General features: G+C 42.7%; 1 protein-coding gene across 2 annotated transcripts; it reads left to right on the top strand.

Annotated features, from left to right (window-relative positions):
- Positions 1-3,439: 3,439 nt before the first annotated feature.
- Positions 3,440-39,416, top strand: tfec (transcription factor EC). 2 transcript variants are annotated; one of them, XM_035147464.2, is made up of 8 exons: positions 3,440-3,661; positions 30,319-30,573; positions 31,340-31,441; positions 33,728-33,773; positions 34,795-34,851; positions 35,994-36,069; positions 37,024-37,171; positions 38,158-39,416. In XM_035147464.2, the coding sequence occupies exons 1-8, from the start codon at positions 3,440-3,442 to the stop codon at positions 38,659-38,661; spliced, it is 1,410 nt and encodes a 469-aa protein (XP_035003355.2). In that variant the 3' UTR covers positions 38,662-39,416. The 2 variants fall into 2 exon arrangements, with proteins under 2 accessions (XP_035003355.2, XP_035003357.1); XM_035147466.1 differs by lacking the exon at positions 3,440-3,661 and adding an exon at positions 24,896-25,029.
- Positions 39,417-63,095: the final 23,679 nt, after the last annotated feature.

Below are 63,095 nucleotides of genomic sequence, written 5' to 3'. Positions count from 1 at the left end.
TCAGTGAGTGTGTGTGTGTGTGTGTGTGTGTGTGTGTGTGTGTGTGTGTGTGTGTGTGTGTGTGTGTGTGTGTGCGTGAGTGTGTTTTCTCATCTGTGACACAGACACTCAGAAAGTCCTCACCAATGATACTCTCAACTTCCCGTCTCCATGTGGGTGGCAGGCAGACAGACGGACACACACACACACACACACACACACACACACACACACACACACACACACACACACACACACACACACACACACACACCGATAGACAGACATAGACAGACACACAGACACACACACACGTATCCAGACAGACACAAAGAAAGACAGACAGACACACACATGGACGGAAGGACAGACAAAAACACATGCACGCACACACAAACACATTTAGCCACACACAGACACAGACACACATATACAGACAGACACAGACACACGGACGGAAGGACAGACAGACACACATGCACACATGCATACACACCGATAGACGTACACATAGACAAACACTTACTGAAAGACACACACACACACACACACACACACACACACACACACACACACACACACAGACACACACACACACAGACAGGCAGGCAGATGTGGTCTGATGCCTTCACACCTGTATTTAGCCTCTGTCCACTTGAGATGGGATCAGAAAACCCACATGTAATAGTGTACGGGGCTGAAGACCCTGGGGTCGGGCCTGAAGCAGTGCAGCGCTGTTGCCTCTTTAAAGACCGAGTACATAATATTTCAACATATTTAAGACTTTTTTTGTTGTTGAAATTTTCAAATTCCAATTTTAGACTTTTGAAGACCCTGCTTGTTTTTAACACTGGATTCCTACATTCGGATCAGAGACTTCTTGACGTTGGAGTCCTGGACGAAGTTGGTGGAAAATCAGTAACAACAACAAGTGTTAAGTGACCTAAGTAATGTGAGACCATCACAGGCGGCTCATAGTTTGGTACAAATAGAAAAGTAAAGAGAGATAAATCAATGGAAACAGAAATAAACACATTTATATGCATAATGCTGCAAAAACACAAATAAACAAAGTATTGACAACAACACAGAGTCACTGCGGTGAAGGGATGTTGAGCTAATTGTCAAGAAAGAACTTAAAGCAAAAAGATGAATCAAGACAAAAACAGTTACTACATGTGTCATTAAAAACAAGGTAAAATTCCTCTGTTTCAAAACTTTAATTTTAGTAACTCAAGTTAAGACGTTTAAATTCCATCGCCACAAAGGATTGGAATTGGCTAAATGACATTTGGAAGGCAGCTGCCTCTTCCAGTGCTGCCAACAGTGGATTAACATTCCTCACTTATAACACTTTCACACACAATCCCCTGTGTACGACGTGAGATAATGAACACAGGTTCAGGTTGCCATCTGCGTTTAACTGTTCACACCAGACGGTTAACTAGAAGTAAACCAAGGCAAACTGAAAGGTTCTACACTGGAGATGATAAATAACAAGTAGTTAAACCTATGGTTCTTTTAAAAGGCCCTTTTTGTTAATTATACCAAAGTCCTGACTGTTTTTTTTAACTGAAGTTGTTTTCAGAGTTTTCCACAAGCCAGTCATGTCAGATACTGTAAGTTTGATCCTCTCTGTGGACACTGGTCTTATTATTCCAATCAGAGACAATTAGGTCAAGATGTATTATGTCTCCCAAACATTAGAAAAACTTAATGTCATTACGATGACAGCTAAAAAAAAAGAAGGAAAATCAGCAACAATAATCACATTCAGCTTCCAGCCGCTATAATCAGACAGATTAGTGTGTGAATTGATGCATTTCATAAAAACATAATTTGGAAGTAAATATTGCAGTTACAGATACAACATGCAACAACCCTAAATTAGAAAAATGTCTAAAGAAAGACTCGACCTAATGTACTTTCATTTTGATCGCCTTTTAATTGCATCATATAGTCTTTACCAGTAACCTTTTAATTGTTTAATTGAAAGACCCCTAGAGGCCAAAGTTACATATCGATTGCTTAAGTTCAGACGTGTGAAATTCAAATATAATCCTTGAAGGTGGGTATTTTTAAATTTCTGATACATTAACTAAAGACATTATAGGGTTTGTGGTGGTGCAGGGGCAAACTGGATGACAGGGGTACTGGCTTAGTGACATTTTCCAAATCCCATAAAACACTCGTCTTGTGTCTAACCAATCAATTGTTATTTAAGGAAGATGCCTTGCTCATGGGCTGACAGAGAAGCTCACAAATAACAAGACAAAGACTCAGGGGTAAACCCACACAAACAATCCAGTTGTTCCAATTGACAATTCTTGCAGGAATGCAGCTAGGTGGACAAAACCCTGTCTCTACATCGACAAACCAGGGGTCTGGCGAATTGTGCAGCGGAGGAATTCTGCACTGTTGGTGACAGAATAAAGGCAATTAAACACTGTTTGCCCCATGCTTGGACAGCCTGGCAGCCATGTGCCTTGCCAATTAACCTCACACGTAGGGGAAGGAAGAAAAAAGAAGAGAGAGGGGCAGAAACTAAGACACCGAGATTATAATCACACACGTTCTCCTCTTTCTTTCTTTTTTATACCTACCTTCTTTTCGTGTTCAACCACTTCTGTGTGTCCTATTTCGCATGTACTCTCCATTAGTACACCAGTGACAGTGACAGCTAATTTGCACTCAAGTATTGTAACTTCAATATGAAGTACTTACTTTCATACATCGGCCATTGATGACTTCTCGCCATCTAATGCAGTTCCAGGCAACTTTCTTCTGGAAATTGGTTAATTTTTTCACAACTTCTCCAACCTGACAGCAGACAGCGAGGCTACCTGGAGAAAGTACCAACAAAAAAAGGAATTAACGGCACAGTCAGTGTAGATATTATACTTCTTTGGTTATCCATTGATGGTGAATACACCAGTTTAGCTTCAGACATGAACTCTGTATAATGTACAGACAATATGGTCTGCACATTATCCAAGGTTTTTCCTTTCAGACATGAAGAGCGTAGCAGGAGATTGTCTGGATTCACTTTTCTCCAAATAATAACCTGCCATAATCATTTTCGAGTAACATGGACATGCCACCCTGTGATAAATGTGTACTAATGTGGTTTGAATTTGTCAATGTTCCCGCTTGTGTTTAATGGAAACCGGTCAGCCACCAAAATTAGCAACCAGAAACTATGGCAACCGTTGCAACACACTGCGGGACACAGTTCTTACCGATGAACATCCAAGCAAACACACACAAACACATCCTGCCATGCAACTCCCTTCTGCCCTCTCGTTTCCCTCTCCTTAATCAGTTATCCACTGAGAAATTAAAGAGTAAATCTTGATTTAATAAAGATAATATAACAATTTCATTACATAATTGGTTAACTTACTAATTAATTGTTATTTCCTTTTTTTTTTTTCTGCTTACAGTTTTGGGTTGTAAGAAAATGTTCCACTCGTGGTCCGGCCCAAACAACCAGTGGGTGATTAGTCCGAGAGATGGCGGACAGCGTTTGTACAACTCAGGACCATATCCACAGATCTGGCCTCAGTTCCGTGAACCTCATCCCGGCGGCGCCATTCGCCAATCTCCAACCCAGTATGCCTATGGTGGAGGCTATGAGAGACCACAATCCCGTGCCTGGCGTCAATCTCAAAACACATGGAAGGTAGGTGTAGAGCCAACAGACTATCATGGTCACACCTCATCAGACTGTTGAAAGCAAATCTATAAATAAGGATCAAATATTGGTGGTTCAATCGTCAACCACTGACAGGTACATTTATTTTCAGCTATTTACTCATATTATACGGCAAAAAAAGAGGCATTTCAGATCATTTGTTTCAGGGTTTGGCATAAATAGTTCGCCAAGAAAGGTCTCCATCTTTGTTATATTCAAATATGAGTTCACATTTACATGTAGGCTTAAAATACTTAAGAAATCAAAGTAGAATGCTGCAAGCGCACTGTTCTGAAGATCATTAAACTCCCTTTGTTCCCCTCAATCTCTCTGCAAACACAACATAAACAACTAACACCTCTGGTTTAACAGACACACCATCAATGTGGTTTTTCCCTCCTTCTTGTCCACATGCATCCCACTAATAGCCCATACATCATCACAGGTAATTACTGAGCTTTCAGGTTAGAAAAATGTCACATGTTAACAGCATTGTCACGTTTAATGACGGAGCCCAATCAAATGGGCCAGCTTTCATAAATATGAAACCCAGTCAGGTCGTAAAGTCAGCAGGCCTCCTCAGGTGAACCTCCTCCGGTCATCAACATCAATGGCACATTGTAGTCTATTCATCACTGCTGTTAGGAGGCCCTTTGAGAAAACTACAACAAACCTCCAGGTCCCCGGGTAAAATCTGGAGAATTTGCCTTTTCACACATGCACAACAGAGCGAGAGGTTCTCTGCACAGACGCGTTGACAATGGCATCAAATCCTTCGCGTTATTCAGGCGAGAGGTGGAGCAGCCGGGTGCAGCAGACAGAGGCAGGAAGTGACGTATTAACGCCGCTGCGTAGCTCACGTGATCATGTTTACATCACCCCGACACCGTCATCAGCTCTTATCACCACAAACTCTCTTGACATCTTCGTCGGTGTCTTGTACTTGTGTGATGCCGCTTTTCACTGGGAGATATTGGTTTCCTTTTTGTTTTGGCATCTGTCGCTGGTTAGAATTGTCATCAACCCTGCTCCCCTGCTCTGTGCTCACATCGACTTCTCCTAGATTTCTACGGACTTTATACGAGGAGGTCAGGCGGATAAAGTCCATAGAAACTATTTTATTGATGAACTCTTTTCAAATGTTGCTAACACTGGCAACATGTGTCTTAGTACAGTTTAAGCCTAAATGTGGGTATATTGTTGTTGTTCATTTGAATAAACTGTGTGTTAGGGGTCATTTCTTTGAAATCCTGTCTCTGGGGATTGTAGCACCATTGTCCAGGCAACTAAAAGGAGCCACACACACACAATATGCTGACAGATCACTGAGCCATAACTAGCTGCTGCAATTACTGTATGCCATTCGAGGTAGGCATACCGTTGTGTGCTCTTGTACATAGATTGCACAGCTATTGCAGGCCTCATCTGGGATTTTCAAAAATCACATCTATTTTCCTGCATTGCTTTGATGCAAAAATGAGACTGAATTTTGTATGATTGCAATACGTCTGGGCTACTGTGAGAAAAGCCAAATGACTCCCAGGTCGGCTATCTCTTCGGCTTGGGGAAGGGAGCTTCGGGGAGGGGAGATATGAATCAGACTGTTAGAGGAGGAGGAACAGAAAACATCCCTACATTAGATGGATGACTGATAGACTTCAAAGCATTGTTGCAGTATGTTTTTCACTTCTGTAGGAGGCCTTTCATGGGCTAAAGCTGTTCTCGTGTGTGATGTCTGTGTGTGTGTTTGTGTGCATTCAATAAATGCCTCAAGGTACATGCCTTGTACCCCCAATACAAGAGGAAGAGTGGTTAGGTAGATGCAGGTGGAGGCGAGGAGGGGGTAAATTCCTTCTCTGACTTTCTGGCCCTCGATTTGACCTAATGTGATGAAAACCAATGGGTGCCCTCGCATAGTCCATTTTACTTAGGAACCTTCCTAACTGAGTGAAATGACCCAGAAGTATTTCAGAGGCCGCCATAATAAGAGCTGTTCAAATTCTCCAAAGGATAAGGAAAGGAGCTTCAATGCTTCCTTACTTATCTCCTTTGGCAAAGGAAACATCGGAGCATCCTTTATGAAAGCAAAGGATAAAATGCCACCCCATAATTATTTGTGGGAGCAACATTTAGTTTTTTTTCCATTTTCAATTAAATCCCTTGTGTTGCTATTTCCTGTGAGAAGGTAATGATTAAATGTTTCCTCTGGATGAATTGAAAACATCTTTTCTCAGGACCTTTCATTCTGTTTTTGACATGAAACTTTATTCTAACTGTCAGCGCACCACCCTCAGCATATAGCACCGTACATTTTGTGCCTATCTTGTGTTATAAATAAAGTTGTTTTAAAAAAAGTGTAAGTGGGGTCAGATTTTCTCCGCACCGTGGTTCTCCTTTCCTAACTCCTTACGGCTTCTCCTTAACGTCTTTCCTTGACCTTTTGACGTATTAAATCAGGGTCAAGGGATAGTGGATAGGAAAGGAGATTATTTGGACTTTCAGAATGCACCCAGTGTTTCAAGATAATGGTGAAATGTTCAGCCTTCTGTGGAGACTCAGAGGAAAAGGTAGTTCTAGAGTTTGAAGGTTCAGTGTGATAAAGTTTGCTTTAATTTACTCCCGAGGCCCTAAGTGTGGATTCTGGTGGGTCCTGAAACTGCTGTTAAGGTTGCGAGTAAATACCTAGACACCACAACTCAAGGTTTGTTTGCCTAATGTCCATGGCAGAGCCTGTGAGTCATGGTGGAAACAGGGACAAGCCTTCAGTGTCAGCCAGCGAGTACAGCGTGTACTGTGACAATCAAAGACAAATGCAGAGGTTTGACAAATGCATTCGGCCCATGAAATGTAATCTTGTTACGGAAAAACATAATTTAAAACCTTTAACTGTGAAGACCCATCTTTTTGGGCAGTGGAATTTTTGATGGTGGACTTCAAAGTGTGATCAAATAAGTGTCTCACTTTGGAAAAACCTTTCTCGGTTCAAAGTGGTCAACAACTTTAAGAAAGAGGAGCTAATGTCGCTGCTCGTGCACAGGTAGAAATGGAAAGAGAGATTAAAGACATACCTGGGAACAGAGTAAAGATTTAGTCGAGGCTGGTGTGAAGGAGGAGAGAAGAGGAAATAGGAGGAATGCATGAGCCAGGGAGCGAGAGCAAGGAAAGAAAAAAAGAGAGGAGGGTGTCAGGGCAGCAGGGACTCTGGCAGGCCAAAGCATGGGAGAGCAGCCGTGATTGGCTTGGACCACCCATCTGGACTGGCTGAGCGCCTGGGCTGGCTCGACTGCTGTTTGCCTGCCGGACTGGGTGCATGCATGGATGAAGTAATAGAGACAGAAGTCCTGTGTAATAATTCAGATAGATGGAACACTGTGCCGGAAGCGTGAACATCAAAGCTGAACTATACATAGGTAACATACTGCAGTTAGGAAGCTAATAAATATGGCTTTTTTTAAGCTGTTGGCATGGAACCATAGTAAAACATGTGTAAAGGAAGGAAACATAGTTTTATTATGTTCAAGAATATTCTCCTATTTCAGTAAAGCTCAGAAACACTACGTTGGCTTGAAAAAGGCAAAGATTCCACTCCTCATTAAGAAAATCAGCAATTAGAGAAGTTCTCTGACATATTTAGTCCTTAGAAAAACAAACTGGAAACTTAAATTCTCATGATAAAATAACACAATAAAAGAGATGCAATCACTATTCAAACAAATAGATATACATTCTTGTGGCATACACCTGTTGGGGGGGCTTTTTCCAGTTACTTCACAAAGAGAAATCATCAAGTGGGATCCAACTGTCACTAAATGATTCAGCTGGATTCCAAATGCTAAATAACAACTATCTCATTCGGCTGGGAAACCTCTACAGCCAATCTCCTCAAGGAACAGCCATCTTTTGTCCTTACACTCCCAAGCTATGGGCCGGGAGCTCGAGGCCTTTTTCCTCATTGCATCCTTCTCCCATGACACTGTCAGCCGCACTAGAAATATTGTGCGATCTTCAGAAGACCATAATACAGAACACCACCTCCAGCCTCCTTCCCATGTTGACCTCATCTCCCAGTTTGCTGCGGATTGGGCCTCGGTCTTTTAGTTTAGAAAGTCCTTGCTTAATACATTGACCTTCTTCTAGTCCCTTAAATGGCCACTGCAGCAGTCATGGAGAACTCTGTGTCCAAAGCCAAAGACACTTGGGAATTCGGCGATATTTTAACAGCCAAATCTTAAATTTACCAGGAAGTCTGGAGTTATCTATCTTCTTCAGCCATTCAAAAGTCTGCTTCACAGCATTGTTGACATTGGCTCCAGCTCTCAGTGATGCATTAAATCACTTCCCGAACCATTTCATCGGGTTTAAAGGATGGGACGACTTCCCTCTTAACTCGGACAAAGGACTTGTTGTTAACTTTGCCCCCTTTATCATCATGCCCCTTTTTGGCCTAGAAGGAGCATCCTGGCCCAAGTGCCTGCGTTGTCCATGGGTTCCAATATCAAGATGTTGCACCCTGTCGGAATGACCATCTAGAGGTCCTGCCAGTTGGCCATTTATCAAGTAGACATTTGCACGAGTGGTTGCGTCCTTGGATTGACCCATAAGCGAACTGTTTGGTTTAACAGTTTCGATGTCATTATTCTGTATAAATGTGCTTATGGGGCCTGGCCTAATCCATTATTACAGATTTTAGTTTTGATCAGCGACAATGGACATATTACTCCTTTATTAATCAGAATAGCATATTTATACACCTGTGCAACTCCCTTAGGATGTTAGAAAGATAGAGGTGTCATTTTTTTTTACATGATTGGTTGGTTAAGAGTAATTTTTCACAGAGCATTTTCCCCTGACCCCTTTTGTTATGAAAGGGTTATCTAAGACACTAATAGGATTAGACAGAATTGCCCTCTTAAAGCTTCACGTTTGATTCTTTAGTGTCTCACACTGGACATAACTCCATCCTAACAACACACACATACACACTCAGACATCACCACCCCTCCAGCTCACCCCTGACCTCTTCCTACGCCGAATTGTTCTCGCAAAAGCGGAGATCAGACTGTCCCGATAATTGACACACAGAACAAAAACACAGACCACTTCTGGATAAAACATATCATAATCCCTCAAGGTGGGGGTGCCGGGGGGGGTTTCAAGGCCACCAAGATTGCTATTCACGGCATCCAGAGTCGTGGAGAGACCTCCGGGAAAGACATTGTGAGGTGTTGGTATGAGACGTGGTATGACACTCCTGGGAAGAATGGTGATTAGTAACGAAGAGGATTGACTTCGCTCGAGGACATTTGTCACCATCTGGTAATGCATTTGGAAACTGACTAATGATCTCTACATGCTCCTCATGGTTGTGAGCCAGTAAAGATGCTGCATTTGATAGAAACAAGCTTGTTTTTGTTGTGTTTTAAACTGTAATTGTTCTTTTGTGATGATACAACAGTGATAAGATCCATTCTCAACAACGTGTTGTGTGGCCTTGAGCGTCCAACAACCTACTTGGTTGATCCACATTCCTAATGGGACATTGGTCATATGGATTAATGGCTTCTTAGTAATATTATGCAATATAATCTACTAGATATTAGGTTCATATAACTAAACAGCAGACATAGTGGCAAAATGTTGATACTTAAATACACCGTTTGCAATGTAGTTCTTCTGCTTCGGTAAAAATATGAATGTTTTGTTAAAGTTTGGGATAGACTGTGATCTTGTCCAATACAGAATATGATAATAGTATATTTACAATAAACTTAAATTATGACCTTAACCAGGAAAACACTGACAACACAGTATCCTTGTTACAGGAAAACTTGATTGCCCCAGGACACTGCTTTGCATTGTGTCAAAAAGGAGGCGGGATCAGCTTTTTTGCTGCACAATGCTAAACATTGCTTTTGTCCGTCTGCATCTTATCCGCATGTTTTCCTTTTAGATTGGTATAGATGCTGCCAGTGATGGTCAGCGGTTAATATCTAAATTCAATAAATGGTAGATGGGAGCTGAATCTCTCTGTCTGGGGCATTGGATTGGCCCTAATTGTAAATTTAGATTGAAAAGTTGATTGCACATTTGACATTAGAGCGTATATATTTTGTAATTACATCAGAATTTTTTTTTTTCTGTTCTTGAATGTGTTTTAATGTCACATCTGTGCTCTGGCTGTCCTTATGCTTCTACTTTCCACTTTCTATCGCTCTGTTCTTTCTGGGAACTCAGCTCTTCAACCCTGCATTAACTTATTGTAGCGTCTGTATGCACAGCACATTCAGTTGCATCCCCGCTTTGTACAAAGATAAAAACTAAAATTACACTCTGTAATGTGTCATATATAGGCGAATGGAATAGGAGTTCAAGTGATTAGGTTTTGTGTGAGTGAGATCAAGCTGTAAAGCAATCACTGACATGGTTAGAGGACCATTTGTCTCTGTGTATTAACAGACAATGAGTGTTAGTAATTATCTTAACAACACAGGCCTCATCAGGCCCCTCGACTCTCCCCCACTCTTATCGAAACCCTATCTATTTACATTAACGACTTCCTTCCCTTCTACCACCATCCCATACATCCCCAGGGTGGGTTTTTGTTTGACCATGATTTAATGCATCCATGTAGTTACACTAGTTAAATATAATTTCAGACAAAGAATGTTAATGGCTAAGTATGGTTGTAAAGTCTGAACAATATGGTGAACATGAAGATCAAATTAAAATTGTGTGAGCTCTCTTATTCAAGTGCAAATGTTCCCTAACCAAGCTCGAGTGGAATATTTGAAAAAATGTATTACAACATCAATACACATATTTCTCTGATATATATATGTATATATATATACATATATATATTTATACATGTATTGAATGTACAGACGAATGATCAATATTCATGTCATCAATTTGTTATGATCCATTGTCACACATTGTAACATAATTCCCAAACAAAAGCTTGACCAACTTCTATTAACTGTTTATATGTATATACAACTGGAATCAGTAATAATGATATTTTTCTAAAATATGTAAATAAACATACATTACAACTAGAGTGTGGCTACGCGACTTATATTCAGGTTTAAGTCGGGTTCGGTCACGTTGGCTGGGCTATCTGCTTGATAGTTTTTACACCACCGCCTGAAGTCATGGGAAACATCAGGTTGGGACAGAAGTAGCATGATATGATCTAAATGTCATGATATGATCCCCAAGAAAGTTGAATAACACTTTGAGACTTTCTCTCAACTCATTTACATTCACTGTGTCCTGAAGTAGATTTAGTGCTTATCTCAACATGTTTGTTAGCTTTTATACCTGCAACCGTTTGGTTCAGTGTTGCCCTCTTTCCCCCCTTGGGCCACATTTCCTCTACTAATGCCATCAGGGCTGATACCCATGCACCTAGCACAGCCATTCATTCAACCGCTCAACCCTGGGCGTCACCGGGGCCCCTGCATACTCCGTAGCCTTTATAAGATTAATGCAATGGATGGAGCAGGTGTCTGCCAAAATTCCATTCCTATTTAAACCTCCAGGCCCATACCAGCAACCCTAATCCTTTTAGGCCTAATTGAGTGAAGTCGACAGTCTTTTTCAGTTAAACTAAGTTTACACACTAATAGGATTCAAAAGGGGGCAAAAGAAGTACAACGTGTGGAGGGTAGTAGTGAGTAGTGCGAGTGTGTGGCTGCATAGGGAAGTGGACAGGGTGCAACAGGGAGAGAGGGTAAACAGGGACTGTGTGTTGGGACCAGTGGAGGCTCCCTGCTGGGATTGAGGAACTGTGTTTAAGAAAGAGGGAGGGAGTGGGCTGGGGGTCTCCCCGGAGGCTAGATAAGCACAGAGGGGGGAACAAGAACAACATAATTGGTATTCGGGAACCCCTAGTGTGTTTGTGTGTGTCTGCGTGTGTGTGTGTGTTTGTGATCCAGGTGTAATAAACTGTGCACTGTGTGAGGAAACCTGGTGCGTATCCTTGGATATTTAAATCAAGAAAGAAACAAAGAGTGTGTGTGAGTTTGAGAGGGGATTTAGATATTATTGCTGTCATGAAAATACAATGTCACATCACAGGAAACACTAATAGAACCATGTTCTGGCAAAGTGGCAAAGGAAATGGAAAAATGATGTGGTTTAAAAGCATTAGCGGAATGGATCTCAGTCGAGCTTATCATAGGGGTAATGTGATTTTTGTCATTGTTAAACAAGGAATGCAGCTCAGGAAAAGGGTTTTAACAATTTTTTTTTCAACTTGTATTAAGCAGCAGATATAAAACATAGATAAGTAGTGGGAACTTTGACATCTTATGAGACTTAAAAAAGCCAAATCAACACTTTCAGTCTTTCAGATATCTACACTTCCATCAAAAACTTCCTGGTAAGAAAGCAAGCACATGATACGATCTATTGAAACTTCCTTAAGTCGAAAGACAGTAGGAAATGCCAGGCCGGGCCTTAAAAAGGAATCAAAGAGCTTGTCCCCTCATTGAATCCTTGTTTTTGGCTTGTGGCTACTACGTGATCTTATCAAAGCCCTTTGTCAATGTCCCAGCCCCTTTGTTCCCCCCCTGAAAGACAAGATGAGCAGTTGTGATAGGCAAAACCCCACACACACAGACACAGCAAATTATCAGGAGGTCAGAGTGGGACACAGTGTTTAGTCAGTGGCGTCAGGGACACAGACATGGCCCAAGGACCTAACCTTTCAGGGCTGCCCGTAGCAAGAGGTGCTTCGTGGGAATCCCCTTTGAAGAAAACACATCACACAGAAGGGGTTAGCGTAGAGTTTTCTGTGATCTTACACGGCCGATGTCTTGAAAGACAAATTGACAACAAAGGCACTGAAGGGACAACTTACATCTAACAGGAGGTGATAAAGCAGATGTAATCTAGGTGTTTTTATAGCACCAAGTTATCGGATTAATGATGAGTTTATTATTATATGAGACAGATTTCTCACCCAGTGATGTTAGATTTGGATCCTCGTTTTGGTTTTGTAACTTAAACTGATACCTATTTGTAACATTTTACTCATTTGATTATTCAATCAGACTTTATTTATTTAGTTTTTTTTCCATTGAAAGTTGCAAAGTGCTTAACAAAACCGTTAAAAAATATAACAGCTGAATGCAACAAAATATACAGCAATACAAGGAACAATCAAATAAATAGATAAAAACAAAAATCTAATAAAAAAAGGTCTAAATTCCAAATAAAATAGATTAAACCAAGTTAAATTAAATAAAATTGGATTAAGAAAATGCTAAGAAAAAGGTAGGATTTAAGATTAGTATACGTTTATGAAGATGAAGACTGCTTTTAAAAGTTTAATATTCCTGATATGTAGTGTTGGTCAATGAAAAACTAAATATGTAATATGTTTAACAGTTGCTCATACCTGACAAAAAGTTTGCACACACAAAGCTATACAGTGTTAATATATATTTAAATATCCTGCTTAAACAATTTAAAAAATGTTATACTTTACTCTGCTCCGAATTAAAAAGTGAAGGGAAACTCCTTTTCTGCAGCCATGAAGAGATAGAACTGATACTTAAGCTTCATTTAAAGAAACAACAACTTAATAATCTCAAATCAGTGAATTCTATTATATCTGTTCATATAGACAGGATTTCCTCCGTGGTTTTTACAGCGTAGTTTGCTGACGTCTGAGACCTTTAAAAACAATACATCTCTGTAATACAACCCTCCACATTCACGCTTCAGATAATGGGACTGATAAGTGGACAGATAATTAAGCTATTATATCCTGTCAATTCTCCTAATCAGGTTAAAGGGCTGTTGCCGTCATAGACGTTTCCAATTCGAATCACATTTCACCTCTTGTGGCAGCAGCAGACTGCACAAGACAAAACCGAGACAAGACGATCATATACTGTGTATGTACCTAAATGTGACAGCTATATGTTGCTTTTCATCCACTCTCGTGTTGGAGATAAGAGGTGTTTGTAAAAAATAAAACTGCCAGAAATGATGATGTTTGTCATGTTCTTCCTAAAATGCAGTTTCCAATGGTTGAAAAAGTGGCTGAAAATGCAGAGGAACACATTTTTCAAGAGTTACAGCAGCTTTGGAAACAAGACGACTTTGAGTAGGCTTATTTGTGACTACCACTAAGTTAGCTAGCTACAGGCTGTAGCTTCATAATTACTATAACACGACAGTGGCATCAATCTTCGCATTTAATTTTTATCAAGTATGTGGCGTGCAAGAAACTGTGTTGGGTTCCTTGCTAGTTAACCAAGTTGCATCGGCCCCCCACAGGTTTGAGTCCTCTTACAGTGGTTGCAGGCTTGATTCCTACCGTCCCTTTGCTGCTTGTCTTCCCTCTTTCTCTCTCCCCGGATTTCATGCATATATTTTCCTATCAATAAAGGCAAAATGCCCCAAGAACTATCTTGAAACATGGTATTATAACACCTTGTAATGGTAAATGCACTCTAGGGTCGCTAAAAGTATTAAGCTGTGTCTCAAATCTGTGGCGGCATCCTTTGGGGGCTGCATTTCAAAAACTGATTGCGAGCTGTCACATTTTGACTGCTCTTTCGAATGTAAGAATGCAGTCTGATCTGAGAGAGATCATCTACAGTTTAACCTCAGAGGACCCTTACTGTCCAGAGTCTCCCTAAAATACCCACGATCCTTGTCAAAATGTGTGTGTGTGTGTGTGTGTGTAATAGTGAGAGATCCCACTAATTGAGACTGAACTATGAAGAGTCAGAATGGGTGGGGGAGAGATAGAGCTTAACGCAATGATAGAACAGAGAGAAGGAGGGGGAAAAAAATCAAAGAATTGGAATAATTGGCATAATTCAAGGTGGCTGGGCACAGTCAGGGGGAGTGTCAGTGTCGGGCGAATCTTTTGCCATCCTCAAAGAGAGACGGTCTGCACAATTAGCCACACGAACTCTGACCCCGCTCAGAATAATTAATGAATAACAGAGGGGATAAAGACAAAAGGCGCGGAGCGGTCTGGTTGAGTGGCGAGCGAGGGTAATACATCAAAGAATGCCGTTAATTGGCCCTGTGGCTTTCATTCTTTGCCCTATTTCTTTCAATTCATTGACTCAAAATAATGGGTTCAGGGTCATTATCAACAGGTCGTAAGCCCTGGGAGTGCCAAAATTCAACAGGAGAGTCAGGGATGTGTGCGCAAGTGGGTGTGTGCGCTCGCCAATGCATGTGTACAAAAATGTGTGTAATGGCTTAGCCTTTTTTTGCCTGCACCCCCCCAAAAGTCCTGACGACATCAATTCCACACGGGGGAAAGCCAGAGTGGTGTTGGGATGAGAGCGACAGGACACAACTCTTAAGGTTGTTTTTTTGGGTTTTGAGTTGTGCACGAGTTTAGACGTACATCTTTCACTGCATCTGTTATGCAACAAGTGTCATCACGATGCTGGAATATAACTGGTACGGACAGGTAAGTGCAACTAATACTGTGAAGTAAACAGTGCAAATGTCTGCTGGTGTAAACGGGTGTAGTGAATGTCTGCGTAGTTGCTTACGTCAAGTAAGAATATTGCAACATGCAATGGAACTGTGTGACTAATGTGGACGAGTTTCAATGGTTGTATGATGCACTGCACACAATGCAACTCAATCACATTATTTTCAAATACCTCCGACTGAACTTCAATTTTATTACTTCAAATCAAATTTTCAAACAATACGCTCGTATCATGTGCCTGCTCTTTATCTTTGTCCGAATGCTTCAGATAAAGAGCGGCCTTGTTTCAGATTCTGTGGCAGCGCTGGGACAGTGAAGACTCAGTAAAAGATAAGGGAGGCCCCTTAGGTCGTATTTCAAGTTGAATAATGTGCATTTAGATGGAGGCAGACTTCAGAGTGGTACAAAGTCAATACGACTCTGATGGAGCGGTAATACCAAAATAAACAGAATCACAGCACTGCAAGTATTGCCTGTGTGGGTGCAGACTCTTGAAAATTATGTAGTAAGTGCAGTATAATAATAATAATAATAATAATAATAATAATAATAATAATAATAATAATAATAATAATAATAATAATATATTCTTTTCAAAATGTTGGGTTTATTTAATTGAAAATTCAATATGTTTATGTCAGAAAATATGTCCAGTATAAACCATCTCCAAATTAGGTGATGAGCAGCTGTACAATTTTGAAATAAACTATATCTATTGTACCAGTTTAGTCTGAACATGTATGTATGTGTGGTGATTATCAAGTTTGTGCAACTGCATTTATATCAATATGGAAAAATATTGCTTGACATTGTGTTGGGATTTAACAAAATGAAACAGACTGTTAATACTATACATTCGAAACTATGTGAACTTTAAACAAATTTAAATTCTGCTGTCGCTACTGTGGGCTTTAGTTGACTCTTGATGAATCAAAGAGAGAAATGCATCATTATTTCCTATTTCCTATAACAGCACACGTTTGTAGTCTGTCTTCCTCTGGGCATTGGTCTGAAGTTTCTAATCAGATGGCATTTTCTGTAAAAGAGCATGTAAGGTAAATCCATAAATTTATGATACAACACCGGAACAAACTCAGACCTAAGTAAAAAGTATGATTCACGTTCGGGTCACATCAGGGCGCCTGTCTCTCACTTTATCTGTATGTGGCTCTCGTGCCCTTGTCTTTCTGTCTGTCTTTTGTCTCGTAAATTTAATTTGCTGATATCTGTCAAAGGCAAAGAGTGCAGATTTGGAGCGAAAACCCCTGGTCATGTGAAATTACTCCCCCTCACGTACAGAACCAGACACACCATGAAAGAGCGAGGGCGAAGGAGGGGCGGATAACTTAATTACCATAACTTTGTCATCTCACCACACGTGATTTTGTTAGAAATACCTCGCCGCTTGTTACACACGCTGAAGTATTTCAGCCATCCTCTTGGCCGTTTACAGCCCATGTCCCCCCACCCCCCACCACCTCTCTCCTCTAGTCCTTTTAATTGCCAGACGAAAGGTTTCCCATACCTGGGTGAGCCATGTCAAGCAATTAATACCCTGAAATACGCCTTTTAAGTGAGTCTTTTGGTCCGTGGGGCTCCCCATTGTGATGAAAAGATCGGCGTCGTCTCACGTTAGCCTCGCACAGGTGCCTCCTCTGCCTGCACATCAGATTATTGCCATAACCAGAGATGGAGAAACTGATCCAGATTAACAGATAGACAGAGGGGGACAGGTATAAGGCATGGACGGATAGAGACAGACGGAGAGAGCGAAGGGGAGAAAGGTAAAAAAGCGGAAGAATCAATCAGTATCATTTTCTTTGGTGGGCTTTAAGTCTTTCCTAAGATCAGAATGCCCTTATGACCTCTGCATACCTCAGAATGCTAAAGACACACACAAACAAAAAGGGGTGTTATTGTAGACTAACTCCACTTATACAATTTGCAACAGCTCAAAGGATTATCACATTTAGCCCAGTATCTACAAATCAAGTTTACGTATACAACTGCGCAAAGTACTTTCTATTATCATACTGTTGTACTGCAGATAAGAGGATAGACCAGGAGCATTTGGAGTATTCATGCAGGGTTGTGTGTTTAAGGTCAGTCTACTCGAGCTGTGAAAACAATTAATACTGATGACCTAATCCCCCTGTGTATTTCAAACTACACTTTCTGTATTTATAGATGTATCTATAGATATATATATTCATTCATATATTTTTTCATATTCCTTAACATGACTTTAAAAAGGATCATGGGCATTATAGGTTGGGGCAGATAGTTAGGCATGCAAACTACATTGCCTTCATGAATTTGTTGGTGATGTGTAGCTATTGCTTTTCCATGCAGGTTTAATTCTAGGTTCTTCATCAAATCCTGTATCTTAAGTTGGTAACTGATCAGCTGTTGTTGGGCTTCTTAGGTTTGATGGAACATATTTGGTAAAAGGAAGTGCTTAACAATTTCACTGGAGTCTTTAACATGTAGTCTATGGCAGACAGTCTTTATCGTGGTAGTCTATTTCAGACTTTAACACACTTGGAAATGGCAGTGATTAAATGATTGAGAAAATTAATTGAACTCAGGCACAGCTAATCCCTCAGTTTACAGAGAAAAGCAACAAAAGTGATGAGAGTGGGCAGCAAGAGGAAAAGCATCATCCAATAAAGAAATTTAGAGAAATTAATTATGATTAAATTAAGAAAAAAACTGGAGAAGTCTGCATCTCCATCCAGCTTTAGAGTGGATGTATTTTCATACTGGTCTAAATACTCTAGTATGAGCCCCCCCTCACTTATATGACCAAAATCATGTTTGGTGAGGACACAGCAACCTTCACCTTTGACCATCAAATTTAAATCCGTTTCTCCTCTAGTTAAAGTGGAGGTTTCTGTGAGATTTAAAGAAAATCCCTCCAGGTGCTCCTGATATATCAGGTTAACAAAAATAGGATGGACGCTAGGTCACAGTGGCATCTGTCCTTTGACCACCAAAATCGAATCCGTTCATTTTTGACTCCAAGTTAACATTTGTGCCAAATCGATCGGAACGAAGGATGGAAGGACGGACGGAATTTCGTGCAGACTTTTAAGGAGTTTAATAAGACATTAAGGGTATTATGTCATAATGACTATGTTTTTCTGGAGTTTTCTGGAGCCAAAACTACAGTCACTGTTCGTTCGGTGACCTTAAGCTTTAACCTGTGATGATTAACGTCTAACCAGTTCAGTTATAGGTATTTTGTCAGAATTAGCCCACAAATTCTTACGGTATCACCACAAACTGTGAGGTTCACTGTTGGTCTTCCTCTCTGTTGCGCTGCTGGGAAGAGGAACGACCGGCACTCCTCCCCATTCAAACAGCAGGATCACAAATATAGAGCAAACAAACTGCTCTTTGTCCGCAGCACAAACCATTAGTTCGGGTAAGGTCAAAGTTGATTTGATTTTCTGCTTAGTTCTCATTAAACAGCTATTGCATTATTTAATTTCCCACAATCAAGTTAAAGGAGTTATCAGTATATGTCCACCAAAGGCTTTTGAACCGTGGCTTGCAAATTTAGACCACAAATGCACTTCATGTTGGTCAGGCAGAGGAGGACCTTCGTCTTTGGTGTCATGTTAGGCTGAAAAGATCAGAAGAGCTGCATTGAAATATTCTGACCTGCACTGTCCAGTTCCAGAAAACCTGAGTTCTGTTGAATCTTAATAAACAATGTTTTCTTTAAATCTCAAACCTTTATGTAAACACTGAAATCGCTCATTATTCACTACTGATTGTAATCCAGTTATTTCCAACCAGAGATTACAGGGAGTACTATGGCAGTTTCTGGGGAATACATGTAAACATTTGAGCTCAGTTAACTTCAAAACTTGGATGACACCCGACACATACACCACTGTAATGCATAGCTATGGAAAATACACTTTTAACCAGATCCACACCGACACTAAACGGGTTCCTCCCTGGCCCTTGTCTGGTCACTTCCACCATTATGGTGAAAATCTTGTTCAGTAGCTTTTGCGTACAAAAATCTATTTATCCAATCTAATTATCCTATTATCATGAATGGGATAGACTGTGGAAATGAATTGCCCTTTTTAATTAAGTATTCTGAATGTGACACAGCTGTCAGGCCCAAGGGCACTTTGGCACACAGAATGGAGGAGATGGGGATTGAACCACCAACCTTCTGTTTAGCGGGCAACCCGCTCTACTGAGCCACAGCCGCCCCTTAAGTTAGAGACTTTAGTCTAAACAGTGTGCTAACAGTAATGGATAAATAGTTGCAACTTTGTCCAAATGTCATGTCCTGTAATGCAAATACCCTAGTGAACCTAAATGACCCAAAATGCATTAGAATTGATGATAACTAAATGAGTATGACTACATTAGTGACGAGGTACATTTAAACAACTTCCGCAGTTACCATATTCACAACTATACAGTAAATAATTCACTTTATATAGAATAGTGATTTATGAACAAAGTAGATTCCCTCAGCTGATAAAATGCCAAGAGAGGTTTGTGGGCAACAGGCAACTGGCAGACAGGAAACGATCTTATTCTATATATACACGTGGGTTAAGAACATGGACTTCAGCCAACACAGTCAAATGAAACCCCGGTTGAGTGCTATCTCCAGACATCAGTAACAAGAGCATCTATTAATCCACTAGTTACATGGTGTTGTCTAATATTTTATATTGACTTAAAATGTTAGAGTCTAACTACATCAGTCTGTAATGGGTTACGCAGAACGGCACTAAAGAGCTTGGAAAAAGAAATTCCCAGTTTTTTCTTTTCCTGCAGTCGCTGGTTTTGGTTGAGAATCTCTGTTCCTCTGTAGCAGTTTGACATTATTTGGTATTGATCTTTGATTTAGTTTTGCTAACACTTGCCATATTGTACAACCGTGTATTAGAATGATTACTTGTAAAAAAAAAAGAGAATTATTAAATCAGCAAACAGGGGTTGTATTCAAGAAAAAAACGAGATTAAAGTAAGACATTAATGTGAAGAAACGTGAATATTCTGGGATCAAAGAGATGAGAAAAAGGTTCGATATTATTTCAGATTTATATTAAATAAATTACAAATTTATGAGGCAAACATACAGAAAATTGTGGTGTCATTTTTTAGGCAAGGAACCATATCGCTTCACGTTGGTTGGATCTACCTCATCGCCCCGCCAACACCGCCGCCTGCCGTGTCGTCTGTTGTGCCCGCAATGGACGACCTAATCAAATTATACTTTGCAATCAGATTTAGCAATAAGGAAATACCCGTGATTTTAGCCCAGAATCACCATATTATCATAATCATCCGGACTTTGAAGAAACATTTATTTCCATGAATTGGGCCCATTCAAAAGAAAACCATGGCACTGTTTTGGATGAAGTGAGAGCTGCATCATCACCGGATGCCGCCATGTTGCACCGCCTCACTGGCAAGTGCTCCTCTTCATACTGGCTTTGATGGGACAAATACCAATGTCTTGCTGCACTGGCAGGCTGGTGGATTGTCCCTGCCAGTGTCTCTGTATGGCTTTCATTTAGGGTGCACATGAGATTCTGTGTGTGTTCTGGCACTGGGCTCGCCGGCCAATCGCAAACCAAGCTGACAAAGGTTCATACACAATTGCAAAGTGAAAAGGATGTGGTTTCTTGGGGGGTAAAAAATAATACTAATATCTCAGGATTAAAATGAGGCACCATATACGTTGGTCCATGTTGCATCCACTAACAAGGCGGAGGCCGGGGTTTAAGACCTATACTGCAGCCAGCCACCTGGGGGCGAGTGAGATGTTTTGGCTTCACTTTTTAGGGAGAAGTCATGTCATCCATCTTTATCTATAGTCTGTGTGGCTAAGACAGCGGTTGGCCAGTGTATGTTTAAAAACAAAGCTGTTTAATGGAAACTTAGCATCTAAATGAATCAGTATTAATGTATTGAAGTTGTTACGGCTTCTACCTGTGCTACAACATCACCTGGACAGAAATCGTGAAAGGGAATAAAGCATTACGTGATTCTGCGTGAACTAGAACACACTCACTGATTCAGGCAGCCTACTGTACATACAGCATCCCAAGCTGACAACTAAGAATATACACAAGGAGCTAACCTCTATTAGTGCTCATGTCCCTCTGAAGCACAGTGTGCATACTTGCATGTATCGCCCAGGTTTCCCTGTGAATAGGCTCCTTTTCATTGCTTGTAAAGAATAATGTGCCTTAACTGATTTAGCGGCAGAAATTGTATTATTCCATTTTGACTAATCACATCTCCTCTGCACTGACGGAGAGGCCAGGCCGCACTGCATCCTCCTCTTTTTCTTCTTTCTCCTCCATCTCTACTCAGCTTTCTGGACTCTTACAGTGGACTGAAGCCGTTAATGTAGTTTTTGTTAGTAAGAATAAATACATAAATAGGGGAATTTGAATGTATTAATATGCTCTACAGTACTTATTTAGGTTTACCATAACTATATAGTCCAAATTACTCAGAAATACATTTTTATAACACTATCCTCTGCCAATATGGTAATTAACTGTTGTTTTCATCTGCGTTTGATTTTGTGTGTTTGTTTGTCTGTTAATGAGCAGGATTACACAAAAAAGACTTGATGCATTTCCATGAAACTTGGTGGCAGGACGCGGTATGGGTCAGGAAGAAGCCATTAAACTGTGGTGCAGATCCGGATCAAGAGGCAGATCCAGGAATTTATTTTTCACTTTTTCCAATAAGAAATAAAATAATTAATGGATATTGATGGGAAAAAAATGCAGGCATGCTAAGGGGACAGATTTGTATGAATGTGAGAAAACTTATCCAAATAAAAAATCTGTATCTAGTGAATTTAAATGTAGTTTCGTAAGGGGACTGTTGGGCCTTGGTGGAGGATTGCACTCTAAATTTTTAATTTAGAAGTTGATGAGTATCGAAGTAGGTGAATTTTAGTGTATTTATTCATCTTCATTACACATTTAGTTTTATAACATTTATACTAACATTTAACCCTAACCTTTTAGCACTTACATTACTTAGATTAATACTCTCAGCAGAATAAACCTTTCTAATCAATAACAAACGTTTCTGAGCGTTATATCACTTGTCGACATTTCATTAGCAACATTATATTATATTAGCTATAAAATCACATGAAATAACAAAGAAACTGTTGCCCGTCAAACTGCTATGTCTCTTCTTCATAGTGTTTGTATTTCTACAAACAGAAACACACCTATTCAGGCCATAATCACATGTTTACAATATAATATCATGTAAAATCTCGATTAGGCTTCACACCCAATGTGGTTTCTTTGTGTGTGTGTGTTAAATGTTAAAAGTTGTTTCTTACAAGGTGTCTTTACTTTAAGTCTGAATTTTAATTATTTTCACCCCGCTGTCGAGGCAGGCCATTTTCATAAATTCAATATTTCATCAAGGTAACAAGCGCACACGCGTGCATACACACCCTCTCACACACGGTTTCACATGTAATCCAGTTAAAATGGCTGTAATATTTAATTCATATGAGAATCATTAAAAGTGCAGTGGTGCCGTGTCCATTATGCATTCCTTTTCTAGCAGGATAAAACAGTCCTCAGATGTGGGAGCTGCACTTTGAAGTGTTGTCTCAGAAGCAGGCCAACTCTTACAGGAAGTCCCTGATGTTTAAAACATGCAGCGCAGGGGGACTAACAAAGGTGAGCACTTTTGGCTTGCACCGCGAGTTGCGAGCCCAAAAATGGCCAGCCAGGAATTTCAATGCGATGCGCACAGCGGCCATCAAATAAACAAGACGTAGACAAATATACACGTGGGTAATGGCGAGAGAGTTGTGAGGGCTCAAAAAAACTGTGTTGTGTGGACAGACGGCTTCATACACACTCACACAGAGACACAACAGACATGAAGAACAGCTGAGCGTGAGTCCCCGGAACGTAAATATTGCTCCACTCACACAGCTGACGGACACTACAGGATATTAACTTGTTTGCTTATCATGGGAACTTCAATTTTTACAAGAGACTGATTTAAATATAGCTTCAAGACGGCCATTATCCACGTAATGTAATCATCCGCCATCACACACATGTGGGACAAACTGCAATTTTAACAGCTGAGCGGAGATGTTAGCTTACTGTGCGTTACAGTGTTCAAATAAAACTTGATTCTTTCAAAACATAATCAGCACTGGTCTTATTTAACTGAATCATTCAGATTCAATTTGTCTTATTACATTCAATGTCCTCAAATTAAGCCCTGATTCTTTTCTTTATCAAAGTGTATCAAAGGATATAACCATCGGTCACTGTTTGTAATAATCACTGAGTCAGCAGCAAGTATTAACTGCCCCAGTTCACTCCTTAAACTAGTTGACATAGGGCAGGTAAATGCAATTAAACCAATGGTAGGTTAAAATAAACTTAAACGTATTCTGTGCTAGCATTATTAGCTGTAATGCCAAAATTTAAACAAGGAGCAATAAAATTAAATGAATAGTTGCCCGGATATTGTTTGACAGAGTTTTCTCAAACACATAGATTTTTCTCTCCATGTAACAGCTGTGGTACTTACAGTCATCTTATGTGGTCGTTTCTTAATATTATACATTTTTGGTATTATCTACGTAATCTTAATTTCCCCATGTGGATGAATAAAGTATCTATCCATCTATCTATCCATCCATCCATGTGTTAAGAGGGACCTCTACTCTATGGCGGACACGGGTGTTTGTCGGATGCGGCTCCGGTTGGCAGTGATGGAAATGAGACAATCGGGTGAACACAGTAACTTGGGAGCACAGTGAGATGATGGAGCGCCTCAATCTGCTGCATGCTTGTGACGTGGGCCGTGACGTAAACAGATTTTAAGTTGATGACTGTTTTAGTTGATTTTCCTTTATTTATGACTGCTGGGATGTGAAGAGAATCTCAACAAACAAGATGTTTCAGAAACAACTTACAAACCTTACCTTTAAACGTGGGTCTTTGAGCTATATCCCCTTATATTGGAAATTAAAAAATACAGAGAGATTTGTCTGCTGACTGTGGAAGAATTTTAAGACTGCATGTTCTTGGCTTCAGATTTTGTTGTTTAGTTTTGTTATCTGTAGCCTGGGATGACTTGCAGTGACCCTACTCAATTTTGCTGTGTCCAGGATTTCCAAGTGGGAAGTCCTGCACCGGCCTCTGCTGTGGCCCGACAGTGGCTGGGACACAGCGGTACCACGTTTGCGTGAGTCTAGATCTGTCCGTTTTAGCATATTTGCACACATCCACAGATTGCAGTTTTCTATGTCTCCCCAGTCGAAGCCGTGTCTGCGGTGTGGAGGTTTAAAAAAGCCTTCCAAGGGGAAGTGGGTGTCATGTAGATAACCTGGGAGAATGTGCTGAGCGCGGCTGGATGTTCTGCAGGCAGGAAAGTGCAGTGATCCACAAGCAGGAACTCACATTCTGTCAAGTTATTGCACCCCTACACACACACTCACCAACCCCCCTAACTGCCATCTGTATTTCTGCCTCTGTCAGGCCTTTCTCTGACCAAAAAGCACACACATGTACTGACACAGACACACACACACAGGAAATGGCCCGTGCGGCTCCCAAATAAGCTGATGTGTCATGCCTTCCTTTCCGATATTTCTGCAAAAGCTCAGGAAGGAGGCTGCAGAACCTCTCTTCTCCTTCTTCCTCTTCTTCTCCCCCTGTCTCGTTTGAGAGCTACAGCTGTAGCCGTGACAGCTCTTGTTCCTCTGCAAAAAAACACTCTTCAGCTCCTGCGGTGGGAGACGCTGTCGCTCTGGGGAGCCATGAGTCGCTGCTGTGTGGTCAAAGTCATCACTATGACAGAGATCCAACTGCTACAGGTAGGGGGGAGCGACTCCACTATCGGCCGGGGAAATCAGGACAAGATCAGATATAGAAAAGAATGCTTGTGTTTGTTTGCATGCAAGAGGGTCCGCCTGCGCTTTATAGTGGCCATGCACTTACAACCAGAATAACTGAATATCCACTGTGTAATGCAGATTTTGCGTTCAGTTTGCTATCCCAGTCTTATCTCCCCTCACATTTCACAATCTAGGGTGTGTGATTTTCGGCTATTTACTGGTTAGCAGGCTCAGCAAAACCACAGTTCATCTTATCACCTCAGTTTCAAGATGGGGAGAAAAGATAGTCAATCATGGCTCCATGCATCCTGTAACTGTGTCAGTGTGTTGGGAAGAAATCGCAGCGTTTTTGGAGAAACGGTTTAAAATCTCCTACTTCGGTTATGTCCACAATTTGTACAGCTATACTTAATGTCACCAACACCCACTGTTTCATAAACTGTTGGATTTTTCTGAAGTGAAAGGAGAACTTGGGCAAGACTGAAACTGAGTTAGGCAACAGCATGTCGGTGAAGAAGAAGAAACACCTGTGAGTGTGTCTGTTCTCATGGATTTGTGAGCGCAGCAATTCAGCCCGAACTAGAGAAATGCACTTTGCGCTTTGAGCTCAGAGGTAAATGACAACACTATTATATCTATCTCACAAACAGAGGCTGGAGAAACCATGCTTTGAAGGCATACATAAACTGGACTCTGGAACGAGACATGTGTTTCTGTAATCCAGGGTTGTGTTTTTATTTTTGAGTGGAGGATACGTATTTATATTGTTATGGTAAGATATGTATGCATTTTCCTCTTTTGGGGCAAAGAGCACTTATGATATTCTGTATACTGTAGTTGCAGTCGTTGTGTGAAATCATATGTCTAGGTTTCTATTCTGGAAAAACGAGAGCACTTGTTTGGATTTGTTTAAGCTGCAGTATTCTTGTGTGGTTAAAGCCATTCTTAGGTGCTGAGATAATGTAAGTAAATGTGTGTATGTGTATGTGTATGTGTGTGTGTATTTGTGTATGTTTACAGTCACATTATGTACATTTATAAATTTTGAGGAGTAGACATGTTTTCGAGTTAAGTTCAAGTCAGGGTTTTCGTTAAGGAGACGTGTGTGTGTGTTTGTGTGTGTGTGTGTGTGTGTGTGTGTGTGTGTGTGTGTGGGGGTCCTCTTCAATTGGTCAAGGTTAGGGACAAGGTTTATTGTTAGACTGTCGACAATGAATGGAAAGTGCTAATAAGGATAGCTGTCTAAAACTGTGTGTGTGTGTGTGTGTGTGTGTGTGTGTGTGTGTGTGTGTGTGTGTGTGTGTGTGTGGTGGGGGGGGGGTGGCTCTGACATCTTTATTTTACTGATTGAAACATCTGTAATGAGGATAATGAAGTTAGGGAGATGCAGCTGATCTCTTAAGTTTTTAACTTGATGCAGGAAGTACAAAAACCGAACTGGACAAATAATCATTTTGTACACTCAATCGTTTGAAGAAACCGCGGTTACATAAGCTGAAGGGTTACTTAAACATTTTGTACATTTGCAGAAATATCAGGAGCTGTCTAGAAGCCCTCGTAGCGACGCTTTGATATCGGTAGGTTGGGTGATTTGGCCTACATACCCAAAGGTTTGCATGTCAGGAATAACTGTGCAAATTAAAAGTGAACCTGTGACCTCTCCTCTGCCAGAAACCTCAGACACTGCCTCAATTGTAGTAGCAGGTGCTTGTAGCCATTTTGAGAAAGAGGAAAAAAAAGTGAAGCGTCTGAAACTTCAGAATAGTCACAACAATCTGGAACTTGAGCCCCGATTGATTCGATTCTTATCTCATTCCTGTCCCCATGAGTATGGCGGGCATTGATAATTTTCAGCATGTCCCCTTCACACATGCACAGGGCTGCCATTGTCGGAGTTGGCCTTGGTGACTGAAGCACCATTACCTCTCAAATCTAATCAGATCCCCTTAAGTGGATAACAAGCGTGTCTCCGGCATTTACAGTAGTGAGAAAGCTGAAGTGAAACCAGGACAATCTGCTGTCACACAAAGCAGATGTGGTGTGTAGCTGGCTAGCATCCCTCCTGCTCTCCGTAGTGGAAAAAAATGTTGATTGGCTAACAACTGGCATCTTGTTTGGCCTGGGGAAGGCAGATAAGAGCTCCCAGTCACAACTGACAAGTTGAGTATTGTGACGAGCCTCCTCTTACTTAGGTGGACGAATGGTGAATGTGGCCCGTCTGTGCTGCTGACGAGAGGAATTTAATGCTGAGGTTCAGTATGGAGCCTAAAGTTGGCCCCTGTGGTTTAAACAGTGTTGAGCTCAAATACTGAGAAAAACTGTGATTGATGCTAAAAGTCTGAAAACACAATGAGCTACATCCTCATCATTTCATCAGCATGTTATCACCACCACCAGTATCACGTCTTCCTTTGCACCTTATTCATTTAATCCCTCATTCTCATATTGTAAGTGTGGATTGGATTTCTACCGCAACTTGTGTATTTTGCTTTCTTTTTCGGTGTAATTTTTACCTTGTATTTTATGGTATTTTGATAAACCTGGCTGCTATGACAATTTAATCTCCCTCCATGATCTGTCTGTCTGTCTATCTATCTGTCTGTCTGTATGTGTGTCTGTCTTTCTGTCAATTCCAAACATTCATCCCGACTCATACGTAACTTTGGAGAGACGCAACGACACATTCTACGTTTTCAAATTAAACATGATAACGACGCAGGGGTTTGGCTGCTGTGGCCTCACTTGATCTAGCATGACCAGAAGCTAATGGTGGCTAATGTTGGCTGATTTGAGATGACATGAGCTTGTTTTAAAAAGCGTTGTGCTCGTTGACGTTTGATTCAGAAAAAACCTTTAATGATGCCAATAGTGTAAAAACATGACCCACACTATGCGAGCATGTTACTTCTGAATTCCAGCATTTCCTCTGGAGAGACTTTGTAACTCTTGAGAGAAGAAATTACACGTTCTCCCGCTGAAAACTAAACAAGGTGGATTAATTGGATTCATCCAGGACAGAGTCACTTGATCCGGCAAGACCAGAAGCTTATGTTGGCTAATTTTAGGTAAATACAGATTAAGGTAAATTTAGCTGCATCATGGACATTACTCAATGAGTCTGCTGACTTTATAGTTGCTGTAAGACATGCACTGAACTCTGGACCTTTTGGGGAAAGTAGAACTCAAATGTCTGAGTCAGTTGCTCCTGAAACTTTTCCTGCCAGTAAAAATGTCCAGAAAATGTCTGAGTGAGCCAATATGAGAATACAGCAGGACAATGTCCAGAGAAAAAACTCTTAAACAAATTATGCAAATATCGCAGGATGTAAAGGAGGTGCCCTACACATAGAAGACGTCAAGTTGGAAAGACAACTGATTCAAGATCTTTAAGGGCCGATCTGTAAACAAAAATGCATGATTTCTGCAGCCACTCCCGGCTTGAATGTCCTGAGAGATTTTCCCGTCTCGGACAATCTCCTGCTGTGTTCTTCTTCTCTGGAAAGTGCCCAGACTCAATTTTACGCAAGCTGATATCTGAAAAAACGGGTGATGACTCTCCCCAGTAGCTTCTGTGGCCGTAGTTCAACCAAAGTTACAAAGATGATCTGTTTTTAAGGTTCGGTAACATGCTTAAATGTGACACCATGATTACATGAGCAGTATAAGGATTTAATATCTAATTTCCCTCAGTTACTTAATATCACTGTCCACAGATTGTGCTACTAAACCCTGTATTGTTGCTCATCTGATTTTCTGTTACTTCCAATTGACCAGCTGAGCTCAATCATATTCCCCCCAAAAATTCAATTTAGTGAATACGAAAAAATTAAAGTCTTGACAAGCCCCAGGAGCAAATTATTATCACCAGTGAACAGCACACTTTTAAGATTAAGTTAAGAAAATCTGGATAATATACCCAGACATGATTAAAATCATAAAATCAATGCATACATTAGTTGCATTATTATTATTATTAACATCATTATTATTATTATTACTATTACGTTCTCCTAAAAATACTTTACAGGACATAAACCAATAAAGCAAGTTATAACACAGCTTCTTTGTGAGCTCCAGACAAATTGGACATTTTTAGGTGAGATGCTCCGTCTGTAAATAGTCCCAAACTTAGAGTATGAAAGACCCCAAAATAGCTTAATTGCTCTTATTGTTTTGGAAGCTGATAATACAAAACTGTCTGCATTGAAACCGATGAATGAATGAAAAGGCACGGTTAAAAATGGCATTAGAGGAGTTATTTAAAACCCCCACTGGGGAACAAGGGTCAATTGTGCTGCCACAACCCCTGGAGCAAGCCAGCAGAGGACTATGGGAGCTGACCGCTGATTGGCCGGCGAGGCAGAAAAGGGCGGTCCCGATGAATTAGTGATAGTCGCTAAAGGCAGATATCCTGCAGTGATCAAACCCTGGGTGATCTGACAGTCCAGTGTTTGAAGTGATTATCATGCTACGCAACATAAAAGCTTACCCCCAGCTTTGGGCCTAATTAGTTCACTTAGGGCCCTTATAAGACATTGGTAGGGGGACTGGAAAGGACAGACACTCACTGAGAAGGCAGCAGATTAGCAGGACGGCAGCAGCAGCAGCAGCAGCAGATCTGGATGCCTAAAGTTGACCTGCTGCCACATCAAAACAAACTGAAGATTATCTGCTTTTTCTGAGAATGCCACACTTAACTGACTGCAGTTACTTCACAATGCGGGACGCGACCAGAGCTTCAAATGTAAGACCATTGGAATTCAGATTGTCGTGAATCAACTTGTAACATTTATATGTTTATTATAACATTTCCTTGTCGTGTGTTGTCATGTTGTCTGATGTAAAGTTTGCGCGGCTCTCGTTACTGGTTTGATAGTGGCTGAATGCATGAGTATGTGCTGCTGCATTTTAAGAGAATATGTAAGTTCTAACTTTTAACCTATATCTGTTGACATTTCCAGTCAGACGCTTGAGAAACTATCTTTAGAATGGGTCATTCCCATAAAAACCTTGCTACGGTTATGTTATGAGAAACATGACTCAGTTTAAGGAGTGTTAAATACAGGGAGTGACTACTAATGGGAAATTGTGACGCTCAACAATGTGCGCTTGATGAAATCTATTTTTCGTAAGTCGACAGCAACTGCAAACAACCCCTGTGCTCTTATGCTCTTACTATAGTCTGTGAAAAACAATCTCCCTCCGACTGAACTACTTTTCAATGAAGCCGACAAAGTAAAAACCATGTGTGATTTAATTTTGCCGCAGGTACAGAGCCACCTCGAGAGCTCCAAGTTCCACCTCCACCAGAGCCAGAACCAGCAGGTCAAGCAGTACCTGACGCTGGGCTCCAAGCTGGCCTCGTCGGCCGGGCAGGGCCACGCCATCCCTCACCCGCACGGCCCCGGCCAGCCACTGGCCACCATGCCGATCATGAGGAACGGGAACATGCCCTCGCTCAGCGACGGCAGCAACCCCACCAGCCCCGTCACCTTGCTCACCATGGCCAGTCACGACAGCGAGGTGAGTCAAACGGAATTAAACTGCGGTTGAATTTATGGAACTGAAATTTAGAAAAACTCTGAATGTGCCTAGTGGTGACTGGAAAAGCGTGAAATTTGAAACCACAAAAAAATTGAACCACAGACCGGATTAAATGTTTCATAATATTTGTAGGTTACGCAACATTTTAGAAACACTTTCCTGTCAACCGTCCATATTCCTGTCAAACTAATTAATTGTTACTCAGGAGAATTGTTACAGTCCCTCTGAATTCTTTGAAATTAAGAGAGATGAGTTATGGCTGACACTTTGCTGGGATGCAGAAAATAAATTCACATGCACCGATGACTGTGTGTAACTGTAAAAAGTTTGAATCTCTACAATGCTCTAGCAGCTCCGACTAATCATCCAAACAAAGTGATGCCATTATTGATCCCCCCCCTCTCTCTGATGTGCTCATCAATAACTTCAGACATACAGTCTCTGATGAGAGTACCCATTCAAAGGAGGAAACTAGTTTGATAGCACATGCATGTTTCTCCCCTGCCAACGCCTCCAAATAGTTGTGAGAACACGGCAGCGGAGAACTTTAAGTTATTGGATTAGTCTTTAGCGGAGAACTTTAAGTTATTGGATTAGTCTTTCGACACTGCTGCCCCCCCCTCCCCTCCTCGTTGTTTTCTTCTTGTGTCTATATTGGTTTGAATGTTTTGAGATTTCAAAAGCACAGACTTGGACAGTATTGAAAATTCAGTATTCAGTATTGAAATGACTTGTTTTCTTTTAGTTTCCAATGGATGAAGTTATTGATGACCTAATTAGTCTTGAATCCGGGTTCAATGACGGGGGCTTGGATTGCATGGAGTCAAACCTCTTAATGCAGAACAATGTAAGTATGAAACACTATTATTCTAGCACTGTTTTAAAATGCCACACACTATGTTCTGAAGGTCTTTTATATTGATTTCTGCAGCACAGCCCTCGCTTGTTAACCTGCTGTGCACGTGTATTTGCAGCAGGGTTTATGTCAACTTTAATGTCGTCATGAACGACTTCTGAATTGGAAAGTTGAGGTTCCTCCAACCAGACGTTTAGGCGCAGGATTGACTCGCTTGGGAAAAGTGGGACCTCTCTCAGTTTGAGGACGGCTTAAGTCTGAAGATGAGTGAAAGTTCATTGGGGCTTAGCAACATTTCTCACATCGCTCGAGAAGTTTAACAATAAAGATTCCATTTAAAAGAAGGACAAGGAGCTAAATCTAATGTCACTGTCTTACTTAACGTCAATTCTTTGCTAGAACAGAACTGGCACCACAGCACACTTAACAGATTCTTACTCGGAGAGAAGGAATTCTAAAACTGTTGGGCAAAAATCTTGGACAAGGCGTCCATTTGGTCAGTGAACACAGCAACACCTGTAGCACATAGAGTTAGTTGGATGGGAACACTGGGAATCTGGTCTAATTCCTCAAATACAGAGGGACAGACAAAGAATGATACACAGAGATGAAGCCAAACAAGATACCGCAGCAGAGCCGGAATGAGAGGGGCTGAGGAAGAGATAAGACAATGGTGGGGGTGGGGGCAGTAGGGAGTTAGGAGTGGGAGTTTCTGAGGCGTTGGATTGGGTTAATGCACACACTCCCCACGGGCTGGTTCAGAAATGATACCATGCTTAAACGGATCAATTCATCCTAATTAGTCATACAGTACGATGCATCAAGCCGTTTCGCCGTGTCAACACATCCGGCAGGGCAGGCGGGAGAGGGATTGAAGTGATTACAGTGGGAGTAGTGGGGGGAAATGTTGCAATCTTTCATTTTGATAAGCACTTCTGTCCCCTCCTCCTCCTCCTCTTCCCTCCCTTTTCGATGAGATAATGAAAAAAAGAAGGAAAACCAAACCAACTGGAGATAGTTGAAATGTCTGCAGTTTCCTCCTGTTTTGTTTCCTCTCGCTCTCCGCTCCTTCCCATCTCTTGACTTGGCACGCAGCCTTATCACATTCACCAGTCCGGGAGTTGGATGTGACACACACACACACACATCGCGGGCAACATTGGCTGCGAGGATCCTTGAATCCGTGCTGACCTCTGTAGCGTTTTTTCTTTCCCATAAATACACAAATGCGGATTAGACACACATGTGTATCAGCACGCTATATGTTGACATTCACCCTCCCTCTCCTCCCTCTGTCCGTGAAAAGGCGTCATTATAGCAGAACCGATCCATTCTTTTCCCAGACGAGCAGACACCCGTAGCAAAACAGTTTTTCCTCTGTTCGGGCAGTTGACCTGCGTAGCCTCCTCATCTAACGGGATGCTATTTTCAACACAGAGGACATGTTTCATGTCGATTTCAAGCCGAGGGGTTTTGGAAATGGTGGCACTAGCGGATCAAGACACTGCCTAGTTATACCAATGTAGGAAAGCACTAATACTGAATTGGAGGTCAGGAGTAAAGGCCAATATATACTTTTGAGTATAAGGGATGCCATAGGTATATAGAGTACCCTACAAAATACTCTATGGACCCCTTATATATGTCCCTGCGAATAATTTGGCAAAGCAAATTTTTTTTACACTTGGACTAAGTTATGTGAAAGAACAACATAAGAGAAATGCCTTTAAAAGATATTAGATGTGTATTGAAATATTTTCTCCCTGTTAACACTGAATACCCATATCGGGACTATTTAATGGATGAATCTGGAAACCTTATACGGATGCACTGGCAGTGGGCCCTCATCTGAGAGCCTCTGCCCCATCCTCTCGACGTGCACCTCCCTGGAAATGTAGTTTACACTTTGCAACAACTGTGATTGACGCACTTAGAACGTGGCGGCAATTCATTAACAAAGCGCTGGGTTTGCCTTGTCCTGCTGTGGCGGACATGCGGGTAGAATACGGCTCCCGGCAGGAGGGCCGCAGCCGAGGCCTTGGGGGGGGGGCGACCGTCATGTCTGCAAGGCTCTGCACTTGCCCCGTGTCACTTTTCTTGTAAATGCCAAACAAAGCCACACAGCAGCTATAAACAACTGTGTTGTGTTGTGGCTGTCCTCAAGGTGTGAATGGGATCAGCGCTGAGGAGCGTGTGAAATGTAAATGTCTGTTTTCCCCTGTGACTGACCCACGCTGCCTCTTTTCTCTCCCCCTCCCCTCTCTCCTCCCCTCGCAGGTGTCCCTCAGTAGCAGCATGCTGGACGTCTATGGGGGTGAACCAGGTATGAACGCCCCTAATGGTGGAATGAGCCCCACATCTAACCCCACAAAGCTCACTGTTAAAAGGGAATACACAGGTATGCACCCTAGCACTGATCAAACCACTAACCAATTAATGACTCATCACGAGCTCACGCTGCTGCAAAAATCACACAAGTTATGGTTGGAAAAGTTCCAAACCTTGAGGGTTTAGGTAGCAGAACAGAGCGTACCTGCGTCGGCTATAAATGGCAACACATTGTGTGCGTTTGTTCCTGCTAAAAATCGAGTCCAATTACGCGTGTCAGGCAAATATGTAAGCTGATTTGTGTCCAGTGTTTGACAAACACTGCCCTGCTTGTCATTGCTTCCGTTAATAGGCTGCAGAAATGTGTGGACTTTTCGTCACAGTGCGAAAACAGAGGGCCCTTTAAGACATTTCTTATTAATGTCATGCATCAAGCAAAGGCGTCTAATTGATTTAGGAAATCGAAAAGGATGCCTGAAGAACCCTTCGCTCTCAACCGGCAAATAAGTAAATTGCCAACTGGTTCTGAGTGTGGGCGGAGAGGACAATGGGCTGTTACACAGTCTAAATTGTCCTGATTGAATCAACAGAGACAAATTGGGAAATCCAATCTCAGGTCCCCAATTATGTAATTTGGAAGAATGCGAATACAAATATGGATGCACTGACAATTTGGGCCCTCGCCGGGAGAGATTAGGGAACTGTCTTAATTGCGGAGTAAGTAGTTTAAAAGTGGCCACCATTTTTTATTTTCCACAAAGAGCTTCAGACAAACTGGACGGGATAAATTGGGCTCTTTCAGTGTGTGTGTGTGTGTAAAGGAGGTCAAACTGTGGTGTGGGCCAACTGCACAGAAACTCCACTCTCAGGCTTGACCCCGGCACCGAACTGTCTCGACACAACTGGCTGTGCCTCTCGTGACTGGAGGTTTCACGGCATTTTGTGTCTTTCAAATGCTAAATTAGTGTGCGTTGCTAATCACTTCGTTCCCCTCTCTGATTTTTTTTTTTTTCCAGAACTTGACACAAGGGTGATGGCCAAAGAGCGACAGAAGAAAGACAACCACAATTTGAGTGAGTGTCCCCCCCGCCGCCTTTCAACTCCAACGAAGTTTATGGTCTGGCGATGACTTATCGCCGGCCTCAAGGGCGTATTTGTTTTATCTTTGGTCGAGACGTTCCTTTGTCAGATGGCCAAAACAATGTGCGCACTTGTTTTCTGAAGACACACAAAGAGCCCGACTCTGCAGAAAGTTGACTGTGCATGTGTTTGCTGATATTATTGAATCTGGACTACACTTGTATCATTAGTCTTTTCTGTGATTTTAACTGAAATTTCAAAATGAATAGTCATCTTTTACAAATTGATAAATTTGTCTTTTTGTTATGATAGAGCCACATGCAATGCTCATACTCATCTTTAAACTATATTAAAAATATATTTTTCATTTCGCTTATGTCAAGATCTTGTACTAGAGCTCACCTGAGAGGCTGCAGCTCACCGGTCTGCTTCGTTAGGCAGGATTTTCAGAATAAAATTGTGGCTGACATTGACTACCGAAAAACCTTGACGAGCTTCGGCTAATTCACTTTACAAATTATCTTCATATCCTGATGACCCACATGCAGTAATGACTCTGCTCTTGATCCACTCATAGAAAAGGGAAACAAGGCATGAGGGATTTTTTTTTATCACAAACTATTGAAATTAGAAATGAATTGCAATGGAGACATTTTCAATTCTGTTACACTTGAAACCATTTAAGTACAAATACAGTTTCGGTTCCACGGCTGCTTCTGCCGAGCTGCAGCTGGTCAACAACTGATAATGCAGTTTGAAGTTGAGGGTTTCTATATGAAATTCATATATAATATATTTGAGTGTCCCCTCATATTTTTTTTTCCTTATGCAACGCTCAATCATCATCAATGCTATTCATTTCCATATCAAAGTATATGTAGGTTTAGTGTCATATATATTTTGATATTATATTGTTTATTTTATATAGTTCTTATAATTTATTTATCTTTGTTCTCTGCACCAAAGAGGAGCAGTGTTTTATTAATTTCCTTGTATGCAGCACTCACAATAACAATATAGGCTTTCTGTTTTCCGATTCCTTCACTGTCCAAACCCTAAATCTACACCCATTGAATTTAATAGAGCAGCTGAAGAGGGTTTACTCATCTCTTTCTTTTTTTTTATGTTTCCTTAGTTGAAAGAAGACGAAGATACAACATCAACTACAGGATAAAGGAGTTGGGGACCCTCATACCCAAATCAAACGACCCGTAAGTTGCAAAATCCGAAAATGTATTTACTGTAAGAATATATACTGCTTCTCGTCTTTGTCTCATATCCCTGAAACAACTGCCAAGACGAGAAATTGTCTTTCAGGGGGAAGTGTATTAAAAATCCGAGCACAAAGACACTCAAAATGTCGTTCGCTGAATTCAAATGAGCGCTCAAGCACATTTCAGTCACATAAGGAGGGTGCACTTGAACCTCCATTGTAGTCGGCGCTCTGAGAGCCATACGTCCTCTCGCTGGGTCGCGGCGGTTCAGCTCAAAAGCAATGAACGACGAGGAGAGGGGTCAAATGCAGAAAGGAGGCGGGCCGCGCCGTTCGAATCAAAGTTTGAAGCACAATTGGAAATGCAGAGATGGGAGTGCGGAGGTGAAGAGAAATCCACCGGCCATCTCTCGCAATTGAACTTTGCCTGGAATTTAAATGGAAGGTTACCGTTGTCACGGCGCCATTAACACAGGATAAAGGAGATTATTAGCTGCTGATCAGACCGGTGTCTCACTTGTGTGAAAAAGGACAATTTCACTACAGGTCCCCTTAAAAAAAAGTAATAATATCTGCAAAGGAATGACTTGCACTCTAGCACCTTAACTCCATTTCTCCATCCCCCACCCCCCCCTGTCTTCCTACTTAGCTCATTTTCCCCTCACCTATTTTTACTCAAGGATTAATTTTACCGAACAAGGAGCCACGAGAATGGACTTTCCACATAGCTACTTAACTATTCTATTAAAATTCCCCATTCAGTGTCCCCATGTAATGTCCGAGGATGAATAATTGCTCAATGTAAATCACCATTTCTTATTCATATCATAAAAAAGGGGTAAAAACCTCCACGTTAAAACTTTTTTCCCATTTTTTATACGTGGAGGATATTCTGCCTACATCAGGGTGTTCTGTGTTAAAGGTTATCTTTTTACATTTCTCCTTTCTGCAGGGACATGCGCTGGAACAAAGGCACCATCCTCAAGGCCTCGGTGGAGTACATCAAGTGGCTGCAGAAGGAGCAGCAGCATGCAAGGGAGCTGGAGACCCGGCAGAAGAAGCTGGAGCAGGCCAACAGGAGGCTGCTGCTGAGGATCCAGGTAACAGAACACAACAGAGCGATGGTTGAAACAATATATCACCATGGTGACAAAAGTAGAGCTGATCAGGAAGTTGATCGATTTCTACAGAGAGGCTAAAGACTCCTACTTTTAAGCAAGTTGTCCAAACTCACCACGGTTTTGAAGGTTTATTTGTACGCCCTCACACATAATGCGTCCTTTATTTATATTTTATACTTTCATGGCTATTTAAGCACCAGCTACTTGAAGTTCGTTGCACGTATGAAGATGCGCCAGAAAAGTTCCAGCGTCAGCATCTTAACTTCCAAAATGAAGAGGATGATGACAACATGCGTGCGTTCACCCGGGTGTCACGTTTCCATCCCTGTTGATCAAAGCCACAGCTGATAGAAACATGTGTCCACTGCAGAGTCATTTGACCTGGGAGTGAATGTGGATTGTATTAATTCCCACTGCAGACAAAAGCCAGATGTTATTTAGTTTTCTGACCAGTGGAACATGGGCTTTACAGACCATTACACCAGAGATCAGTTTGGTAAAGACCCCCACCCCGTCTGTGCTAATTACCTGATGAATAAAGACACTGAGCTAATCTCTTTTAGTGGAAATAAAAGCAGCGGGTGTCAGAAATAGATGAGGAGCACTAATCAAAGGGATATCTAATGGTGCATGCTTGCACGGGGCTCGGCGCATGACGCTCGTACACTTGAGCGCAAACACAAATTGTGGTTTATTGGACACAAAGACAAATCTGGAATGATCTCTGAGGATGACAAAAGGGTCCAGGGAACCTTTACGGCCACTGACGATAAAGGGAGAGTTTACAAAGGTCAAACTGGGCTTTGTGATGACACTGATAGGTGATTAGTGCTGAGAGCATACTCTGAGAATGTGTGTGTGTGTGTGTGTGTCTGTGTGAGAGATAATATTGTAACTACAATAAGTGAGCAGGTAATTTTCCAAGAAACACATTAAGTAATGAATTATTTCCCTTCCTTTTTCAGGAGCTTGAGATCCAGGCGCGAGCACACGGTCTCCCAAACATGACCACATCCTTGGGGACAGTCGAACTCTCCTCCCACCTCCTCAAACAGCAGCCGCAGCCACAGCAGGCGTCCCCCCAGGCCCCCCAGGCCCAGCAGCCCCAGCAGCCCCAGCAACCTCAGCAGCCCCAGCAGCCCACACTCTACCAGGACGACCCCAACAGCGACTACCTCCAGAGGATAGCCGCAGTGGCCGGCGTGGCCTCCATCCCCACCGCCAGCGGCCCACAGGACCACATCACCGGCGCTGATGGGTGCACAACGTTCTCCGACCCGCTGTCCCACTTCACAGACTTCTTCAGCTCCACGCTCAAGGATGAGCACCGGCTGGACGAGATCCTCATGGATGACCCGCTGTCGCCGTTCGGCACCGACCCGCTCCTGTCGGCCGGCTCGCCCGGAGCTGCGTCCAAGGACAGTAGTCGCAGGAGCAGCTTCAGCTCTGCCGGAGAGGACGACCTATAATCCCCCCCCTGCAGAACATACTCTCAAGTTATCTCCTTCTGACAACATGGTTGTAATCTCCAGTGTTAAAGGGCAGACGCAGAGCCTGAAAAAGACTGAGTGACGGCTCTGGGCAAACAATACTGACTACCCACAGGGCTGCGAGTCATTTAACTGAGCACTGACACAGCCGGCAGAGCCCCTCAAAGTGCCAGCTGTGTATTAACTGGACTTCCTGTTGAATGGGTGGGTGTTATCGGACCTAAAGCTTGGATTCCCCAAAGCTCAGCGGCACCAAAAGCATCCCCCGGACCCTCTGCTGTACACCCTGCTCTTTTTTAAAGTTACTACAGACTGTATGTTTCTCTGCCTCCCGCATAGAGCAGAAACAGACCCAGAAAAAAAGGGAGACATTTTTGTACATAATGTAAATAATAAAGCCTGTTTTGTACACGGTAACATGCAAAAATAATCACTTAAAAACCTGTGTCCATTTGTAAGGAAAATACTACTTCACAAAAACGACTGTAAACTGTGGCTGTCGGGATTATATTTGTGTAATGTGCCTTATTTGAAATCCCAGTTCTTTCTATGAATAACTGATGTACTCACCACAATGCCTAACATGTCCTCAGTCCTGTCTGTGTCTTATACGTGTTTTTGATAAGTAAGTGTCTATATGCATCTTTTTTAAACCATGTATTCCTTTAATACGTCATGTATGTATATACTATTATTATCTAACATGTTACCTTTTTTTATTCTTACCAGGGGAGGGAAAAATATAATAAACCCCTTTTTTATATACTTGATTTGGGCTTCTCGTTTCTCATCTCAAAGTCTGCATTCACACCAGTGGCGGATCTAAGATTTTTTCTGAATCGGGGGGGGGGGGCATAAATAGGGCCACAATTTACACAACGGGGACAATTATAGGTCCAGTCAGGTGCACATTTATTTAGATTTAGGGTCCAGTCACATGTGCGTAAATATAAAGTGAATATAGAAGTGGTAGGGAGACAAAGGTTTTTAATAGCAACATTCACGTACATGAGACCAGGGCCTTACGCTGGGGCCAGTTCCCCCTTGGACCCACCCCTGAAACTGCCCCTGATGCACACCCAACAAAAAACCCTAAAAACCAAAACTATAACTTCTATATAACTCAGTAGAGCGCATACCTCCACCAAGGCCCAATAGTCCCCCAAAAAAACACATTCTAATTCACTAGATCTGGACTTTTATTTGGCTCAACACTAAATTTCACACTCTCATACATGTCGGGCCCCTGAACATGCCTGATTTACTGAAGTACATATTCGCACCAGTGTTAATCAGAGTTCGAAACGACAACAGGACTGAGAAACGCGAACAAAGCCTGAAAAGTTCTGCTGAGCAAGAAGGTGAAGGAGCCGGTTTATAAGGTGGCTGACTGGCAATGAGTGCCGGAATAGGAGGAGAGAGGAGGGAAATTGGATAATAAAGACAAGTAGAGGAGGAGTAATAATTCTGATGAGCCCACTGTGAGCTGATGAGCTCTTGAGGATGAATCATGGTTATGGGATAAAGAGTTGCCACTAGAGCTGTTGGCGAAGAGCAGAGAAAGTTTCCTTTGAGGTAAGCTGGGCGACGAACATTGAAAAAGTTTACGGGAAAAAGTTTGTTTGCTACTAACTTCTGACTAGAAATGTCTAAAAAAGTGGATCACTCATTCGTCAACATAGTTTTCTAATAGTGACGTCATGTATTAATAATACAACAAACACAATTCCTCCCAAACAGATTCCTCATCAAAGCCTCCCTGAATTAATGCTTCACAGTGTTATTAGCGTGTTTCTCTGTAATGGAATCGACAAGTTCCTCATCCGCATCTTCTCCTCTGCCGCAAATAAGCCCGAGCCGATCAATCACAGAGCGAGTAAAAACCACTCACAGCTACAAAGTGGTGAGTGATGTTTGTGGGTAATTGGCCAAAGCAGCTATGGAAGGTAAATATAGATTTTCATTACGCTAAAAATAAAGAAAAAAATAAAAAATACATGGAGAGTATCTAAAGAAAGAGTCTGCAGATTGAGCGAGATTTCAAAAGGCTCCGTTTACATTTTGATTTTCAGAGATTTTCTTTCTTCTCGTTTTATTTAAACTTGAGAAAAATATACAAATCCAATTAGTGTCATGCAGGATTTGATTAAAAACAAAGTCAGGGGTAGGATACTATGAATGAATACAATTATAATACAACACAATATACAAAAATAATTGTATTATTTATCTATCTATTTATTTAATTCATTAATTACAAATGACCCCTGCTCTTGTAATTATTTGGCTGCTCGTAATCCTGTTTTTAACCTATTATTTTTTATTCTTATTGTTGGTGTATTGTTGTTTTTACATATGAGTTACTGGATACAAAAAATTGGAATAGAACAGAATAGAAAGCAAGCAGTGCAAGCAAATTTGTTTAAAATCAGACTAAATACTTAAAAATTTAAGAGAAGAAAATAAATGTCAATGATGTCAATTTATACAAGAGGACGATAATATGAATGAATACGCTTTAAAAAAAAGAATAGAATGTAATAGAAAGCAGTACAAGAAAATTTGAGATGCTACTTCTGAAAACAGTGCATATTTATACAAATCTAGTTCAAAATCCGACAAAAGAAACAACCAAAAAATGTGAGACTAATCAATACCAATAATAGAGTGTGTATACCTATTAGGTTTTGCACAGACTGAAGACAATGATGTCAATATATATAAAAGTAGGATATCATGAATGAATATGCTTCTTTAGAATAGAATATAATATTATTGTCACTGTCCATGAGAAAGCAGTAGAATGAAAATTAGAGGTGCTAGTTCTAAAAACAGTGCAAATAAAAAATCCAATGAAAGACACAACCATTCAATAGGAGACTAATAAATATTGAAAAATACTGCTACCATGTTGCCCTCTACAAATATACAGTATGTGTTCATTGCACTTTCTCTCCCTCTGTATATACTCTGTACAATTGTTATAGTTTTATTCTTTCTATTTTGTATAGTTTTGCTCTTAAAGTTTCACATCTTGTTGAGAGTGTTGTGTCTGATACCTTTTCTATCTATCTATCTCTATATCTATCTATTTAAAATATCTAATCTCTAATTCTAAAATATCCATCCAAAATAGAAGTGATTTCCTATTACACTTGAAAATGATAAGATTATATATATGATGTGAATATATATATATGTCAGTAAAGTAAGAAAAATTAAAAACCCTAAACGCATCCCCAACCACTCCCCATTGAGACAAAGCATGCTCTCCTAAAAAAGGGAAAGTCCGATTAAACTTCCTGACTGATTCATTTCCCTCCATATCAAAGGCTATCGTGGACAAAGTTCAAGGCCGGTTATGCGCAGGCTTCAAAGGGGGGAAACGCGGTCGGATGAGGCAACGGTGACATCAGAACAAGCGACTTTTTATTTGGAACATCGCAGTTCATCAACCCAAACCACGGTTCTGGAAAAAAAACACACAGGAACAGGAATGCGAGAAGTGAAGTGCGATGTGGACCAAGGCGCCGGCGCTCAACACCACTTTTATGTTATAGTAAATTTGAACGTGTAGGACACATTGTTTGGGGGGGGGAGTTTGCAATCCTACAACCGGCATCTCTCACTTATCCTCCTTCATACAAAACAGATTTCACGTGTCTGGCTTTTTGCAACACATCTGCAAAAAACTGTGAACCTCTGTAAAACACATTTGTTTTTTAATCTGACTATTGCCTGCACAGCAAAATGGTGTCCCTGAATGAATGACCTCACTGCCAGGTTAAAGGGCCTGCTGCTGTGACATAACTCCAACAGCAGGTGGCAGCAATGGGCTGTGTTTTGTGCTCACTCTGTGCAGTGTTAATGAAAAGAAACCCAACACACACATATGGAAAAGAGAGAAACATTTGTGGTGGGTTTATAAAAAATAAAAAAAAGGGGGTAATAAAGTAAAAATTTAGCTTATCACAAAAATTGGTAAACAGTGCTAATACATATGGAACGGTGCCGTGCCAGAATAGGCCCGAGTCCATGGTAGTCCCCATCCTTTGCAGTATAAACTGACAAATCTAACGGAGGCGAGTGATGTCGCGAACCTCACACACGCAGTCGTTCTGTCACCAAAACAACGTTGTCAGACCCGCTGCCACCCACCAACACTGACACCGCCACTGAGCGGGGAGAAGCTGTCACCGGCGCACATGCCACAGCTGCCAGCGTGCTACAGTGCGCTCACCTGTCGAGCCTGCCATTGGCAAAACTTAATCACCTTCCGCCGAGGTGACTCTCACAAAAAAAAAAAAACACACGCACGGGGCCACACACACAAACAAGCCCAATCAAATGTGCTTGTGTGCAAACATGCCAGCACCGACACACACACGTGCACAGGTGTGTATGTCTTTGACACACACACACACACAAGCGAGGAAGAGAAGGGAAGGGAGGAGAAAAAAATAAGCACCTAAAAGCCCTCATCAGAATCTGGACTGTGACAAGACTTGTGCACAAATTAGGTGAAATTTGAGTGGGAATAACAATATGACAGCCGGCAGTGAGGCACCAAACATCAAGTGTCATATCTATTTTCAGCCGTGACTCAGAGCTGTGTGACAAACAACACCATGCTGCTTCTCAATCAGTCTGGAAATGTGGCAAACTATAGGCCCCCGGATGAGATTTTACCCCCTTAAGGAAAAGAATGAGAAATGATCTGAGGTTGGGGTCAAAGCTAAAGGTGAAACTATGAAAAACTTGACAGGAAAAATCCGAGCAAATCTTTTTTAATGATCGAGCAATCGGCATCGTCGCAGTAATTCATCCCTGGATTGTGTTCGGGCACTGGCCTGCGTGCTGTTTTTTATTAAGGACCACACCCTGACCAGTGCTCGACAAACTCCCACATCACTCGGCCCCACGTGCATTAACGACGCAACGCAAGAGAGACGAAGGAGGGAGGGAAGGAAAAAAAAGTGGCCCGGGCCTTCTCGAGATGCTATAAAATTAATGCGATTTCCAGAGTTTTTATGAATCGAGCCAGATGCCAAATACATAACTTCAAACAAATTGACTTCCAATTATTGCTGCGGCGCACCACTTCCAGATGTGCAACAGATGGGGGGCCCGGGCGGCTGAAAGGTGTCTCGGCCCCCTCGCTTTGTGTTATTCTGCCGTAAAAAAGAAACGGCAGTACAGTTGTATGTGTTTTAAATCACTGTGCATGGGCTGCGGGCTGGAGGTGAAGGGAAGGACAGGCTAGGGGGATAGCAGAGGGGGGAAAAAAATGAAAGCACATCATTAGGAAAATGTAAATCTACACAGCGCAGACAGTGCAGCTCCATATGTAGCATTAATACAGCTTGATATTATGTAAAGGCAGATGAGATGCTGCGGCTGAGAGCTGGAGCTGTATCAAGGAGTTGGGGGGGGGATTCAGAAATGTAAATGTTAATGTGATCTCCGCTGTATCTTCCAGTGCTGGGATTAAATGGTAGAAAGGAACAATTATGGGGCTCGCTTTTTTTTGTGCATATGTTAATAGCTTACAATATCCTTGCATACATAAAGAACATTAGATATGATTAGAACATGCCCACAGTATAGAGCTTTTTAAATATATATATATATATTAGAAGGTTTTACAATAGTCATGAGCAGCAGCACACTCTGTTCCGCCGTTAATGAAGTCTCTTCCTGGAAACTTTCGGTAATTTGATTAGTCACCGTTAAAGCCACATAAAAGTAAAACAAATGTGATTCCGGAGCGAGAGAAGTCGCTGAGCACGGATTTCTTTTCACTGCGCAGGAAACTAACTGAATATCCAATATTGGGACGGTGTCCTGGGAGGGTCATGGCACTGATCCCATTATAACCACAGAGTTGGGTCCCCCAGGGAGGCAAAAATGGCTGTGTATCTTTCCCCGAGCCCATATTGGAGGAGTCCACCGGGGCCCTATCTGCTTCAGTAGTAGTCAGTTTGAGCACCACAGGTCCCCCCCTCTGATCCTGGCGGCCAAAGGGCAGCCCCCCAACCCCCACCCATCCTTACCGCCACTCTGTTTTTCACAAATCTATTTAAATACGGCAGCCGGAGAGAGTGGGGGACTAGTTTTTGCTCGGCCACTGTACCTCTGTGCTGCCTTTAATTTCCACAGAGTTGTATGCTAATCCAACGAGTGACAGCCCCCCCACACACACACACACCCATCCCCACCCTCAGGTCTGTGTGCATGCACACGCACTTTAACCTTGTGTAATCTGGGTGACCTTGGACTGAACGGGCTAAAGCTGCTGGAGAGAAGTCCCTGATTGATTTGTAATTCAAACGAAGAGCGATGGCCACTCTGCCCCCCTCTGCTGCCCCTCCAAAATAAAATAAATAAAAAGCATATAAAAACCGTCTTACTCTGAATCATCGCTCACCGGTGAGGTGCAGGGGCAGCTGGGCAAATGTCAGATTTAGGCATGGAGGGGTGCGGGGTGGTGTTGGGGGAGGGCATCAAGATGATCATCATTAGCAGGGGAAGATAATTGGCGCTGCGTGGGCCCCCATGCGTTTGGGTGCTCTGATGGGTATCTCGTCTGCATTATTCATCCATCTTCCCCTCCATCTCTCTCTCCCCCGTTTTCCCCTCTCGACCCAGGCCAGGCACTGGGCCCTAGGAGCCGGACTCATCTATTATAGATGGGTAATTGTTTATTAAATGCAAGGCCTGACCCTATTATGCCTATTACCCGGGTGCCGCACACCAGTGTGTGGCTGTGTGGTTTATTTTACCATATTCTAGAAGATCTGACAATCCCCTGTCGAGGACGAGAGGCCGCTTTGGCATGAGTGAGAGTCAGGACAGAGAAAAGGAGAGGAGGAAAAAAAAGAAGAGATAGGAGGAAGAGGAGGAAGCCGGCAGGGAAGAGAGGAGGAGAAGAGGATGATGAAAAATAAAGCCAATGCCCGTGTGGCTGCCACTGGCCAGAGAAGTATCTCCCTGCTTCCCCTTCAAGGCTTTGGTGGACGGAGGCAAAGACAAAGGGGTGAGCTAAAGCGACGCTTTGCCTCTCATTACATTGACTCCTAATCTACCTCTGCCCTATCCTGGGCAATCCCCGCTCCAGGCGTTTGGAGGCTAAAGCTTCAAACTCGCCAGTCTGTCCAAAGCGGATTCATTACCTTAGATAGGACTAGCAATGAGCCGGCTGAAATGTCACATGGAAAACTCTCACAGCAGCAGCAGCAGCAGCAGCAGCAGCAGCAGGAGCCGGGCCAAACCGACACTAGAGGTCAGTGTTGTCCCAGAGTTCAGACGCCCCCTTTTCCTCTCCCACAACCAGACAACACTGAGCTTTAAAGCAGATGCAGACATTACAAAAAAAGATAGGAAAATAATTCAGGTAATGGAAATGAATCGAAATGAAATGATTAAGTTCAGTTAATTACTCGGTAGCTTAGGCAAATCAGCTTAACTTTTATCAAAATCATAGTTTCGGCCAGAACGGCAGATTCAGCGGGAAGATATTTCGCCAACATGAACTTCAAACCACTGTATGTAAAGTAGGGATGGATTTGATCTGATGCACGTGGCGCTCGTCAAAGTGACAAAAATAAACGTGCTGTTAGAAACTATGGCGCTGGGGGGGGAAACACACAGATTAAATTTAAAGCCACAGATGGTTTCGGAGGAGCCGAGGTGTCGGTGACATGTTTCTTTGTCACCGTTACGAGTATTTATTCACCTCAATATCACTTTGTGAATGACAGCCAGGCTAAATACAAACTTCTTGTTCAGGGGGGAAAAAAAAGAAACACAACAGTTATAACAGTTCAGCCTCACACTGTGGAGGAAGTCAAAATACTCTCTGAGATGGTTCAACAACGCAGTGCATGCATGCGGGAGAAGGAGGGAAAATATCGCCTCAGCTTGGATGTGCATGCTGTGCTGCGGTATGATGTAGTGATCTGCATGATGGCATGTCACTGGTTATTGGCTGGGTTGAGAGTGATTAACATGGGGTGTTAATTAGTGGGTTTGCGAGGAGTGCGTGTGTGTGGCTAACGACATCCGAACAGCTCGGTCACACATAAACACACACACTCACACTCACACACACACACACGCGGCACCCAGCTCAGGCCTTCTTTAACAATAAAAATTTATATGAGAATTAACGCAGAGGAAAATCATTTAAATTTCATCTTCTCATGTTTTGGGTTTGAGAAAGAAGCTACAAAAAAAAGCCTTCAGGGACACACATCTGAGGATATGTCCAATACAATTCCAAAATTATTCGAATAATATAAAAATTATGACTTTTACCATTAAAGACAACAAGAATTAGAAGCAATTGTCTATTTAAATTATGTGGCATTATATCTTTAGGGAAACTAATAAATAAGATCATTAAAGATGAAGAAGGAAAGCAGTGCAACACAATTCAAGTCAAGCCTCCACTCAGTGTTATTTACTGATAGAATTATGGCGGTTAAGTGTTTTGTGATTTAAAATTACAGCCTCAAATAATCAGAAATGCAAATGTGGTTTTGTGTGGAGAGGAGCACATAAACATTTAACTCTAAATGATAAAACTTAATATTAACTATTAATGTTGTCATCCAATCCACTTCAAACCTGGCGAGTGTGTTTCTGAGGACCTGAGGAAAGACAGTGTGTGAAATACTTTGGACGAGCTGCTGTTAAGACCCTAACTCATTTATTTTAAACTGCACCTGCAACCGTGACCATCAGTGACATCACAAAATGTTGCTCTGTGTGTTTTTTAATAGAACCTATAACCTCCAGAAGGCTGTTTTTATTAATAATAATCATAATATTTATAACGAGGTGAGTCTCAGGCATCAAGTACAACTGTATATCTCACCCCCACTGAGAAACAATACCAACACTATGTGCAATATTACTTTTGTGGAGTTTTCTCATGTGCAAAACTACTATCCATGTGCAATATTACTATGTTTTTTCATCCTATTATGTTCAACATCACATGCAATATTCCATCTTTCATATTCAATACTACTAACTGTCACTTTAGTTTAGCATTAGTTTACTGTCTGACATTTTAATTTCTCTTGTTATTTCTTTATAGGCAATGGTTCTGCATTTAATACGTATACATTACTTTATATTTTCACTTTTAATACACTTTATATTTTTCTTTTCACTTGAATTTATTTTGACTTCATACTCTATTGTTTTATTGTACTGTACTCTACTGTATATTGTGTTGGTATAATCTTGGTGCAAGCTGGCACAGGAATTTTTCTTCAGGATTAATACAGTTTATCTTATCTTATTTTATCTTATCTTATATTATCTTATCCTAATGATATATTATCTCCAACATTTTACAACTCAAACTCACTGGTAGAGAAACCGGGGCAGCCGGCGGAATTGTAATTCCAGTGGCACATTTGGCGTAAAGCTGTTGAGTTGATTAGACGAGTGAGAGGAGAGTGACTGAGAGACTGAGTGAGTGAGTGAGTAAGAAGTGAGGAGGGGAGTGAGCGAGCGAGTCGAGCCGCCCCCTCTTCCCCGAAGCTTATTTATTCCTGCAGCATCCAGCCCACTGATTAGGCCGCCACCGACACTCACTAATGCCTCCCAACAATGAACCAGCCACAGCAATTTCAATGGGCTTAGCTGTCGTGGCTGCGTTCGGTAAATAACGCCGCGGCCTTGAGCGCGTCGTCGTCCGATGTGGCTAATGCTACATCGGGATTAGCTGCGTCGGATGTGCCAAAAGCGCCAAAACAGTTTACAGGACCCCTCCGCCCTGAGTGGAACAAACACAATGCAATTAAGCAGAGATGAGAGCATATAGGAGGAGGAGGTGTAGTTTAACACTCATGCACACACAAACACATCCCCTCACATTTCCTCCTGCAAATGCAAATGCCTCTTTGTTATTTGTCGTGCCTTCTAATACCCAGAGAGTAAAAAAAAAAAAAAACGTCTTTTTTTTTCTCCTCCACATTATGGAATTTGTCATGTTCAGTTGGAGCTGTCATAGCTAGAACAGTGTGCGCTAATGTGTGTAATCTGCTTTGCAACACATCAATTATGATGGATATTGCTCCGCCGCCATGCTTCCAGGTTTTTTTTATTTTTTTTCCATACAAGCCTGCAGGGGAATCAGTCTTTTCTTGTTAGGCAACCTGTTTAGTAAATAATGATCCACTTTGTGCCTGGCTGGCTGATGCCGTATAATGTGAAGTGTGTGTACGTGCACGTGCGTGTGCATGTGTGTGGCGGTTCTTTACTGTGCCAGGATCAAGCCGACTAGATCAAAAAACACTTTACGTGCAGGCTGGAATTCAATCACGCCGCGCGCCGTGTGAAAAGCCGCGTCACGCAGGAAACCTAAACCGCTTCTGAACGCGCTGCGAGCCCGTATGTAAAAACCATAAATATTAGTGACTTTAAAAGTATTTCCAGAGCTGTCTGAGCTAACAAAGAGACAGAGAGATAAATATTTAGATCTTACACCGTGTCAAACTAAATTGATTTTTTTTTCTCCCCGCAAATCAGCTTTTACTCCTCTTTCTTGTTTTTGCTCCGGGGTGCACACACTCCACCTCTTCCCCCCCGTACCTGTCATCTTCCCCATCCACTCCAATAACACCACGTCTGTTTGTCTGTTTTGCTCTTTATCTCACTCCGTTTTGAACTCTATGCTTTTCATATTTCTTTTGGTTCGTGAACTCCCTGCACTTGCTTTATAAATGATCCATCTCACATTCTCTACTCTCTTACTGTCTCCAGGACGGGGGCAGCAGGAAACATGGAGAGAGTGGCACAGATTTCATCTCGCACTTGTTCTGAAACCACTGTGGTGCAACTCCATTCCTCTCCTTCCCTCTCCTGCTCTAACAGCGTCCTCTGTTTTCTGCAGACCAAAGATTTGAAGGAGGGCCAGTCCTCTTCAAAACTCTCTCGGCTTTGAATCATTCACCTCCTGGTTTGACGCAGAGGAAAAAGTGGCAACGTGTAGTTAACGTATCCAGAGCAAGCTCCAATGACTTTGTGGATAATAGTGTTTCCTTTTTGCTGGAGCACATTCTGACAAAACGCACTCTTTCGCACTCTTCAGCTGAGGTACAAGACTCTCTAAACTCAGCGCCCACCCTGCGAGCCCGGCGCCGCACAACTGGTGTAATGTTTCGCCGATGTGCTCGGAGAGGGGGCTTTCGCTTTTTCGGGCCCTCCGGGAGCCGCGGCGGATCGTGTGGAGATCCCTGTCAGATCCCCACCACACTACACTTCATTCACTCAGTCAGTCAGTGAGTCAGTCCGTCAGCGAGGCGGAGAGACAAGGAGCGAGAGGCCCTTCGCTCACAGATGAACACATTCTTTAGTGTCAGCATAAAACCCTAAGCTGCACTGGGACCTGCTCACACACACTGTATGTTGTTTTTGGCGCGTTGAAAGCGTGCATGTACACATTCATGTGTCTTCACACACCTCTGTCAGAGTGAAACACCGCTGAGATTTTTTGGGGCTTAATCTGAGATTGGGGATTATTTACTCCACGGAGCTGCTCCCCGATGTCCCGTAAAGCCCCTCGCCTCTGAACTGAGCCGGTTGGGGTTAAAGCTCCCCAGCGACGGGAAAGACAGAGTACCTGCCCAGAGTGTGTGTGTCAGCGTGTTTATGTGTGTTTGTCTACAGGAACACAGAGCGCTGCTTCACTCCGGCTGTAATGGCTTTATTTATGAAGTGGCACCGGCGAGTATCAGGCAGGCGATAAAGGAGGAGATAGTGCGTGCCGTGCCGTGGCCTGCAGCTATGCTGTCCTTATAGCTTTTAAAAGATTGATACCACTTGACGCTGTGTGTTCATCGTGTGAGTGAGGAGCAGGAGACAAGAGGTAAATACTGCAGAGAAAGAGGCAGGAGGAGGTAGAGGAGGTGATAATTCACTCACTGCTGGTTGTTTACAGAGAAAAGGATTTTAAAGAAGTCGAATGGAAAAAAGTAGCTACATGACGTCCAAAGTTTAATTTAATCCAGAAGAGGATACCTTAAAATGACAGTTTATGACATCAGTTGTGCTCAGTGAGGAATACTGCACGAAAGGTCAGTGTATAACAGAGAGATCAGCTCATTCTGCTCCAGGAACAGTTAGACACTTGATCCCTGAAGGCCTCATCTGATTGGGAACACATTACAAGTGGACACAATTGTAAATATGTTAACTGGAAAACCACAATATAGATTTAAGAAACATACTTTCTACGTCGCAAAACTTTCACAGCAAGAAAGATCCTGGTCAGGCCGGTGTCTTTCTGTGTGGAGTTTGTTCTCCCCGTGGCTTCAGGGGCTTTCTCTGCCTTCCTCCCACAGTCCAAAGACAGATTGGGGTGAGGATAATTGGAGACTAAATTCTCTGGTTTACACTGAAGTAAACAAAATTAAATTAAATAATAAACAAAAATATATTTTCACACAACAATTTAAACCTTGTTATTCTTATTTATTCATAACTACTTAGATTCAGTCGGGATTGAGTGAGGAAAAACGTATTTTTCCTGTGAATGAATTATCTTCTAGAAACCGAACCTGCACCTCGGGTACTTTGCACACACACACTCACACATACACTCAGACACACACATATACATAGAGGTGTGCCTGTAAAAACAGAAAATGAGGACATTTCCTCAGTATTCCCCAGAGCAGCGGCCTGTCAGCCAATGAGACCGGCACGTTTCCTCAAGAGCAGAAACCTGTTGGAACACACAGAACTCATTCAAGCTCGTCTGCTCGTCCTCTTCCTCGCCTCAACTTTCACCTCTCTCCAAATTCCCCCGCCCTTCGCCGCACTTAAAGTTTGTGCGACCAGGAGCATAAACTTTGCTTTCGACGCACCTGCGCACCCGTCGTTAAAATTAACATATGATGTGCCGTTAAAAACGAGCACATTCGCCCGTGTTTTTCTTTCTCGCCGTGCCACTGCGAGGCAAACTGCTGAGCGGAGTCAACAGTTCTCTGGGGTGCCGTTCTTGACTTGTTTACCCGAATAACTAACGTGATTTACTATTTCTTTCAGAGCCAACGACGCAGGAATTGATGGTGTCTGACCACGTGCAACAGTGCATGACCGCGAAAACAGCTTTCACGTGCACAGTAAAAGCAAAGTTTAATGCGGACCAAATGCAAGTGCCGAGCGAAGCAATGTCTCCCTGCAGAGTGGAGTTGTGAGGGAAGGCGGCTGTGGTCGGGATCACCTGACGTGTGAATCAGAATAGACAGACGGAGTAAAGAGAAGAAGAGGTGGCGACTCTCTCTCTCTGTGCTCATGACTCCTCGAAACTAAATATAGCGTTTGGCTCTTGTAGCCTCCATTAGATCCAATATTTAAGTCTGACCCTGATCTGAAGACAAAGCAGGAGCTCGCTGATTATTCTCTTGTCTGTTTCTTTCTATCCTATGCCTCCCCCTCCCAGTGTCGGAGTTGTGCCTGAATTTACAGCTAAGACAACAGAGTCGGCCTTTCAGATGTGTCATCTCAGCAAACTGCTCGTTTGTTAGCAGAGATGTTATACTCGCTGTCACGCCGAGGTCCCGGCTTGTTTTGCCAGGTGGACGGGGGCCCTTCCCTGCTCCGCACCGACCATTTTGATCCAAAGCAGCTGGTAGGACGCGACACCCGTTTAGTCTGAGAAATCAGCTTGTGCAAACAAACACCTCGCTCGCTCCGCATAGCCGGTTGCATCTGCCAGCCATTATAACCTCATATCTGCCTCGTATCAGCCTCTCTCGCAAAATAAGCCAGATCCTGTTTCCAGGCCAGCAAATAAACAAACCCGGCCTCGGCCATCATTATTCATTATTAAAGATGATACGGTTGAGGTCGGGGGCAGTTTACAGAGAACACCTGCAGATGCCCACAAAGCGACCCAGGCTGCATACCCCATCTCTCAGGGGAAATGCCGAATGCTACTCGCAGGTGTGGCGGGTTACTCAAGCTGCAACTGACAAGGATACGCTATCATTACCACATATGGAATTCATCCATTTTTATTCATTTATTCGTCTCATCATGAAACACAAAAAAGCCAATTCCAGGTTAGTGTAAGGAGAGGAACCTGTGAAAACTCGAACTTACGGAAAACTCGACACACACGAGGTACAAACACGCGGCAGATGGCTGTGTGTTGTCAGTCGTTCCAATGCAAAAACTGCCAGGCTGATGAAACAAAAAGTGCTGCGTTCAGCAACTCTGGAGTGTCACGGTGGTTGAAGTAAACTTGTGGGCCTACTGAGCACCTCTCCCCAGAGAACACCATTTGTTACAAAGTACGGAAGAGCTTTGTGTCGATGGAGGGGGTGGGGGGTGGGGGACTGAAAAGCCACGTCTGTTGGTTACGAGGACTCGAAGCTCGAAGACACCTCGCTTACACACAGCCAGGGAGAGGTGGGAAGAAGAGAGAGGAGCAGGGGAGTGAGAGTCAGGGCAGCTGCGGAGGTACAGAAGGAGGGAAAAGTGATGGAAAAGAGGCCGAACAAAAGAAGAATGTGTGTGTGAAAAATTACGGGATGTGTTTAAAAGGGTAACGGGGAGGGTTGGGGTAGTTGTGGCTTGTTTTGCTTGGCGCACCTGCCAGGGAAGCAGCCGTGAACAGGAAGGTCTAGAGCTTAATTGCATTAGCTGTCCGAGCCAAAATAAATGTCAGCCCCTGATGGACGCTGCAACACCTCCTCGTCTCTCAGCAGGCACTTCACCTGCTTTACGTTAGACGTCCGAGTGCACACAACCTGGATATGAATCTATGCAAAAAGGGGCGATTAATACATTAAGGTAGAGGGAGTCGATTTTACGAAACTTGGCATGTTTACTTGTCAGCATATTCCCTCCTACATTTACAGACTCCAGCTGTTGTGAAGCATACAGGTCTCTTCTAGAAGTCTACATCTTGGAAGCTGCAAAAAGTGGTTCACAGGAGTGGCAGGGGGCTTCCAGGCCCTCTCTGCTACATTTGAATTCCGCAGCCCCCGAGAAAGAAGACCCACCCTTCCTTCGTGTTGCCACCTTGTCCTCTTGAACCTCCCCGGGTGATAAACCCGAAGGCACGAAGGCCGACGATGAGGGTTGATGTCCAAGGCTGATTTTGAAAGCTGACTTGCAATTTACCCGAAATAGAAATACTTCAAAAGTTCTTCAACATTCTGCACAATCACACAAAGAATGTAACTGCATATGCATGTAGCAGGAGCCATACAACTAATACCTAAAGGCCACAAACACCATACATGTTGCTTCTGCTCTATGCATCGACTCTTGAAGGTCTTTTTAAGCCTCAGTTGAAGTAATTCTTGTCTTACTCTGAACATTCACTCTAACTGTGTATGTTTTTGTCCGTCTCTCTGCTGAACCGTCTCTTTTCATGCATATAAATCTTCTCCTGAGTCTCCACCATGCTCATCTTTCTCCCCAGCCATGTTCATTAAGCAAGCCTTGCTCTGAAAGCACCGCTTCTGGTCTCTCTTGCCTCCTAATCATTCTTAATTTCACACAGCACCTCAGGGTGCCCTTCCTTGCCCACTGCGTTCACCAATCCAGCACCTCTGGCCTCCCCCTGCTACGCCACACATCCCCAAAAGACCGTCTTTGCCAACTCAACCCCTCCAAGCCCCCGCACCATCCAACCTCCGAGCAATATGGACCTTAAAACACGTTATCTCCCTGTACACTCTGATGATCCCTGCAACATTAGCATAACTTAACCCAGCACCTCTGGTCAACCTTTACAAGCCACTACAGAGAGAGAGGGAGTTATTTGGCACCCAGAGGAATATAATGCACTCAACTGTGGGGTCATAACTTAGAGAAATATGAGTATGAATATGTGTGTTCTGTGTGTATACTAAACATTACATTTCCCAGGGAATGTCAATCCTCCTCTACCGATACCTACAGATTTGAACCGTATATCAGCATTGATAAACTTTGTTGTTTCCAGTGAGATGATGGAATATGATCCAGAACGGCCAGTTTGAGTTAAAGATCAGAGTTTGAAGGTTTATAAGATGCTTAAATACTGCACAGTGGTTTATAATACAATGAGACAGGATTTCACAACTTTGATAAAGTAAACATTAGAAATACAGCATTGACGTTAAAAAATTATCTACCATGCACTTACTAGATTGGTGAAGTTGTTGCTGTATGATGATGCTGCATTGCTGTTTTCTTCCTTCCCCAGATTCTTCTGTCCTTTGGGTCCAAATGCTGAGGAATCCTGCAAAGTAACACATACTGTCGGTGCATTGACCAATAAAATGCATGCAAGCAGAAAACAGTGAATATTCTTCTATTGACCTCAAGCCACCAAGTGTCATTGTTTTTCTCAGTTACGTGAAACATCGGAAAACTCTTCAAAATAAAACTATTAAGCCGTTTTCAGACATGAACTCCAGAAAATGTTCGGACAATGAGATCTGGACTTTCAGGTGAGGGGTGCTGTGTTATTGTTAATCACACATCGACACTGGTCTCGGCCCTTATCAACAAACCTCTCAAATCAAAATTTTCCAGGCATCTTCGTCACCGTCTTCTTTGAGTATGACTCTCATTCGGTCATTCTCTGGACTTTTAAAAAGGGGACTGGCATGAAAAACTCTGGAGATTCAGCTTGAAAAAATAATTAATATTCTTGTAGTTTCAATATTAGCTTGTGTAGAATTGGCTAAAACAACATGGGGATTTAATTATTACACTTGAAAGCCCTCTAAATGCTCAGGAGGACAGGTGATCTTTTTCACTCTGATGAAATACACTGTTGTGATATAGTAAAGGATGAGAGGGCGGGCAGATGGTGGAAGGTGGCACATGTCGCATCTTCCTCACGCTGTCACTTGTAGCATCTTCCTCTCCTCCTCCTCCTCCCCTCGTGACGGGAGCACAGTGCGTGGGCGTCGCTCAGGAGACATCATCATGAGCCACTTCACTCGAGTGCTGCCTTCAATCAGCCCTCGAATTAATATTAATCATTCCTCCATCCCCCCGCACACAACAAGCCCTTCTTCAGCACGCTGCGGCTGATAAATACTGATGTGAAGGGAAGCGGCAAATAAAGGATTTACAGATGTGATGCGTGGACGTACGCGTTTCGTCAGTGACCACACCTTGACAACGGGCAAAATCTCATCTTTCTCTCCCAGTGGCTTTACGGTTCCGACTGCAATTCACGACTTAATTGTCCCTAATCACTGCTGAAGGTCATGGCTACTCAGCGATACATCTCCTTCCTCTGCCCCGTCCTTCTCATCACTCCTCTTTTCCAACCCCCTCCTTTGCTACGTTACCTACACAGAAGACACAGGAGTCATAAGTCCAGCAGAAATCATTTGAAGATTTCTGCTGGACAGAGTTTGAGAAATGGTCCGTGAAAAAAAAAAAAAGGGAGTGAAAGTTTTATTAGGATGTTCGTTTTTGATTTTTTTTTTCTATGTATAACACGGCACTTGTTATCAGCTTGGAAACATCTACAGCTTCGCTACAACAGACAAGCTGCCTCCATCTCTGAAAAAAAAGAAAAAGATACAGCTGAAGAATGAGGGATGGGAGGAAATTATGAGCAGTAAAATCAGTAGTGATTATCCAGAGGAATGTTTGTACGCTTGTGTGCGTGGTGTGTGTGTGTGTGTGTGTGTGTGTGTGTGTGTGTGTGTGTGTGTGTGTGTGTGTGTGTGTGTGAGGGCAAAAGCGCTGAAGATGGCTGAAGGTCAGGGAGACATTGAGGCAATCACACTAATGAAAACAAACGAGGGATACAGTTGGAGTGAGCGAAGGAAAGAGAGGAAGGGACGGGGAGAGGGGTAGACAAAAATAAGCGAGCGTGTGTGCGTGTGTGTGTGTGTGTGTGTGGGTGTAGAGCTAGCCTACCTTGCCTCAGACTAATCAAACACAACACAGTGCTATAAATGGCGGGCGAGGATGTAAGGAGACCAACTCTCGTGTCTCGCAGCCTGTCATCTACTGTTCTTTTATTTACATGCCCTCCTAACCTTTAGTGCGGCTTGCGGACACACACATGCATACATACTGTACAGTACATACACAGGCTAACACACACAAACACACACACACACACTCACACACAAGTACACATGGCGGCAGCAGCAGCAGCATGTGAAGGTTATTCCTGCAGAGGGATGACAGTGTTTATTCAGGGCTAGCAGGCAGACTCTGTGACATTCAGCTTGCAGAAAATGATTAATGCTACAATATACATAGGCACGAGGAAAGAGGAGAAGAAGATGAAGAAGAAGAAGAAGAAGAAGAAGAAAGAAGAAGAAGAAGAAGAAGAAGAAGAAGAAGAAGAAGAAGAAGAAAAGTGTTGCACTGTTCCTGCACAGAAAGCAGAGGCCTGTGCAGCCACATATACATCCACCTGTCTTTAGTTGTGTGTGTGTGTCTGCACAGGCGGAAATTACAGTGATTATGACACGGATATCTGATCCTTTGCCAGTTTTCATATCAAAAACCTCTCATTTGTTCCAACATGTTTGAATATAAAGAGAGGGACAGACGTACGGCAGGAGACAAAAGTTTGATGGGCAAGAAAAGACGGTGGGAGAGGAAGGGGAGACGTGCATGTGATGTGAGTGAGTAAAAACTCCATTAACGGAGTGAATGTGCAGGAAGTGATTTTTTGAATTAACGTTTTAACATTGCTGCTAATTAATGAGAGGGAATAGTTCAAAAAGAGCGGGCAGTACAGAGGAATATGGGAAAGTACAGTACACACAGGTTCGAGCAGCTACCCTTGTTAGGACTTTCCAATGACTTCAAGCAGCTGAACTAAAATCTTAATCCTAACCTTAACCTGGACCTTAGAAATAACCTACCTTGTTTGGACCAAAAGTTGGATAACTCTCGACACGCAACACAACTACAGACAGACACTCTTTCCCACAGTCAAGTGTAGTGGGGCAATTGGTATTGTTTGCAGGTTCCTCCCCCCCCCCCAATAATATTTAATTAAAATATTATAATATTTATTACTTCACTCTGCTAGAGACATTACAATTCATGCACTCAGCAAAAGTGCGATGGAAGTGGCGTTGAATAAACATGAACACGATTAAGACCTACTTAAACTTTTTAAGACCTAGGACGTAATATTTTTTTAAATATTTAAGACGTTTTCAGGACTGAAATTCAAAGTAATTACTTTTTAGGACTTTTTAAGACCCAGCAGGAAACCGTAAAAAGAAGCAAGAAAAGTTTGCTTGTATGTTTCAGAGTATTATTTATCATGTTTATATTTTTGTTCCAGTAAAGATAATATAGAACCAGTGCGACTCGTAGGACCTTGTTGGATGAACTGTAAAAATATATTTTACTGGCATTATTCACGTTTACTGTCTTTCTTAGAGAAAGTGCAGAGAAACATGACAAATTAGAAACCTCACGTCCTCATGAAGATGAAGACAAGTAACTTAGAAAATTGGAAACAAGTGAAATAAAATTACATCAGCCAGTGAGGTAAAAATTTAAGGCTCTGAATTAATCAAATTTTTGGGGGGGGTGATAAACGCAGCCTTGAACGGCCCCGTAAACCACCCGGGCGCTCCGTCAGCCAGGCAGTCAATCCAACCAGTCAGCAAGCCGTTAAATCATCCAAGCAGCCAGTCACCCCCGGGCGGCCAAACAAACTGACTCAGCAGCTCTCAGACAGCATCCTGGCTGAGCCGCTCCGCTCTGCTCCGGCCTATTCCACTTCAGAGGAAGCCCTCTAGTTTATTTTTTCATTGGAAGGGGATTTGGCTGCTATCAAGTGGTAGCAGCCCAGTATCAAACGTGTGTCTGGCTTGTAAACAGGCAGCTGGCAGCTCTCCAAACTCCCCACAGCGTGCAGCAGAGCCGCCGAGTCGAGTGGAGTTGTGACACTGATCCCACCCCTATCGCTCCCCGACAGTCCGCGCTAATAGACCCTTCAAACACACTCACCTCTATCTATATTTTATTTGAGACATGCCAAGTCTGTTGTGTGTACAAGTGTTTATGTGTGTTTGTGTGCTATACGACTGTGGATGTGCATTGCATGTGCGTGTGTGCATGTGTATGTGTGTGTGTGTTGTCTGCCTCCTACGTATCTCTCTGGATGAGGCATCTTCTTTATTGCTTGTTGTTGACATGGATCCCTTTAGCCCTTAACAGGAGTCAGGGGGAGGGCTAAGCTGCTAACCAGCCACTCTAACACACACACACACACACACACACACACACACACACACACACACACACACACACACACACACACACACACACACACACACACACACACACACACAGACACACACGCCCGCACACAAACAAGCATTATTCAGCAGGTCAACAGCCACTCTCCCTGCTCGCGATTGTGTGTTTGTGTGTGCCTGTGTGTATGCAGCACGTGCATGTCTGCTGGTGTGTGTGTGTGCGTGCATGTGTGTGTGTGTTTGTGTGTGTGCTCACACTCAGCGCTTCAGGCTAAGGCACTCAGAGTGAAATTATGTTCTCAGACTGGCTCCGTGTTGCCCTCTTTATCCTGACAGGCGAGGAAACAGCCACAAATAAATAAGCAGCGCTCTCTCTCTCTCTCTCTCTCTCTCTCTCTCTCTCTCCCTCCCTCTCCCCAGACGTGACCGCCATGGAATAGGAGCACTCCAGAAGGCAGCGTGAAGAAAACAGAATTGTGTTTTATTGTCGGGGGTGGCAGGGGACTGTGACTCGATAAGCATGGTGCATTTGTTGTATTTGTGCCACTTAAAGTGAAGCTGCGTCTGTGGGAATAGATGTTAAAGGGAGAGGGCGTGTGAGGACACAACAAGCATGGAGGAATTCGTTGCTCGGGCAAGGACCATTTACTGCTGCAGGAGTTTTTTTTTTTGAGGCAATATAACTATAAATTCTTGTTTATTATAGAACATGATCACTTTACAGATCTAATATGATTTTGTTTACATTATTTAAACATAACTGTCTCATTAAAAGATTTAATCTCCAACATCTTTCATACATATCTTCATTGTCTAATGGTGCATCATAAAAAATAAAAATTTGAATAATGCTAAATATAAAAAGCCCATTAACCACACAGGTTACAGGTCACTTCTTCAGGCTAATTAGTCTCCTGCTCAGGTTGGAGTTGGGCAGAGTCAAACTGAAATAACATGAGGTCACCCTGTAGGTGCAGCAAACTAAAGGGAAGGTCAGGGATTGGTTAATCAAGCAAAATCCTCAGAGGAGGTTAAGAATAAGTAAATACACCTGTACAGGTGCAGCAAGAGCATGCAGGGCCTTTAAACAGTCCAACAACATTATAGGAATTAGCTTTCATCCAAACCCCAGACTGAAAATAAAGATGGACAAAGCATGTCCACCTCCTTAAACATCACAATCATGAGCAACGCACATTCCTTCATTTGAGCACCTTACATATTTTTTGAAAGACATGATCTTTAGGGTTTAGACTCATGCAGTCGCCTCCATCATGAACCTCCTGAACACAGTAAATTCTGACCTATGAGGAGCCTCGATACTTAAAGTCAAACTTCCGTCCTCTGCCAAAGGTTCCCAACTTCCTCATCACGATTAAGAGCAATAAGCTGATGTGATGTCTGACCTTCGTGTTTACTCCGCTCACACAAACAAGGTCTTGTTGGGGACACTGACCGGACGCACAAAGACAGAGTTGTGCAGTTTCATAAGAAGCAACCGTTTTGTTTTGGCTTTTCTAGCCAGAGGGAATCTAATCGATTTCTGGGTGTTGACAGCGGTTTTATTCAAATGTCCGCAGCCATAGACAAAAAAAGAAAAAGTGAGTGTTCAAATGGTGGCTGATGATAATGAAAAGAAAACCCCTCCCCAGCTGGCCTATAAAAGACTTTCAGAGAGACATCTTTGAAGGTTCTCCTTCAAAGCCCCGGCTTGCCTCCGCAGCCGCATCAGGGGATTTCTGTTATTAATTGAAGTTAATTTTCTGGGATATCAGTTTGCTGGGCACGTGGGAAAGATTGATAGCCCCCGCGCGTCTCCCGAGTGTTGGGGATGTGGATGGAAGGGGGGGACGGGCGAGAGGACAGAGAAATGACACTGTTCCCTCGCCATCCCAGAACCCTGGCTTTCACTTTTATCATCCCCAAATCAAATTACAAACATCGGAGGCCAACCTTGGCTGGAGGAGATTTCCATAAGATTAATTAGTGCGGCTAGCCAAAGACAGAGTGGGCAGGGGGAAATATAAAATAATAAATATAGGAGGGGAGGGGGTGGCGGGGGCGAGTGTGGGGATGGGGGTTGGTAGAATGGCGGCAAATGAAATGTGTGTGTATGTGTGTGTTGAATGTGCAAGTCAATTGGACAATGGGTAATTAGTGCGAAGAAGCAGATTCTCAAAGGCACGGAGAGGACAGCCAAGCGGGGGCTCTCCATTGGCCCCCGTGATGTGGAGGGCCGTACGGCGGGGCCCACATTTAATTAGCACCACTTTGATACCCACAGGAGTGCCAGGGGCCCCGGGGCAACCTAAACAGTGACTGACAACCCCACACCTCCGGACGCTCCCTGCTCTCCAATTATAGATGCACCAAGCAGAGAGGGCCCCATGCTCACCCCTCATACAGAGGAACGCACACGTGCACACACACTCACACATATGCAGATACACACCTTTGTACTATATGTGCACAAAATGCCCAAACAAGCCATCCAACCAGGCAGCTGGCTCCAGCCTCTTCCTATTTGTGTGCTACAAATTGGCATTTGGATTAAATGGAGCTTGAGATGCCCCGAAGGCGAGAGGGGAAGACAATCTTTCACCTGGCCTGATCTGCTGGCAGAGCATGCGTTTAAAATGAGGATTAATTTTTGGCGGGAGGAAGGATGGAGGGAAGCAGGAGGAGTGGAAGAAGAAGAAGAATGGAAAGAAGGAGCACAAAAATACTGTGTTTTCTGAGACCAAGGGCACCAGCGAGCAGGCGGTGAAAACAGGCGCATGCAAACACACACGCACAATCTGCAATATTAATGTGCAGCAGCGGCTCTGAATAAGTGACTGGAAAGCTGTGCTGTTGCACTGGTCTATTTTTAATGTGCGGGGATGCGTCTGACAACACAACAGTTTACGAGGCTCGAGCTGCGCGAACAAACAACGTCTGGCTCCTTGAATTATGCAACCGCCGCGTTCTCACCCGAACCCCAAAACACATATTTAGTAAACAAACTGCTTACTCTTCAGCTAACAAGATGTTTGTTTGAATAATACATATTCAAATCTGTTCTCCTGACACGGAGGAAGAAAGTTGCCGTGTAATTTGTTGTATTATTTAGCACGCTTTTTTTTTATCTCCCCCCCTCTCGCTCCCTCGTCGTCGATTCACGGCGCCTGGTTGACAAACACATAAATGAAAACATCAACAGCAACACAGAGGTTGTTCTTTCTCACGGTATCCTGAGAAAACACTTCTTTTTTTCTTTCTCTTTTTTTACACGGTAACAACACCCAGCCTGTCATAAATGAATTACCAGACTTTGAAATATTAATCCGCATGACACACATCCCTCACAAAGGAGGGGAATGGGAAGACGCTCGCAGTGACAAGCCAACAGCGCCTGCTTAGATTTTTAATCAAAAGAAATCAATAGGATAAATATTGTATGTAAAAGACGGCAGCACTAACAATATGGCATCTTATCACATGCGTTTGCTTGTGCTGTCAAAGGTAATTCCTCTGCAAGTGTCTTATGGCGCCGAGCCACAGCAGCGCTTTCAGATGAAATGTGGAGACTTAGCGAGAACAGATTGGTGTCATCGTGCCCCCCCGCCCGCGATGATGGCGGCGTACACAACAAGAGGTGTTGTGTTTATTCAGGGGCCGGCAGGTTTGTGTTGGTTTATCAATAAAGCTTGTTTGATTGGGGATTAGCTTTAATCGATAAGAGGAAATCAAACAAACGGAGACCGCTAATGGCTGCGTGATCGCTGACAGTGAGCCCGGAAAGCCACTAAAAGCCCGGGGGTTTGATGCTCCTCACACCACAGAGCGATGGGGAGAGGAAGGGAAAAGGGAGTGATACTGTTGCACGTCCATGAAGCGGTCTGCCTCCACTTCAATGAAAATGCATGTAAAGCAAACACACAGAAAGAAATCAGTGTACAAATTCTTTATAATGTCACTGCTGACTTCGTGAAATATTTCATCAAGATGGAAGGGTTTTCCTCACTTTGTCCAAGTGCTTTTAATTCCTGCCGCGTCTTTTGTTTGCGGCACATCAGCCAAAAGCTCTTGAATCTCATCGTCTATCCAAGTTGACACCTTCATCTGCATCCTCTACTCATCCAGAGATATCTGTGTTCGTCCAGTTTCGCACCCGTAGCATGTTAGAGAGGAAGCGGCTGAACAACA

This window comes from Hippoglossus stenolepis, chromosome 22 (genome assembly GCF_022539355.2).
Source record: "Hippoglossus stenolepis isolate QCI-W04-F060 chromosome 22, HSTE1.2, whole genome shotgun sequence".
Lineage (NCBI taxonomy): Eukaryota > Metazoa > Chordata > Actinopteri > Pleuronectiformes > Pleuronectidae > Hippoglossus > Hippoglossus stenolepis.
The sequence above is the reverse complement of the archived record's forward strand: the minus strand, read 5'-3'. Positions and strand labels throughout refer to the sequence as shown.

Bases quoted from the DNA above. Each gene is read 5' to 3' on its own strand.
- tfec (XM_035147464.2), top strand. From the start codon at position 3,440: ATGTTCCACTCGTGGTCCGGCCCAAACAACCAGTGGGTGATTAGTCCG. The intron at 34,852-35,993 runs GTGAGTGTCCCC...ATGTTTCCTTAG, and splicing joins GAAAGACAACCACAATTTGA to TTGAAAGAAGACGAAGATAC. The intron at 36,070-37,023 runs GTAAGTTGCAAA...TCCTTTCTGCAG, and splicing joins ATACCCAAATCAAACGACCC to GGACATGCGCTGGAACAAAG.